Source organism: Sapajus apella, unplaced genomic scaffold (genome assembly GCF_009761245.1).
Source record: "Sapajus apella isolate SASKATOON/1434 unplaced genomic scaffold, GSC_monkey_1.0 scaffold16, whole genome shotgun sequence".
NCBI classification, from domain to species: Eukaryota; Metazoa; Chordata; class Mammalia; order Primates; family Cebidae; genus Sapajus; species Sapajus apella.
Window position 1 is genome coordinate 20315698 of NW_022436956.1, and position 72089 is coordinate 20387786.

At 43.7% G+C, this 72089-nt stretch overlaps 1 long non-coding RNA gene across 1 annotated transcript; it reads right to left on the bottom strand.

Annotated features, from left to right (window-relative positions):
- Positions 1 to 17563: 17563 nt before the first annotated feature.
- Positions 17564 to 57814, bottom strand: LOC116556252. The gene is made up of 3 exons (XR_004270906.1): positions 57732 to 57814; positions 21878 to 22041; positions 17564 to 17973 (listed from the first exon to the last, which is right to left on the bottom strand). It is a non-coding gene; the product is annotated as an uncharacterized LOC116556252 (long non-coding RNA).
- Positions 57815 to 72089: the final 14275 nt, after the last annotated feature.

A 72089-nucleotide genomic window follows, 5' to 3' on the forward strand; every position in this document is an offset into this window, starting at 1 on the left:
AAGAGAGACCTGCTGGATTGGCTGACCTTATCTTTAGTCATTTTTATGTCTTCTGCATTCCCACAGAATATTAGTGCAGAAAGGGGCTGGTAAAATGATCTTGTGCCCCCGCCATGTTTTATGTTCATAGAGGAGAGAAAGCAGCTTGCTCACATCTCAAAGTCATTGGAGGTGGACCTGGGGCTGGCAATCTCCAGACTCCCAGCTGCATGCAGGTTGGTTAATAGATTGACCGCATGTAGTCCAGCATTTTTTACACAAACAGTTTTCAATCTTCCTGTGTTTGAGGAACTTTCCAAGGATGGAAGGAAAGCTAGGAGCTACTTGTTACATTTAGGACCCAAACCGGCTTCAATGAAGGCAGCTCTACTTGTGCTTTGTTTTGGTTATTAGCCTTGTAGAAGCTATTTGAAGGAAGAGGTTCTGTGGCTAGAAAGAGTATGAAAACCAATGCTTCTTTTGGACAACAGCTCCTTTAGGCTACTGTATCCTCCCTCAGGCTTCACCCTATTTGCTGCTCATGGTCCCAGATTTAAACCACTCTCCTTGATATATTTTTTGTACCAGATTGCTCATTTATCAGATTTTGACCTTTCCGCGAATTCTTGCTTTCCTGCCCTAACCCTCCATCTCTCCTTTGCCCTTTGGATGTCATATTCAACACTGTGTCCCTCTCAGTGATGTAAATTTCTCTGCACTATTATTCTACTTCTCTTCCCCACTGGCTGCCTAAGCCATCACAGACTGCTTTGGGTGCCTGTCCCAAATATTTGACTCATACAGGCTCCTCTTATCATCTACCTGCTACTGATTCCCACATGTATATTTCTTTAGCCAGCATCACTGGCCCAGGTTTCAGACTAACATGTCTAAGCAGATCCTGGATATATGTTCATGGAAATGTCTCGTGTTATAACCTTTCTTCTCAAACTCACTCCTGCTGTCATTTTGCTTTTCACTTGGCAAGACCAGCACCTAAACCAGAGATGCACCTTACTCCTACACCAGTCAATTGCCAATTTTATTCTTCTCTCAATTCTTCCATTTCCTCTCTATTTCCATTACCACCACTCTGTCCTGGGCGCTCATTGTCTCATCCCTGGCCTTCCCCATTAACTTCCTCAGCTGATGGTCTTGGCTTTGCTCTGTCTTTCTCATGTGTGATCTCTGGACAAATGCAAGAATGAACTACTTGAAAAACAGATCAAGCTGTGCCTGGGACCATTTCCAGTCGAAGCCCCCCGCCATGGTCAGACTGATCAGCTCTCTGTGATCCAGCCCCTGTCTACTTCTCCAGCCTTGTCTTCCGCCCCTCCCCAGCCTGCACTTTTCACTCCAGCAAACCAAGCTATGTGCAGTTTCATGTGCCGTGCTATTTCTTTCCTCCTTGTCTTTGCTGCTCCTTCTGCTTGTCATGGCTTCCCTACCATCTTCTCTTCTCATAGCCAATTTGAACTCTTATGTTTCAGGTGTTTCCTCTGCCAGGAAACCTTTCCTATCCCCTTCCCCTCCACACAAAGTGGCTTAGATGCCCCTTTCCACTGCTCTCCTGACAGCTTGGCCCTGCCTGTCTCTATCCCTTCGTTATTCATTCATTCCACCAAGATGCACTGATTGCCTACAACATGCCAGACATGGTGCTGGAAACAGCAGTGACTACAACAAAGAAAAACTCTTTTCTCTTGGGTATTAAACTCTACTGTGACTATTGGGTCACAGTAGATTTGGGTAAGAAATAAGATACATAAGTAACATTTAGTATGTTAGCCAGTGCTAAGGGCTAAAGAGAAAAATAGGGCAAAAAACAAAAAGGAAAAAGCAGTGTAGTCAGTTGGGCTGCAATTTAGACAAAGTGGCCAAGGAAAGCCTTATGAAGAAAGTGACATTTGAGGAAGATTTGGGGCCTGCAAGGGAGTGAGCCATGCAGATATCCAGGTGAAGGGCATTTCAGGCAGAGGAAATGACAGGTGAGTGCAAAGGCTCTGAAGTGGGAATATGCCTGCCATGTTTGAAAAATAACAGAATGCCAGTGCAAATGAGGGAGAATGAAGGGGAAATGATGTTATAGAGGGAATGAAGGTAGCAGGGCACATGATGTCCAGCCCTGTCTGTCACTGTGGGCTACTGTGAAAGCCATGGCTTTTACTGTGAGTGAGATAGACATCCTGAGGGTTTAAGCAGAGAAGTGGCATCAAATTTACGTCTTACCCAGACCTCTCAAACTGTGGTGTTGGAAATAGACCACAATGAATTAGGGACAGTAGCAAGGAGACAGATTAGGAGGGAATAGCAATAATCTAGGCAAGAGCCTCCCACCTAGCCCCTGGAGTCCTCCTTACCTCCAGCCCATGCTTAACCCAGGTGCCAAGATCATCTTCTTCAATCACAGAGCAGATTGCATGAGTTCCGCATGTCCCACTGGAGGACACACGAGGCCTCCCTTCCAAGCTCACCTCTAGTCACTCCTTAAGAGTGCATCCTGCCTGGTACCTCCTACATACCTACGGACATGCCATGCTCTTTCCTCCTCTCTGCCTTTTCCACAGACCCTTCCCTTTGATTGGAAAGCATTCCAGCCTTTCTCCATCAGATGAACCTCACTCATCTACCAAGTCCCTGTGAAGCCTTCCCAACTCCCTAGATGAAATGTGTTACTTCCCTGGCAATATCTGTGCCATGTTGATATGGTAGCCACTAACATGTGACTCTTATGTACTTGAAATATGTCTGGTGCCATATGTTAAAATGATAACATTTTGGATTTATTGAATTAAATAAAATTTATTTTTTTACCTGTTTCTTTTATACCTTTTCAAAAAGTAGCTACTAGAAAATTTTAAATTACTTTTGTGACTCACATATTTCCCAACAACAGTGGCAATAGTAGTTTTTATACTTCAGTGTAGCTATTGAATGCACGTCTGTCTCCTGCACCAGAGTGTGAGCTCCTCCACTTAGGGGACATTCTTACTCCTCTTTGTCTTCAAAGGCCTTTGAATGGGGTCTTGTCCAAGAGAGAATCCACTGAAAAGTGTGCTAAATAAATAAATGAGTGCTATACGAGAAACACAGAGTTACCTGTGGACAGGGAAGATCTTGACTAATGGAAAAAGAATACACGAGAAAGTAGGATCACAGGAAAAGAAGTGTGAATAACCTAGGAATTTCTAAAAGCTCAGGAAATCAGTAGAGAATGTGAATTAAATGATTTGTCTGGAATGCAGGAACTATGGAAAAGAAAAACAAAAATGCCAGTGATGGGCAGATTGTGAGAACCCCCCAATGCCAGAATGAAGGGTCAGACTTCCTTCTGCAAGCGCGGGGGAGAGATTGAAGATTTGTGCGCAGGGACTAGCAGCCATCACCATGGAGAATGCAAGTCACAAACAGCTGTGACTTGTAGCTTTATAGCCACCCAGTTTATCAGTGTGAATTATTTGCATTTATGCATTTGATTTGTTGGCCTGATCTGAATGTTTGGGGTTTATAGCCCCAAATTCAGAATCCCCAGGGTAACCCTGGCTTGTAACCCCATTCTCCATCTCAAATCCTCTAGGCCCAGACCTTTTGCAGGGAAGGGATAAAGCCTAATTTCCCTGAGGATCTTCCCTGCTGAAGTTTACTTTTTGCTCCCTAGGAGGTAGCTGGAAGAGCCCTAGACAATCAGGCTGGAGGTTTCCAGAGGTTTTCCAGGATGTGGACTCAGAGCTTTTGTTCCTTTGAACACAACTGCTATGGAAACAAGCAAGGAGTTGGCCACAACACCCAGCTCCAAGCTTTGATCTGGGGTTGCTGGGCCCTTTGATGCCTGTGTAGCAGAGCCAGCCTTGGGGGATAATTAAGGCATTTTTCATAACGAGGTCCAATTTGCTTTTTAATTATAATTTTTCCCAGCTTATTTTTTTCTGAAAAATGAACCACCTAGGTTGGTTGATCGAAACTTGTGTCACATGTGATGGAAGAAGGAAAGAAGATTTAAATCTGAGCTCTCATTCTTTATTAGTAGCTGAAAGCAGAAACCCAGGTAGTGAGGCTAAATCCAGAGATGGGATCAGGGCAGCAGCTCTTGACAGCCAACTGCAACAGCTAATAAACAAGCCTCCTTGTGGACACATGGGAGCCTTGGTTCCAAACATCAAATCCCAGGAAGTCAGCATGGGAAGGGGTTTGAGATATTTTGGTCCCACATTGTTATTCTATAGATGTCATTCCAAATCCAGAGAGGAGAACTGACTTGTCCAGGACCACACTTGCCATTCAATCAGGCCATGCGTGTCCTCAGACTCTTTCCAAAGTGGACATAACAGTATGTCCCTTTACATGTTCTACGCCCTAAACAGCTCTTTCCTCACCTTTCTCTCATCGATCCTCATGACAATCTGTGAGCTAAGTTTAGTGGTATTAAGTGTCACCTTCTTTTAAGAATCTGGATTTCCAAGTGGCTCAGTATTTGCCTGTAGTCACACAGTACATGGAAGGGCTGGGAAACCTTTGCAAGGCTCACTCTTTCCATTTCACTGTGCAGCCCTCCTGTGCTCTCATTACAGATTCAGTCATTCATCAAACACTAGTTGAAAGCCCAGGCACAGACCCTGTGCTAGTGGTGCTCTTCTACATCCCCCAGCCTCTTTCCCCCAAGCCTGATCTGCCTTCTTGGGGCGATCAAGTTTTAGCCATAGGAAGAACATGATCTGACTTGAGTTGTAGGAAAATGTCTTTGGTCGAATTTGAAAGGCGGCCTGGAGAGGGTAGAGCCTGAAGGCAGAGAGACAAGCAGGCTAGGAGAGGAATGAGGAGGCCTGGAATGCAGAACTGGCAATGGGAACCGAGAGATGGAAGGGTGGCTTCCAGAGGGCTTTCAATGTAGATTCAGGCTGCTGGGGAAAAGAGAGCAATTTAAAGAAGTCCGAGATTTTATAGTTTAGTTAGTAAGTTTTAACAGTGTTAACTACTAGGAGATTAAAGAAAGAGCTTCAGGTGCCTGTGAGTCATTCAGGTCGAAATGTTTTGCAGTTAATTAAATGCACCTGTGAGTCTAGAATTGCACGGAGAAGGGAGACCTGGAGTTGTCAGAGTCTTGGTGACAGCGGCCCCCAAGGGAACGTGGGAAATGTAAGAAGAGGGCTTGGGGTGGCTCTCGGGGTTCATCACTTCATGCCTCAAAGGAAACACTAAAATTTGTGTTGGAAAGCCCTGGACTTGGATTCTGATCTAAGTTCTGCTTCTAACAGACTCATCTAGGCTAAGTCATTAACCCCAGGGTCCTCATCTGTAAAAGCTGGAGGAGAGGATCTGCACATTGCCTTCCAGCACTGACATCCAGGAGCCTGTGATTCCATCCACATAAGCAGATGAGGGTATTGCAAAAATGCAGAGTCTAGCCAGTCTCCCAGTGGGCAAGATCTCCCAGCTGGTATGAAGGAGGCCTTGGTGGCCCCACGAAGCCACACTGCATGGGGCTCTTCTCGCGTGGCTTCTCTGGCACCTGCATGTGGCACGCTGCTCAGGAAAGGCTTTCCTGTGGCTCCCCAGCCTCCACTTCTCTGCTCCAGTCTGTCCTCCACCCCAGGTTTTATTACTCAGTGAGTGATGTTTGCCTGGAAACACTTTCTTTATGATTTATTAATAAAAAGCGAAAAGGGAAAAATGGAAGAAACACAAGGTAAAAGACCAGGATTGTATCTAAGTAAAACACTTTTCAAAGTGTCAAAAGGTCTTCGGGGAAATAGGAAAAATAAATGAGTCAAAGTGTGAAGTGAGTGAGAGGCAGGAAATTTTGGCTTCAGGAAATAAGTCCCCAGCAACAGCAATTTGAACAAACAAAGCAAAATCTGACAAAATGAAAACTAACAATAATCATCGTCGTATTCCTCATCATTGTCACTCTTACCGTAACAGCCTGTGCTGACATATTATTCTGAGGCTAGATTGATCTGAAAATGACCAAGTCATAAGAATAATGGGACAAGGTCAATGAAGGGGGCAGGAGGGTCCAGGCAGAGTAGAGTGGTTAGGGCTGGCTCTGCTTATCCCTGGGCCCCAGAAAATTGTGGCCCTGAGTCCCATGGGGCTGGCGGACATCTCCAGGGATGGAGGCAATATCCTAGATCAGGCTTTCTTACAGAATCCAGGGTCTTCAGGGTCTCCAAACCTTTCCTAAAATTGTCTGCTTTTTATTGAAAAGGAGGAGGTAGCCACCAAGATTGCAAATCCATATGCCCTGTGGGTGAAGTAGGGGACAGATGCGGCAGAGGAAACTGCACACTTTGCACATCGTTGAGATTCTTTGTGAGGTATTAAAAGTGAGGGGTGTCCTCCTAGAGGCCTTCCAAAGATCACTGCACATTAATGGTGGCTCTGAGGGCTGAAACTTCGGAGAGGGTTTTAGTGAGAAGAAAACAATGCTCCTCTCTTATTCTCCACCCGCCTCCCCCACCCCAACTTTCTGAAGGTCTTCAATTTCAGGAGGTTTCCCATTTTGTCCCATTACCCCCCCTACCCTGGCATTCAGAACATTGGCCAGCCTGGAGGGTATTTCTTCCAGTTAGTTGGTTTTGCCAATGTCTACTCCCATGTTTTTGTCCATGTTGATTCCTCTACCTGGAGCCCCTCTCCACTTTTGGCCCTAGCTCTGCCTTCTCAAAATGCTATCCCTCTCCAAGTAGTGGCATTCAATGTCTCCAAGTGGAACTTTTCCTGCTTTGCTCTACTTTCATTGTGCATATAACATTCATGAATGTTTTATGAATATTTGTACACATTCAGAACTTATCCTCCCTACTAGACCACAAATTCCTTGAGAGATGGAACTTTGTCTTATTTATTTGAATTCTTGGAACAGGGAGCCTAGGAAATTTTCCAGCTATAGGGGTAGCAAGTGAAAATGAAGAAAGCTATATGCATTCCTAGCATGAAGAAGCAAAACAGCAAACTGAACTAGGTGGCCTAAAAAGCTCGCTCATCCTTCAAGGCTCAAGTCAAATACTACCTTGTTCTTAAATTCTTACCAGACATTTTCATTTGGAAATGGACTTTTCTTCACAGATTTTCTGTGAAGAGCATGAATGCTGATAAACAAAGATTTCCAGTGCTCCACCTGGACATGTGGTCAGATTATACTTCCCTGGCCCCTTTGAAGTGCTGTGTGGTCATGTGACTTGCTTCGGACAGTAAAATAAGAGCAGAAATTGTTTGTGTCACTTCAGAGTGGAAGCTTTAAGAGCCAGTGCAAGATTTATTGTGTCTTCTTTCTCCTACATCGGCAATCATGGAAACACAGAGATGGGGCCTTCCTGGGGCTGGAGTTCTTAAATGAGAACACCACAGAGCAGCATATTTCTGCTGGCCCATGGTAGAAATGTAGTGGGAGCAAGAAATAAGCCTTTGGTGTTTATATGTGACCGAGATTTGGGAGCTGCTTATTACTGCAGCATAATATAACCTATCCTGTCTGACACATCATAATACTTCCCAATATTATATTATTCATGGAAATGTCATTGCCTTAATCAGTTGAACATTTCTTCCTCTGTTCATTCATTCAGTCTTTTAGTTATCCCCAAAAATTACAGTTATCCCTTGGTATCCACTGGGGATTGGCCCCAAGACTACTCCCCACATCCCACAAATACTAAAATCTGCAGTTGCTCAAATTCCTGATTTAAAATCACAAATTATTTGCACGTAACCTACGCATATCCTCCCATGTACTTTAAATAATTTTAGATTACCTAATGTAAATGCTACATAAATAGTTGTTAAACTGTATTTTTATTGTTTTACCATTATTGTTTTCTTTCTGAATATTTTTGATTCAACCGGTTGAATCTACGGCTGTGAAAGCTGCAGATATGGGGGCCAACTGTATTTATAGAGCCCCATCATATGTCAGGCATTGTGCTACTTGCCTGAGATTGTGCAATAAGGAAAGTGTGGTATCTGTCCTCTACTGGCTTTTGATCTGGACGGGAGGATGGATCAGGCAGTGTCAGTGAGGTACTACGCATGTCATTGGGGAAATTCAGAATGTTACAAGAGCACATGGGTAGGGCACCTGCCCTTAGAAGTTTGGAAACATTGGGAAGATGCTGGAGAAATTTCCATCTAGGTGAAGACTTGAGATAAGTAGGAGTGATCCAGGTGAAGGAACAAAGAGAAGAGGAAAGAGGAGCCGTCCAGGCAAAAGGAACAGCATGTGTGAAGGCAACATGAGCAAGAGAGGACAGGGAAGCTCCAGAGCACTGCAAATGAGGCAGGGTAGCTGGAGCATGGGGTCTGAGATGGGATGAAGACTAAGGAAGGTGAAGCTGGCTGGGGAATCTGGCTCAGACCTAAGAGAGGCTATGCATGCTGAGCAAAAGACTTTGGACTTTATGATAAAGGCAATAGGGAGCCATTGATGGGTTTAAAAGTGAGTAACACAATCATATTTGTGTTTTAGATTTTAAAAGTCATTCTGGCTGCAAGATGGGGAAGGGACTGGAGAGGTAGCAATGATCCCCTGAAGATACAGTCTGTTTTGGATTCACCTTTATGGCTCTTCCCCTTCATCTCATGCCAAGCCCCTAGTACTACAGAAGCAGTCTAGAAATGCTAATTGATGAAGAGATGATGATAAGCATGCAAGTCCTCAGCCCTGCTGAGTCTCCTCTCAGGCTCTTGAGCAGTCACTCACCTCCCAGTGGCAGCCACTTGGAGTTGGGAGATGCAAAGGCTTTTAATGCCAGGATTCTGCCATGAGCAAACCTGAGCAAACCCCAGCCTCCCAATAATAACAAGCATGTGTTGGGAAGCGTGGGCCTGCCCTCTTCCGAAGAAGGCAGAGAGCCTCTAGGTACTTCCAGAAAGAAGCCAGCAAAGTAACCGACCGCTCCCTGGGGTGTTGCAGGTGCACCTTACTGGGCTTTGCCACACCCCACCTCAGGCCAGCTGCAGGCTCTGCTGAGTCTGTGCTCCTCTTGTACCCCCAAACGTTGAAGGCAGGTGGGGCAAATGGAGGCTTCTAGGGTCACAACAGAGAGTAGGGTTTTGTAATCCTTGCCAGGCCAGGGTTGGGGCGGGAAGGGACAATGCGCTGCCACAGCATGCAGGAGAGTTGTGCTTTTCCCTGGGAGCTGGGCTGTGGGCCCAGCCAGGTGCCGCCGAGCAGGAGGGCTGCTCACACTCCAAGACCCAGGCCGGCAATTCCAGAAGGCAAAACTTCAGTGTATTCCAATTTTCCAAAATAGAAAGAATAAAACAAATCAGAGCAGATGTTCCAACATGTAATTATCAACTAATCAGTTTGGACTTTTTTTAAAAAAGGGAAATTTCAAAATAGCTCCCAGATTTCATCAACTGGAGCCCTGGGGTAGGCTGGCCAGGTTGGAAAGGGGTTACTGAAGAGGGCTGCAGGTGCCCAGGTGGTGGAGGAGGAGCAGAGTTTGGGGTGGGGACGCACAGGTGCTTCTAATGCTGGGACTGCTGCTGCCGCTGCTGGGTTCAAGGGAGGAGCAGCTCCAGGCCGCAGGTGCCAGGTTGAGGCATCTGGGCCTCAAGACAAGCAGCCTCCCTCCTAGAAACACTGTGAGCTGGGATGAGTCAGCTCCCAGCCTCATTCTGACCCAGAGCTTTTCTCTGGCAGACACGTGAAATGGCTCACATGGAAGAACATACTTTGACCACTTCAAACTCAAGTCTGAGGCCTTGGCCACTCCTCAACACCTTCTCTTTCCTTTTAAGCCAATAAGACACAGAAAAGAAACAGGACATGGTCTTGGATGGTCAGCAAGTCCTTGAGCTGTGGGAATCCTGGGCCCCTGAGTTTAGTTCTGGAGAGAGTGTTGAAATCTAGAGAAGTGAATTTTCTCTGTAAATGCTGTTGGGACTTTGGAGTGATTCCCTAACAGCTCATAAGGCAGCAGAAGAAAAGAAGAGGGAAGAGAGGAGGAAGAGAGAGTGGAGAGGGGAGGGAGGAGAGGGGGAAAGGCGAAAGACCGAGAGGCTCTGTAGGATTGAGACCCCATGGTGGAATTTGTATATTAGGTATTCACAATAGAGTGCTAAGATGCTAGACATTGTTTAGAAATGAACACAGCCTTTCTGCTGATCAACACTTATGTATGTGTAACTAGAGCTCTACAGATTATCTGCACCTTAAGCATGTTTGGTTTGCTGGAATGAGCACTCTATAGTCCCTAGAAGCCTTTAAGAACAAAGTGTTATTAACATACATACAGACTCCACAGCTTCCTGCAGAAGGTGCAGAATCCCAGGTTTCCCAACCCAGTGGGGAGCCCATGGCCCCTTTGTCATTGCTATAATTTAGTTTCAATCTCATTCCCAGGCGAGGACTGAACAGAACAGCTCTCCTAAGTGCGTGCTCTCGAAGAGCCAGTTTCCAAAGACCACACAGGTGGCAAAATGACACAGTAGTCTCAAGTGTGGGCTCTGTTGTCAGGTTGCCGGGGGTTGAGCCCCAGCCTCATCCCTTACTGGCAATATGTCTGTGGTAAGCTGTTTAACCTTTCTGGCTTCCATCTTCTTGTATGTAAAATGAAGATAATGACTGTACTTATTGCATAGGGTGGCTGTGAGGTTTGCAGGAGGTAATGCACATGCAGGGTTTGACATACACTTGATAAAATACTGGCCTTTCTGAGCACAGCATGCCTCCCAATGGCCTGTTTGTGCAGGGCTGGAACCGAAAGGTCATCTTCCTGGGAGGAAGTGGAAAATGCGCTGTGGTTCTGGGCGTCCCCTTCCAGGGAAGTTCCACCCATCCTTGGAAGCCCTTTGAGATCCTCCTACAGTCGCTCCTACACTCAGAATGGAGTTACGTGCCAATAAGCCCATTGTAAAGTGAAACTATTCTTAAGTCAAAAATGCATTTAGTGCACCTAACCTATTGAAAATCAGAGTTTAGCCTAGCCTACCTTAAACATGACACTTACACGTTTGGCAGCATCTTCTAACACAGAGCTTATTTTATAAAAATAAAATGTTGTCATAAATATAAAAGATAAATATTCCAAATTTAAAGTATGGTTTCTACTGAATGCATCGCACTTTCACACCATCATAAGGATGAAAAGTTAAGTCAGATCATTGTAAGTCGGGGACTGTCCACACATTTTTTTAAAATGTTGAGCCTTTGTATAAGCATTCCTCCTACTGAGAATGCCATTTTATCTCCTTCCCACCTTTTGCACAGCCAAATCCTGTTGACTCCTTGAGAACCAAGTTGATGCTCAGCTCCTGCATGAAGTCCTCCCAGTTGCCCCATCCCAGAGTCTCTTAGCACTCGCTCAGGATATTTCTTGGTGTTACTTATGACTCTCTAGTTTGTGGGACAGTTATTTGTGCACATATATTAGCTCCCCTAAGAGACTAAGAGGTTGTTAAGGAAAGGCTCTTTGCTAGGTCAACTTGATGAGGACCCCATCCCTTGTGCCTGCCACAAATAGGGCCTGCCCCAGCGTAGATGCTCAGTCCATGCTCTTCAGTGAGTTCATGTAGGCAGCACATACTCTGGATGGAGGCTGGCTCAACAACAGCGCTATTGAGAGGCAAGCACATGGTCCAGCCTCACGACTGAACATTAGTGAGGACCTATCATCTTAGGGGAGGCACATGAACATGGAGACATCAAGGGAACCATGAGAAATTCTCTTTGTCTTCATAGTTAAGAGGCTTTGGCATTCTGGAAAGAGAATGGTCTGTCCTCTGCCTTCTGATGAGAATAATTTTATGGACTTTGTTTACCCACATGTTACCTTATTATTGAGAGTTGGTTTAGCAAAGTGGGTAAAAAATAAACACTTGAATCAGATTGCTTTGGTTTTGATCCCAGTTCTTTTTTACCTGCTTTGCCACCTTAGGCAATCTACTAGACTTCTCTGTGCCTTTTCCTCAACTCTGAAATGTAGAAAATACTACCACATCTCTCTTCAGTTGTGAAGATTAAATGAGGTAACGTGAAGTTTTAGGCAGTACTTGGCACATGGTAAGCACTCAGTGGTAGTTATGATGACACATCCACAAGACCAAACCACAGAAATTACTGTGCTAGGCTCCCAGGGCTGAGAAATCCAGGTTCAAATCCTAACCTTTGCCTACAAGTTCTGTGACTGCAAGACAGGTTCTTAGCTTCCCTGAGCATCAGTGCCTCAGGTTTTGCATCTGTAAAATGAAGGTTAAATTTGTGATTCCTAAAGGCTTTTCTCAAACTCTATTTTCATAAGTCTGTGGATACTTAGGAGACCAGGTACAAGAAGCAAACGTTATCTATGCTCAAATGCTGCCTTTGTGTGCCCCTTTCCCACTGCCTATATTGTATTCCTTATCTCTATTTCCCCTTCTCCTCTCCACTCTTCCTTATATAATCTCTCATCTGTGATCTCTGTCACATACATGCACATACCAAGGCACTCACATGCACACACACACATTGCTGCTTTTCTTCTTATCACCTCATTTGATTTCTGTCCTTTCAGGCTGTGCCTCTGATGCATCTCTCAGTTTCTTAGGAAAGCTCAGGGTTAAGGGGCCTGGGCAGGGTGGAGGCAGGAAGGACCGCACCCCTGCTCCATCGGTTACCTGCAAAGCTGAGGAAGCTGCAGAGGCTTAGGTTTTATTAGATCTATATATGCCCTGGCTTTCCATGGGCAGAGCTTCCCTGATGCAGCAAGAACTATGTGGGCTTCACAAGTAGTCAGGGCACTGGAGAAAAAATGAAAAAGGATTTTTTTTTACCTTTTTAATAAATGATAAAGAAGGAAGAGAATATTAATAAACTCCAGACCCCTCCTCTTCTCATTTCTCGCCTGGTACAGAGCCTCTGCCCCACGTGAAGAGGCCGCCCCACACATGTGGCCTCCCTGCGTGGTCTAGCCAGAAACCTGACCCATAGCAGAAGCTTCGAGAAGCTGCCTGGGAACTGCGTGAGGGTTGTTCCTTCTGCAGATGATCTCTTGCTGTCTCTTTGTCGTGCTGCTGTGTCTCTCTCTAGCTCTTTCTCTGTTTCTGACTCTTTCTCTCTCCCTCTCCCTCTCTCCACCCCGCTTCTCTCTCATCGCTTTCCCAACCTTCACGGAGAGGCTCCAATTAAAGCAGAAATGGCAGTTTGGCTCCTGAGCTGACATCTCCGTTGCTGCAGAAGCTTTCTCAATTGACAGAAATCTTTGGCTTTCTTACCTCTTTATGTGCTGTGTGTGTGTGTGTGTTGAGGGGGGAGGATATCCCACAGCCCCACTAAACCCCTTCCCGCTCTCCTCCCTCTCCCTCTCCTTCCCCAGCCCCTGTTCACCCAGGGCAGCGGGGTGCCTGCACGGGAGGGTGTTTGCAGTCCCCCTCAGCTCCTGCACAGCATCCTGCTCCTGCCGGGGTGGGAGCGCCTTCTGCGTCGCATTTCAATTAGGTTCTGAAGGAAGCGGCAGAGGTGCCCAGCCTGATCCTGGGAGCCCCATTCGCCTGCCTGCCTACTATTCAGAAATGTCAGGTTTTGTAGTTTGGTGTTTTCCAACACTGTTCACTAACGATTACATTTTGTGAACATTAGCCTGAAAGGCTGCAGCCGAACAGCCCTCAGTTTGCCTGCTTCCCCTTCGAGCCCCGACACCCTTCACTTCACCCGTTCCTGGAGATGCAGTACTAGACAAGGGGCCACATTTCACTGCTCTCTGCAGCTCCTCTGACCCCATTTCTCCCCCAGAGCCTTGGTTTCCAGCTGCCTGCCATGCAATACTCCAAGGACTGCTCATCCCTCACCCCAAAGCGTCCAAGAGCGATGCTCATTACCTGTTCCCCAGCAGCACGTTCAGACTTTCCCCCATCAACCTGCTCTTCCTCCGATGTGACAATGTTGCTGTCCTCTTAGTCTCCAAGGTTAGATCCTAGTCATTTTCCTCACCATCCCTACTTGCCTCCTGGAGTCAGCAGTCACCTTCAAGTCCACCTCCCTCCTTCCCACTTTCACACTGTCCTGTCACTGCTGCTGTGGCCTCTGCCTGGTCTCCTTGCCTCAGATCCCATGCCACCTTAATCCATGAATCCCTCTACTCCTGGGGTTGTTATTCTGAGATCTAGGCTGTTTTTTGTCTATCCCATCCTCAAGAACCTGCAATGGCTCCCTATTGCTTATGGATTAGAGTCCAAATCCCTTTCAGTCTTATGTGTCACTATGACACTCCCCCACCCTAACTGCGTTCCACCATCCCCCAAAGTCTCCATGTTCTTTAATAGTTTGCCATCTGTCTCCCTGCTGTCTTCTCAGCCTGGAATTTCCTCTCTCTCAGCCTGTCATTGTGTCTTGTCTGGCAATTTATGCTAATAGGATATCTTGCCTGTGAAAGAAACATGATAAATATGTATAGATTGATAGACTCAAATTTAAACATCTAAAAGTTATTAATGTATTTAATAAATATGCATGGCATGCCTACGGTGGGTCTGGCACTGTGCTAGACCCTGAGGATACACAAGCCAATAAAATTAAACCAAGGCTCCTACGCTTGGCATCCGTACAATCCAGAGGAATGGCAGAAATGGAAAGAAAGGAATTACAGGGCAACATTCGTCTGATAAAGCATCGTTCAGTAAATGTCCATTCTATGTCAGGAACTGTGAGAGATACTGAAAATAGGGAAACAAGTAAGGCGTAGTCTTGACCACTGAGGAGTTTCAATTCTAGAAGAAGAGACTGACAAGGAAAAGGGAAATGCAGCCGGACAGTGGTTCACGTCTGTCGCCCCAGCACTTTGGGAGGCTGAAGCAGTTGGATGGCTTGAGCCCAGGAATTCAGGACCAGCCTAGAAAACATAGTAAGGCCTTGTTTCTATTGTTTTTTAATTAAAATTAGCTGGGTGTGGTGGCACACACCTGTAGGTCCAGCTTCTAGGAAAACTGAAGCAGGAGGATGGTTGGAGTCCTGGAGGTCGACGCTGTAGTGAGCTATGATCATACCACTGTACTCCAGCCCGGGCAACACAGCAAGACCCCGTCTCAAAAAAAGGACAGAAAAAGAACAAGGGAAGTAGAAGTCCATATGTGCTCTGGGATGTGTAGCAGGGAGACTTGATACAGCCTTGGGGATTGAGGAGGGAACATCTAAGCTCAGTTATGGGAGGTGAGCAGGACATGGCCAGACATGGGAATAGTATGTGAATAGGATAGGAAGAGGGAAGCAGTAGAGAGTGTAGCAGATGAGCAAAGGTGGCCAAGGAGAGAGAGCAGCTCTGAGAAAGGTAATGAATAGGCACAGTGCTGGAGCTGGGGAGCTGGGGAGCTGGGGAACTGGGGAGCTGGGGTGTGAGCATAGAGAGGTTACTAGTGAGAGGGGAAGCTTAAGAACTGAGAAGAGCTCAGAGCAAGAAGGCCTCAGTTAAAGAGTTTGGGTTTTGTCCTGAGCATTGAGGAGTTTCAGCAGAACAGAGGCAGTCAGGCTCGCCCTTTAGAACTTCCACTTTACTGCTGTCCTTCATTCCTCATTCATTCACTCACTCATTCAACATATATTGAACACCTACTGCATGCCAAGCGTTGTGCTAGGCATTGTGGGGAGGGTGAGATTGGAACTTAGGATTCAGTTTGGAAGCTGCAGCAGAATTCAAGAGAGAGAAGACAGGCCTGCAGTAAAGTGATGGAAGTGAGGATGGAGCATTTGGGGCACATGTGAGAGTGTTTCCAACAGAAGAAACTATAGGGCTTGATGATAGGTTAGAGGGGGCTGTGGAGGGTTAAAAGCTGATAATAATAATTACATCTATTGGGACTTTCCTGTGTGCTACTCCAACATCTTGATATGCATTAACATTTTAAATTCTCACAACAACCTTATGAGTTCAGCTCTATTATTACATAAGGAATTTTTTACATAAGGAAACAGAGGCACAGAGAGGCTGAGTGACTTGCCCAAAGTCACACAGCTAGGAAGCAGCAAAGCCAGGACTTAAACATGAACAGGAGGAAAAGAGACACATTCCTAATGTGGAAACAGCCTGGGTAGAAGGGGTGGGTAGAGGTGGACATGTCAGGTGTAAAAGAGCAGAAAGCATATATTTAATCCATTTTGACAATTTTAGATAAATCAAAAGTCAAATGAGGTATTCCAGAGCCTTCAGGTTTTGGAATGAAGCCATGGAGGCCACTTCCTCAAATCAAAATTTTCAACAATTTCAGGACAGCCGACTTAACCTGTGAAAATAGGGGCAGATTTTGGAAGCAGCTTTCTTAGAGGTCCCAATAGTTCTCTAGATCCAGGAAAACCTGGAGCAGAAGGAAGCCTATTCTTTGTTGAGTTGGAACATGCTGAGAAATATTGTTTGGAATTCTCTTTGAGCTCTATCATTCATTGCCTTCCTCTTCTGATCAATTCCAGGAAAACTCTTCTTACCGTTGTATTCCATCAGCATTCTGGCGTGTCCTTGGGCCATGCTGACAAGTTAATTGCGTGTATGTTCTTAGAGGGTGTTGTGCATATGTATATGTCTCCAGGATATAGATATATCCAGTACTGGCTACATAATTTGCAGGTCCCAGTGCAAAATTAAAGTGAGGGGTCCTTTTCTCAAAAGTTTCAAGAAAAAATTCAAGACAGTAACAGCAGAGCCTTAAACTGAGGACTGAGCTCTTGTGAGCGCAGGACGCTGAGTGGCGACACATCCATGGAGCTAGCCCTGCACATGTCACTCACCCGTTTGCATCATAACTGTCTTTAGGGTAAGGTCTATGTCTGCTGTCCCAAAATTAGTTAGGAGTACAAAAGGACCCATCAAATTTTGGGCAAACAATACGGGAGAAGGGAAGTGAGCTTACATTAATAAGTACGTATATGTCTAGTCTGCAGTAGGTGTGATCTGTAGACAAGTAAATGAAGGCTAAGTGATTTGCCTAAGGTTAATTGCTGCTAATAATGGATGGAGCCTGGATGGGCATGCATATTTTTCTGCTCCAAAGCCCATACACTTTGCAATATACACTTCAGTAGAGGGATGACTCATATGGAGGGGACCTAAGCTAGACCCACCCCACAACATTTCTACCCCCTTCATCAAACCATTAAGACCACTGAAATGCTCAGAAGGTCAAGGAGCTTGGGGCATAATTTTGTTCTTGCTGAAGCCCACTTGATCTTACCTGGGTGGCTTCCAATGTTTACAAGAATCAGAAAAACTGAAGTTAGACATGACCTAGGGATCTAAGATCGGCAGAGGCTCGGGGAGGGAACATGTTAACAAGTCCTGCCATATCTCCTATGTGCCTGGCCCTGTGCAGTAGGCTGCTCATGGAGAGAGGTACAGTCAAAGGTAGAGTGAAACTCAGGAACAGGGTAAGGATCTCTTCCCACATTTTATTTGTTAACTAACTGTGCAAGCTGCAAGTTTGATCTTTATATTAAGATTCTGAAATGTGCACAGCATAAAAATAGTCCCATCATAATGGCTTCATGTGGATTTTTGCTTAGTAAAGCAGTGGTTCCTAATATTTTTCTTCTTTCTAATGCTAAAAATACTTTGAAATCTCCCATGTCAAAGTAGTTTTTCTTTAATTATGGGTTCATCAAGAAACCATGTAATGACAAAAAGCTATGCTTTAAAATGTGTTTTATTCATTGCAACATTTGTAGCATTTGACAGATAACTGTACATAGTATGTGTGAGATATATTATCAGTAGAGCCCAGAGACTGTGCTAGGTGCACCTGAAGATGCACTCACCCAAACATGTCCCATCCCACATGCATGCATGCACATAAATGCACATGCACAGACGCGGAAGCCACTGAGCCAGTGCAGGGAAGCCGAGAGCATGGAGTCTTGGCTTGAGCTGCAGCTTGCAGATGCCATCAGATTATGAGCCTGTTCCAAGGGGCGTGTGTTTGGGGATTCCCAAGCTTCTGTTTGCAAACCAGCCTGGTCTGGTCCCTCCTCAGGCCTCCTGTGGACATGATAGAGAGATGAATGGTCTGATTTACAAGGAGGAAGCTAGGAGCAGCTACCTGAAGGGCAACCCAGACAAACAGATCTTAGAATGAGGGAGACGCCAGAGAGAGGATCTCCTGGGAGGAACCTGTAATTACACCTTTTTGATTATAACCACTGGGTGGACACAGCAGCTTTGTCCAGTGAAGTTATTCTTCCTGCAGCATGCTTTCCTGTGATGAGTGCAGCAATTACAGTTGATCGGGGCATAAATAGCTATCAAGGTGCTCTGTTGTCCTGGGAGTTGGCATTAATAAGGATGAGTCGAGGGAGGGTGGCCCTGACCCCCAGAGCCCCAGCAGGGCACCTCCCTGCTGGCCCCTCTCCCCAGGGTGCAGCCATAAGCCCAGGAGCTTGGCTATTTATAGTCAGACTCTGATATCTCTGATGATTACCTTTCAGATCTCAAGTGTGAGGTCTACTTTATGGAAATAGCACGGTACAAACTAATTGCAGGCTTCAAAGTGCATCTATTTTTTTCCCACTTCCTCTTCTCTTGCCACCTTCTGCCCCACCCTCACCCTCACTCCATCCTAGCACCACCACTGTCTCTTTTTTTTTTTTTTTTTTTTTTTAACAAAGATCAGAAGCAGCACAATGTGATTGGGAAGCTGACAGCCCTGCAGAAGGGTTTCCATCTCTATTAACTCCTGAAAAAGGCGACCCTCTTGAGGGTTCCAAAACCTACCAGACCAGGTTTAAGCTCTGAAACTTCGCTGGCAGTTTCTTAGGTTTCAGCTCAAAAGCTGGAATGATTCCAACAGAACACGGTATCTTAGCATCTCTACCTTCCACAGCACCTTGGCGGTCAACCAGCGCCACTTCTAAGTCAGAATTCTCCTGTTAGAACATCCACATATCCATCCTTACTGGAACATTTCTGGAAAACTGAGCTTGCCCCTTTCCAGTGCCACCTGCTTTACATTTAAAATAATTCTACCTAGCAATTCCATTACTGGGTATATACCCAAATGATTATAAATCATTCTATTATAAAGACCCATGCACACACATGTTCATTGCCACACTGTTTACAAAAGCAAAGACTTGGAACCAACCCAAATGCCCACCAATGATATACTGGATAAAGAAAATGTGGCACATATACACCATGGAGTACTATGCAGCCATAAAAAATGATGAGTTTGTGTCCTTTGTAGGGACATAGATGAATCTGGAAACCATCATTCTCAGCAAACTGACACAAGAACAGAAAACCAAACACTGCATGTTCTCACTCATAAGTGCATGTTGAGCAATGAGAACACATGGACACAGGGAGGGGAGCATCACACATCGGAGCCTGTCAGGGGGTGGGGGAATTGGGGGGGAGATAGGAGAAACACCTAATGCAGATGACAGGGTGATGGATGCAACAAACCACCATGGCATGTGTAGACCTATGTAACAATCCTGCACAATCTGCACATGTACCCAGAACTTGAAGTATCATAAAAAAAGTAATTCTAATGATTGGAAAGTTATTTTAAACTCTAATTTGTCTCTTTAGATATGCTCTTAGACAAAAGTGAGAACAAATGACATCCCTTTTCCATATGCTACCCTATAACCTACCCAAAGATGGCTAAGCTAGTGTCAGGCCCTGCCTAGCTCTCAGCCTTTGCTAGCCTTCTTTGTTCTCAGCTGGGGCCAATTGATCACCTCTGGACTCAACTCTGCTCCCAGGCGCTAAGACTAATCTTGGCCTGGGGCAGGAGGACTTGAAAGAGCTCAAACTCAACTGTGTGTGATTAAAAATCAATTTGCTCTCAAAGCTAATCTGGATAATATGGTTCTTTTGTTGTGTCCTTTTTCTGATTAAACTGGCTTCAACTGACTTGGGTGATCATAATGGCCATCGTTTTTGGAGTGTTTGCTATGTGCCAGACACTGTGCTAAACATGTGGTCCTTTATTTGTTCTCCCAGCAGTTCTCTAAAGTACACATCACTACCCTCCGTTTACAGATGAGAAGACTGAAGCCTAGAGTAGTACAGTGGCTTTCCCTAGGTCATGGAGGTCATAAGAATGCCCCATGCTAACGTTATTCTCTGGCCTTACGATTGGCCACCACAATGCAATGCCATCTAGCCCGGCCCTTCCTTGTGCCCTCGGTGTGGTGCCTGGATCCTGTCCTTGATGATACCCTTGTGTCCCTCTCAGCACCCTTGAGTATGGGGTTTGCCCTCATAAGTCCCCAGTGAAGAGGCTGGAGTCCTACCTGAATCCCAGCCCAGGGGTAAGGCCCAGCCATCTGCCTGGAGACCAGCTGCTTGCCTCATTCCATCTGTCTTACATGTTTGGATTTTTCTCATCTTTCCTTTCCCCTTTCTTGTGATATTTGGTATCTGCATATTTTCCCCTCGTCTTGATCACAGTGATGAGGTTATTGGAGAGGAGACCCTCTCCCTACCATTTTTAAAAATATATTTTATTGCATTTTAGGTTTTGGGGTACATGTGAAGAACATGCAAGATTGTTGCATAGGTACATACATACATAGCAATGTGGTTCGCTGCCTTCCACCCCATCACCTATGTCTGACATTTCTCCCCATGTTATCCCTCAACTCCCCACCTCCCACTGACCCTCCCCTAGTTCCCCCCACAGACCCCAGTGTGTGATGCTTTCCTCCCTGTGTCCATGTGTTCTCATTGTTCAACACCCACCTATGAGTGAGAACACACGGTGTTTTTCTGTTATTGTGTCAGTTTGCTGAGAATGATTTCCAGGTTCATCCATGTCCCTACAAAGGACACGAACTCATCGTTTTTTATGGCTGCATAGTATCCCATGGTGTATATGCACCACATTTTCCCTGTCCAGTCTATCATTGATGGGCATTTGGATTGGTCCCAAGTCTTTGCTATTGTAAACAGTGCTGCAATGAACATTCGTGTGCATGTGTCCTTATAATACAATGATTTATAATCCTTTGGATATATACCCAGTAATGGGATTGCTGGGTCAAATGGAATTTCTATTTCTAGGTCCTTGAGGAATCACCCCACACTGTCTTCCACAATGGTTGAACTAATTTACATTCCTACCAACAGTGTAAAAGTGTTCCTATTTCTCCACATCCTCTCCAGCATCTGTTGTCTCTAGATTTTTTAATGATCACCATTCTAACTGGTGTGAGGTGGTATCTCAAAGTAGTTTTGATTTGCATTTCTCTAATGACCAGTGATGATGAGCATTTTTTCATGTTTGTTGGCCTCATATATGTCTTCTTTTGAAAAGTGTCTGTTCATATCCTTCACCCACTTTTGAATGGGTTTGTTTTTTTGCGTGGAAATGTTTTAGTTCTTTGTAGATTCTGGATATTAGCCCTTTGTCAGATGGGTAGATTGCAAAAATTTTTTCCCATTCTTTTGGTTGCTGGTTCACTCTAATGATTGTTTCTTTTGCTGTGCAGAAGCTCTTGAGTTTAATTAGGTCCCATTTGTCTATTTTGGCTTTTGTTGCCATTGCTTTTGGTGTTTTAGTCATGAAGTCCTTGCCTATGCCTATGTCCTGAATGGTTTTGCATAGGTTTTCTTCTAGGGTTTTTATGGTGTTAGGTCTTATGTTTAAATCTTTAATCCATCTGGAGTTAATTTTAGTGTAAGTTGTGAGGAAGGGGTCTAGTTTCTGCTTTCTGCACATGGCTAGCCAGTTTTCCCAACACCATTTATTAATTCTTGGTGGTCCCAAAAAGTAACCCAAGGTTATTTGTTTAGCTGTGGGAGAGATCCTGGAAATCACTGAGAAAACCTCATTTTGTCTCATAGCTAAGGAGTGAGCTCTGATTGTACCTAATCTGACTACCTCCTTAGCAGCTATGAGAGAGAAATGTTCCTTGGACCACCACTCCAAAGAAGAAGATAGAAATATTCTCTAAAGAGAAAACATCCCCTGGGAGTTTCATAAGGGAAATTACATTTTCAAATGTTTTCAGCATCCATGGATTGAATCCACTGGATCTGGATAGTAGTCTACAGAGTGTGGAGTTTGCCAAGATCTGTGGTTCTTTCCATCTGAAGCTTTTGTTCAGGAAGCCTTGGTCTGCCTCTTCCAGCCACATCCCAGGTCTAGAGCATTTTCCTACAAGGACACAACAATATTTAGCTTCATTGAGGAAGGAAGAAGAGCCACAAAGCAACTCATTCAGTAATTTTCTTGCTGACCCCAATCTAAGCTGTTTTTATTCCTTATCTTGATTCTACGATGTAGACAAAAATGAAGATTTCTTTCTAAGACCAGTTATTTTAATGGGCAAATAAAAAGTGACAACGCAAATACAGTCACTAAAAACAAAGGAAGGAACACCCAAACCCAAAATGAACAGAAACCAAAAACTAGCCTCTGGACTCATAAAACGTGATTGCTTTATGGTGAACAGACAGTCCACAAACAAGTTGTCTATTGATGTTGTCCTCTTCAGCCTCTTGATCATCTCATGTTCTTTTAAGATAAGACTGCAGACCATGGAATCTTGCTGGAGATAACATGATTTCCTCAGTGAAGGCTATGAAGGGACAAAACCATAGACCTTGGCAAATTCTAGAGCAAACCTCTTAACCTTGAGGCCACACTCTCCAGTACAGACTATGGGAATAGAGAGAAGAGGGAAATGGATTGGCCAGAAATCTTCCCTGATACTTAATGAGCTTCCTCTGCGAAAGTTAAAAGGGAGTACCTTTAAACAGCAACCTGAGTGAGTGGTCTTAGAGTTTGCAGACTGCAGTCAGGTGCATTGCAGGGAAAGCCTGTTGAATACCTCTGAAATTGCCCTTCTGTAGAGTAGCTATAAAGGAGGACTGCTATGGTCTGAATGGTTTGTTCCCCCATAATTCATATGTTGAAACCTAGTTTTAAAGGGAGGTCCTTTGGGAGGTGACCAGATCGTGAGGATGGAGCCCTCCATAAATGAGAGTAATGCCCTTAAAAAAGAGACCTGAGGGAGTTTGCCTTTTCTGCCTTTTAATGACCCAGCTATAAGGCACCATCTATGAGGAAAAGAACCCTCACCAGATACCACTGGTGCCTTGATCTTGGGCTCCTCAGCCTCCAGAACTGTGAGAAATAAACTTCTGCTGTTTATAAGTTACCCAGTCTAAGGTATTCTGTTATAGCAACCAGAACAGACTAATACAGGGACTGAAGTGTGCATCTTAAATTGGCCAACTCACTATTATGAAATGTGCTATTCACATCCTCATTCTTTAGTAAGTTTGGGTTGTCAGTTTTTCTTAGTTCCCTGAAGTGTGTAGGTTTAGAAATAAATTATTTCATTACTTTTTCTTCACAAGAGAAAAAAAAATGGGAACAGACCCAGGCGAGAATCAAAAAGGCAATTACTGAGCATACAGAACAATTGACAAAGGCCGTGTGGCCCCTGCCTCTGGCCTTGGCTGAGCCTATTAGAGGCGGGAGAGCCCTGAGTAGATAGGGTGGTGGTGAAGTAGTCCTCTGATCTTCCTTGAGAGATACTGATCTGCAAGGAAGACCCTGGGGACCTGCAGGCCCTGCTTTACCATGGCCTCTCTGTAAACACATCACCCCTGGAATCAGATGGTTCTGTGCCTGCGGAAGGTTCTTAATTCTCTGGGTTTTTTAAAATTGTCTCTTTTTTTTTCCAATGACTCATTTTACTTTCCAGTATAATTGTTGAGTACATCAATCTCAACTTTAGATAAGAGAAAGTGTATTTATTTAAACTTGATTAAAGATATCAAATGAGGAAGAACTAAAACCCAAGCCATCATGTCATGTCACACTGTATTTGGAGATATAGACAGACACATCACGTTTACAATTAGGAATTAGACTCAAATTTCAAAAGGCTGCCTATCACAGGTGTTGATATGCATGAACAAAGAAAAAATAATTATTTAAAAAAAATAATAAGAGATTGCCTGGCTCAGTAACTCTATCAGCAACTGCAAGTGTGCTACTTTCCTCTTAAGAAAGTCCATGCTAGACCCCAGGAAGCACAGAACTAGGCAGGGCCAATCAGTTGTGTTACTGTGGTCTCCCGGCCTGTGATTGGTTCAAGGATGGGCTTGTGACCCAAACTTGGACGAATCAGTGATCTTCCATAGGATATTTCACACTTAAGTTGGGAGGAAGACTCTTTCTTTTTCTAAGATGAAATTCAGAGCTGCCTGTGGCTATGTTTCCTTCAAATAGAAAAATTCTGTAATGAAGACTACAGATGGGATTGGACTGAGTTGAAAGATTGAGGGGGAGAGAGAGAGAGAACCCAGAGTGGCAAAGAAGGATGGCAACACTCCAACGGCACTGTGGACCTTGAATGTTGTTGTCCCTGAGGTAAGATCCACTCTTACCAAAACTGAGTGTTTATTGGGCTAATGAATTGCCTCTTATCCCAGGATCACCCTCTTCTAAATGACTCCTAAATCTTGGCATCCCCAAGGTTCAGTCCCAAACCATTTTCTTGTCTTTATTGACTCTCTTGGTGATCTCATTTAGTCTCATGGCTTTAAATGTAATGTATGCTGATGGCTTGTAAATTTATAAATGTAGCCCTTACCTCTATACCCATAGATCTGGCTGCCTGATCAACAAAGACTCTCCACTGTCTGGTAGTCATTTTGCTCTGACTTGTCTAACACAACACTCATCCCTCTCCTCTCCTCTCCGCCCCTATCCCCTACCTGGTCTTTCCCATCTCAGTAAATAGTACGAACAATTGCATTTTTCAGTGGTTCAGTCCAGAAACCTGAGCGTCATCCTTGATTCCTCCCTATTTTGCACCTCCAACATCCAATTTATCACCAAATCCTGCTGGTTCTACCTCTAAAATAATCTCCCATCTGTCTACTTCTTTTCTTCTCTTTTTTTTCACATCCTGGTCTATCACAACAGCTTCTTAACTGGTCTCCTTGCTTTTACTCTTGACAACCTATAACACATTCTCCAACTCCACACAGCACATAGGGCACTCTTTTTATAATCTGAATGAGATAATGCAATTTCTGTGCTTTAACTTTCTACAATTACTTCTACAATAACTTCTACAATAATTAATAAAATCCAGGCTTCTTATCGTGGTTTACAAGACTCTATGATCTGGCCCCTGTCCATCTCTCTGACTCATCTTCTTCCTTAATTAAATCTTCTTTCCTTGAAACTGTCAAATTTGCTCTCTGCCTTAAGGCCTTTGCATTTTCTCATCTCTGCCCAGAATGTTTGCATGACTGGTTTCTTTTCATCATTCCAATGCCTCAGAGAAGACTTCTCTGTCCCCTAAATCTAAGTTATCTCTGATTCCTTAGTAACACTCTGTATACTAGGTTAAGTATCTTATCACAATCTGATATTCTTTTTATTTTTTTCCTTTATATTTTGTCTCTTTCTAACTAGAATGTAAGTATCATATAACAAGGGACTTTGTGTTTTTACTATTATTAACCTCAGCATCTAGAATAGCTTCTGGCAAAGAGAAGTGCTCAGTGTTTGTTGAATGAAAAAAAGTCATTTAGCTGGGTTTCTCTCATTTGCAAATAAAGGAGATCCCAAGAGATACAAAATGGTTTCTTATAATTTCACATACAAATCATTAAGTTTCATAGTTTAGAACTTAATAGGTTATAAAGCTGTATTGAATGCTGTAACAGCAGCAACAATGATACTTATTATTTATTGAGCATTTACTATATTCTAGACACAGAATTTTGCATTAGTCAAATTTAATTCCCACAGAAATCTTGTGAGGTAGGTATCTTAATCTTCTTTTTAACAGTGTTATAAACTGAGACCCAGAGAGATTACATGTTTGTCCAAGATTACACAGCAAGTAAAATTGGTGGACTTTGAACTTGAACCTGGGAGTTCTGATTCCAATGTTGGTATTTATTCATGACATCACATTATCTCTGTAAAGTAAATAGTGATGAAATATGAAAGATAAATATTTAACAAATTCAACCCCCTACTTCTTACTAGGTATGAGGTTTGCTGATATCTTGCTAGATGAAAACTTCACTGCTAAAAACAACAGCATAAAATAGGACTCAAGGGGGAGGAACCACGATGGCCGAATAGGAACAGCTCCAGAGTGCAGTTCCCAGCAAGAACAGCACAGAGGTGAGTGCTCACCACATTTCCAAAGAAGCTTTCACTGTCCACAGACCAGGAGATTCCCAGGCCAAAAAGCACCACGAGTTTTCAGTGCGGCAGTTTCAGCCAGTGCCCGGTCGACGCACAGAAACTCACACAAGTCTGGGCAGCCGTTTCAACTGGGGCTCAGTGGGGGGAAGGGCGTCCCCCACTACCAAGGCAGTTCACACAGCAACTGGGCAGAGCCTGCGGCAGCTCAGCATTTCCTCCGCATGCAGACTGTGACTAGACTACTCCGTGTGGGGCAGGGCATCTATGAAAAAAGGCAGCAAGCACATCGGGAACTTATAAATAAAGCCAACTTTTCAGGTCAGAGCACCTGGAAAAAGAGGTGGTTATGAGTTCTGCTGCAGCAGACGTAAAGGTACCTGCCCAGCAGCTTTTCACAGAACAACAGAGCTCCCAGCACAGCACTTGAGCTCCTATAAGGGACAGACTGTCTCCTCAAGCAACTCCCTGACCCCCGTATACCCAAAGAGATACCTCATAAAGGAGAGCTCAGGCCGACATCTGGCAGGTACCCTCTGGGACAAGGATAGGAGAGGAAGAAACTGGCAGCAACCGTTGCTGTGCTACGGCCCCCATGAGTGATCCCTAGGTGTGTAGGATCTGGGCTAGACCTCTAGCAGTCCTGCAGCAGAGTGGCCTGTTAGAAGGAAAACTAAGAAGCAGAAAGAAATAGCTTCAACATCAACAAAAAGGACATCCACTCAGAGACCCCATCTGAAAGTCACCAACTACAAAGACCACAGGTAGATAAAGCCACTAAGATGGGAAGAAGCCAGCACAAAAAGGATGAAAACACTAAAAACTAGAACACCTCTCCTTCCTCAAAGGGATCACAACTCCTCACCAGCTAGGGATCAAAGATGGATGGAGAATGAATCTGATGAAATTGACAGGAACAGGCTTCAGAAGGTGGGTAATAACAAACTTCTCAGAGCTAAAAGAACATGTGCTAACCCAATGCAAAGAAACTAAGAACCCAGAGAAAAGGTTAGATGAGATGCTAATTAGAATAAACAGCTTATAGAAGAATATAAATGACTGATGGAGCTTAAAAAAAAAAACAGCATGAGGAAAATTCTGCCAAAGGCTCATGTAGGGATCAGCAAACATTTTTTGTAAAGAACCAGACTGTGGGTCGACTCTCCAAGATGGCCGAATAGACGCAACTCCAGCACACAACACCCAGTGAGAGAGAGGCAGAAATCCAGAGATCTCCTCTCTCCAAACGAGGTACCAGGGACATTTCAACAGGTCTGTTCCTACAGTGAGCAAAGCCCAGGCAAGGCAGAGCAAGGCAGGGAGGGGTGCTGCTTCACCCAGAAAGTGCATCTGACCAGTGAGTCAGAGGCTCCGCCTCGGGCACTCTGGTCCAGATACAGCGCTTCCCCCACAGCCTCAGCAATACAGAGACCAGGGGATCTTTGCCAATCAAACGCCAGGAATTACAAGCATGGAGTTGAATAATAATCCAGGACGGTGTCCTGGATTGGTGCACAGACCTAAACAGACACATAAGCCCAAAAGCCAGCCGGGAGAGCCTGTGGACCTAGACTATCACCCCCTCCCCTTGCCTGGAGAGACAGAGAGCTGTAAGCAGGAGGACGGACAGAGCAGCATGGTGGGCTCCTACCCCACGACTGGAGAGAGAGGAAGCTGAAAGGGGGAGATGGCAGGTGTGGCTGGGTGGATCCCTACCCTCCACGGTAAACTCCAGAGGGCTGAAGCTCTGGCTCTAGCCGGTTGCACAGCCAGTGCCACAGTCTGAGCTGAACCCCAAATGATCCAGCACAGTGGAGGAAGGGCACAACCCACCATTAGAGAGGTGGAACTGGGCCACATGTTTTAACAAAAAATACAGGAAGCCTACCCTAGCAATGGGACAGCGTTCTTGACCAACCAACAGCACCTACAGGTCAGTAGAAGAGGTGGGCCTAATCTCTCAGTATAAACAAAAAAGACACAGGAAGCTTCCCTAGTAACCTGAAGAGTCCCTAGAAACCCAGTAGTGCATTGACAGGCAGACAAGTGATCTCATCAAGCAGCTCCCCGACACCACAGCCAGGTAAATCCACAAAGATGGGGGAAAAAAAACAGTAGAAAAAAAAATGAAACCATCAAAGACCAGAACACCTCTTCTCCTTCAAGGGTTCAAAACTCCTCAACAACACTTAAACACAATATGACTGAGAAAGAGTGCGACGAATTGACAGAAACAGGCTTCAGAAGGTGGATAATAACAAACTTTTCTGAGCTAAAGGAACACATTCTAACTCAATGCAAAGAAACCAAAAACCTTGAAAAAAGGTTAGACAAAATGCTAACTAGAATAACCAGCTTAGAGAAGAACATAAACAACTTGATGGAGTTGAAAAACACAGCATGAGAACTACATGAAGCAAATACAAGTTTTAACAGCCAAATCGATCAATCAGAAGAAAGGATATCAGAGATTGAAGATCAACTCAATGAAATAAAAAGAGAAGGCAAGACCAGAGAAAAAAGAATGAAAAGAAGTGAACAAAGCCTCCAAGAAACATGGGACTATGTGAAAAGACCTAATCTATGCTTGATCGGTGTACCTGAATATGATGGGGAGAAAGAATCCAAGCTGGAAAACACACTCCAGGATATTATCCAGGAGAACTTCCCAAGCCTAGCTAGGCAGGCCAACATTCAAATTCAAGTAATACATAGAACTCCACAAAGATATTCCTCAAGAAGAGCAACCCCAAAGCACATAATTGTCAGATTCAGCAGGGTTAAAATGAAGGAAAAAATGCTAAGAGCAGCCAGAGAAGGTCAGGTTACCCACAGAGGGAAGCCAGACTTACAGTGGATCTCTTGGCAGAAACCCTACAAGCCAGAAGAGAGTGGGGGCCAATATTCAACATCCTTAAAAAAAGAACTTTCAACCTAGAATTTCATATCCAGCCAAACTAAGCTTCATAAGTGAAGGCGAAATAAAATCCTTTATGGTCAAGCAATTACTGAGATTTCATCACCACCAGACCTGCCCTAAAAGAAACACTAAGCACAGAAAGAAACAAGTAGCAGACACTGCAAAAGCAAACCAGTTGGCAAAGACCAAAAATGCAATGAAGAAAATGAGTCAACTAATGGGAAAGAAAACCAGCCAGTAACAAAATGGCAGATCAAATTCACACATAACAATATTAACATTGAATGTAAATGGCTTAAATGCCCCAGTCAAAAGACACAGACTGGCAAACTGGATAAAAAGTCAGAACCCATCGGTGTGCTGTATTCAGGAAACCCATATCACATACAAAGACACACATAGACTCAAAGGGATCAAAGAAGATTTACCAAGCATATGGAGAACAAAAAAAAAGCAGGGATTGCGATCCTAATCTCTGACAAAATGGACTTCAAGCCAACAAAGATGAAAAGAGACAAAGAAAGAAACAACATAATGGTAAAAGGATCAATCCAGCAAGAAAAGCTAACTATCCAAAATACATATGCACCCACCACAGGGGCACCCAGATATAAAAAGCAAGTTCTTAATGACCTAAAATGAGATTTAGATTCCCACACAATAATAGTGGGAGACTTCAACACTCCACTGTCAATATTAGACAGATCAATGAGACAGAAAATTAACAAGGACATCCAGGACTTGAATGTAGAGCTGGACCAAGCAGACCTAATAGACATGTACAGAACACTCCACCCCAAATCCATAGAATATACATTTTTCTGAGCACCACATTGCACTTACTCTAAAATTGACCACATCATTGGAAGCAAATCACTCCTCAGCAAATGCAAAAGAATGGAAATCATAGCACTCTATCAGACCACAGCACAATCACACTAGAACTCAGGATTAACAAACACACTCAAATTTACACAAACACTTGGAAACTGGACAACTTGCTGAGTGTTGGCTGGATAAACAATGCAATGAAGGCAGAAATAAAGATACTCTTCAAAACCAAGCAGAATGAAGACACAACTTGCCAGAATCTCTGGGACACCATTAAAGAAGTGTTGAGAAGGAAATTTATAGCAATAAATGCCCACATGAGACACAAGGAAAGATCTAAAATTGACACCTGGCATCAAAATTGAAAGAGCTAGAGGAGGAAGATCAAAATAACTCAAAAGCTAGCAGAAGACAAGAAAGTAAGATCAGAGCAGAACTGAAGGAGACAGAGACACAAGAAAACCTTCAAAAAATCAATAAATCCAGGAGCTGGTATTTTGAAAACATCAACAAAGTAGACTCCTAGCCAGACTAATAAAAAAGAGAGAAAAATCAAATAGATGCAATAAAAAAGATAAAGAGGACATCACCACTGATCCCACAGAAATACAATCTACCATCAGAGATTACTACAAACAGCTCTATGCACATAAATTAGTAAACCTGGAAGAAATGGATAAATTCCTGGACACTTGTACTCTACCAAGACTAAAACATGAGGAAGTTGAAACCCTGAATAGACCAATAAGAAGAGCTGAAGTAGAGGAAGCAATCAATAGCCTGCCAACCAAAAAAAGTCCAGGTCCAGACAGGTTCACAGCCGAATTCTACCAGACATAAAAAGAGGAGCTGGTTCCATTCCTTCTAAAACAGTACCAAACAATACAAAAGGAGTGAATCCTCCCTAACTCATTTTATGAGACCAACATCATCCTGATACCAAAACCCGGCAGAGACTAAACTAAAAAAGAAAACGTCAGGCCAATATCCATGATGAACATCAATGCAAAAATCTCCAATAAAATTCTGGCAAGCTGATTGCAACAGCACATCCAAAAGCTTATCCATCATGATCAAGTAGGCTTCATCCCAGGGATGCAAGGCTGGTTCAAAATACATAAATCCATAAACGTAATCCATCACATAAACAGAACCAAAGACAAAAGCCACATGATTATCTCAATAGATGCAGAGAAGGCCTTCAACAAAATTCAACAGCACTTCATGCTAAAAACTCTCAATAAACTAGGTATTGATGGAATGTATCATAAAATGATAAAAGCAATTTATGACAAACCTACAGCCAATATTATACTACATGGGCAAAAACTGGCAGAATTCCCTTTGAAATCAGGCAGTAGACAAGGATGCCCTCTGTCACCACTCCTATTCAATATAGTATTGGGAGTTCTAGCCAGAGCAGTCAGGCAAGAAAAAGAAATAAAGGGTATTCAAATAGGAAAGGAGGAAGTCAAACTGTCTCTATTTGCAGATGACATGATTGTATATCTAGAAGACCCCATCGTCTCAGCCCAAAATCTTCTCAAACTGATAAGCAACTTCAGCAAAGTCTCAGGATACAAAATCAATGTATAGAAATCACAAGCATTCCTATATACCAATAACAGACAGAGAGCCAATTCAAGAGTGAACTCCCACTCACAATTGCTACACAGAGAATAAAATACCTAGGAATACAACTAACAAAGGATGTAAAGGACCTCTTCAAGGAGAACTACAAACCACTGCTCAATGAAATAAGAGAGGACACAAACAGATGGAAAAACATTCCATGCTCATGGTTAGGAAGAATTAGTATCGTGAAAATGGCCATACTGCCCAAAGCAATCTATAGATTCAACGCTATCCCCATCAAGCTACCAATGACCTTCTTCACAGAACTGGAAAAAAACAAAACAAAACACTTTAAACTTCATATAGAATCACACAGGGCCAAGACAATCCTAAGCAAAAAAACAAACAAACAAACAAACAAAGCCAGAGGCATTGCACTGCTGGACTTCAAACTACATTACAAGGCTACAGTAATCAAAACAACATGGTACTAGTACCAAAACAGAGACATAGACCAGTGGAACAGAACAGAGGCCCCAGAAGCAACACAGCACATCTATAACCATCTGATCTTTGACAAACCTCACAAAAACAAGCAATAGAGAAAGGACTCCATGTTTAATAAATGGTGTTGGGAAAACTGGCTAGCCATGTGCAGAAAGCAGAAACTGGACCCCTTCGTCACACACTAAAATTAACTCCAGATGTATTAAAGATTTAAACATAAAACCTAACACCATAAAAACCCTAGAAGAAAACCTAGGCAAAACCATCCAGGACATAGGGATAGGCAAGGACTTCATGACTAAAACACCAAAAGCAATGGCAACAAAAGCCAAGATAGACAAATGGGATCTAATTAAAATTCAGAGCTTCTGTACAGCAAAAGAAACCATCACTAGAGCAAACCAGCAACCAACAGAATGGGGAGAAATTTTTGCATCTACCCATCTGACAAAGGGCTAATATCCAAAATCTACAAAGACCAAAAACAGATATACAAGGTAAAAACAAACAACCCCATTCAAAAGTAGGCAAAGGATATGAATAGACACTTTTCAAAACAAGACATATATGAGGCCAACAAACATATTAAAAACTGCTCATCATCACTGGTCATTAGAGAAATGCAAATCAAAACTACTTTGAGATACTACCTAACACCAGTTAGAATGGCGATCATTAAAAAATCTGGAGACAGCAGATGCTGGAGAGGATGTGGAGAATTAGGAACACTCTCACACAGTTGGTGGGAGTGTAAATTAGTTCAACCACTCAAGGATCTAGAAATAGAAATTCCATTTGAACCAGCAATCCCATTACTGGGTATATACCCTAAGAACTATAAATCATTCTACTATAAAGACACATGCACATGTATGTTCATTGCAGCCCTGTGTACAATAGCAAAGACCTGGAACCAACCCAAATGCCCATCAATGTTACACTGGACAAAGAAAATGTGGTACATATACACCATGGAATACTACACAGCCATAAAAAATGATAACTTTGTGTCCTTTGTAGGGACTTGGATGAATCTAGAAGCCATCATTCTCAGCACACTGACACAAGATCAAAAAACAAAACACCCTATGTTCTCACTCATAGGTAGGTGTTGAACAATGAAAACATGTGGACTCAGGGAGAGTAGCATCACACACTGGGGGCAGTTGGGGGGGTTAGGGAAGGGACACCAGGGGGTGGGGATGGATAACATGGGGAGAAACGCTGGATATGGTATACACCTAAAGTAAAATAAAAATAATTTAAAAAAAACAGCACGAGAACTTCTCAAAGCATACACGAGTTTCAACAGCTGAATTGACTAAGCAGAATAAAGGTTATCAGAGATTGAAAATCAACTCAATGAAATAAAAAGAGAAGACAAGAATAGAAAAAGAAGAGTGAAAAGAAATGAACAAAGCTTCCAAGAAATATGGGATTATGTGGAAAGATCTAATCTACGTTTGATAGGTGTACCATACCTGAATGTGATGGAGAGAATGAATCCAAGCTGGAAAACACTCTTCAGGATATTACACAGGAGAACTTCCCCAACCTAGCAAAGCAGGCTGCCATTCAAATCCAGGAAATACAGAGACCACCACAAAGATATTCCTCAAGAAGAGCAACCCCAAGTCATATAATCGTCAGATTCACCAGGGTTGAAATGAAGGAAAAAATGCTAAGGACAGCCAGAGAGAAAGGCTGAGTTACCCACAAAGAGAAGTCTGAAACCCTACAAGCAAGAAGAGTGTGGGGGGCCAATATTCAACATCCTTAAAGAAAAGAACTTTCAACCTAGAATTTCATATCCAGCCAAACTAAGCTTCATAAGCGAAGGAGAAAAAAAATCCTTTGGAGACAAACAATTGCTGAGAGATTTTGTCACCACAAGTCTTGCCTTATAAAAGCTCCTGAAGGAAGCACCAAACAAGAAAAGGAACAACCAGTACCACCCACTCCAAAAATGTACCAAATGGTAAAGCCCATCGACACAATGAAGAAAATGTGTCAACTAATGGACAAAACATCCAGCTAGCATCAAAATGGCAGGATCAAATTCACACATAATAATATTAACCTTAAATGTAAATAAATGGGCTAAATGCCCAATCAGAAGACACAGACTGGCAAATTGGATAAAAAGTCAAAACCCATTGGTGTGCTGCATTCAGGAAACCCATCTCATGTGCAAGGACATACATAGGCCCAAAATAAAGGGAGGGAGGAAGATTTATCAAGCAAATGGAGAGCAAAAAAATGGAGGAGTTGCAATCCTAATATCTGATAAAATGGAATTTAAATCAACAAAGATCAAAAGAGACAAAGAAGGGCATTACATAATGGTAAAAGGATCAATGCATCAAGAAGAACTAATGACCCTAAATATATAGCCACCCAATACATGAGCACCCAGGTACATAAAACAAGCTCTTTTTTTTTTTTTTTTGAGATGGAGTTTCACTTTTGTTACCTAGGCTGAAGTGCAATGGCACGATCTGGGCTCACGCAGCCTCTGCCTCCTGGGTTCAAGCGATTCTCCTGCCTCAGCCTCCTGAGTAGCTGGGATGACAGGCACGCACCACCATGCCCAGCTAATTTTTGTATTTTTTAGTAGAGATAGCATTTCACCTTGTTAACCAGGATGGTCTCGATCTCTTGACCTCATGATCCACCTGCCTCGGCCTCCCAAAGTGCTGGGATTATAGGCTTGAGACACTACATAAAGCAAGTTCTTAATGACCTACAAAGAGACTAAGACTCCCACACAATAATAGTGGGAGAGTTTAACACTCCACTGTCAATATTAGACAGATCAACGAGACAGAAAATCAACAAGGAAATCCAGGACTTGAACACAGATCTGGACCAAGCGGACCTAATAGACATCTACAGAAATCTCCACCCCAAATCCACAGAATATGCAATCTTCTCAGCACCGCATGGCACCTACTCTAAAATTGACCAAATAATTGGAAGTAAATCACTCCTCCGCAAATACAAAAGAGTGGAAATCATAACAAATAGTCTCTTTGACCACAGGGCAAGCAAATTATAACTCAGAATTAAGAAACTAACTCGGAAGCCCACAGCTTCGTGGGAACTGAACAACTGGTTCCTGAATGTCGACTGGATAAACAATGAAATGAAGGCAGAAATAAAGATGTTCTTCAAAACCAACGAGAACGAATACCCAATGTACCAGAATCTCTGGGACACATTTAAAGCAATGTCTAGAGGGAAATTTATAGCAATAAATGCCCACATGTGAAGCAAGAAAAGGTCTAAAATCGACAGCCTATCATCAAAATTGAAAGAGCTAGAGGAGCAAGATCAAAAAAACTCAAAAGCTAGCAGAAGACAAGAAATAACTAAGATCAGAGCAGAACTGAAAGAGATAGAGACACAAAAAACCCTTCAAAAAACCAAAATTCAGGACGTGTTTTTTGAAAAGATCAACAAAATAGACCACTATCCAGATTAATAAAAAAAGAAAAGGGAGAAGAATCAAATAAGATGTAATAAAAAAAGAAAAATGGGACATCACCACCGATTCCACAGAAATACAAACTACCATCAGAGATTACTACAAACAACTCTATGCACATAAACCAGTAAACCTGGAAGAAATGGATAAATTCCTGGACACTTGCATCCTCCCAAGCCTAAACCAGGAAGAAGTTGAAACCTTGAACAGACCAATAACAAGGGCTGAAGTTGAGGCCACAATTAATAACCTACCAACCAAAAAAAGTCCAGGTCCAGACAGGTTCACAGCCGAATTCTACCAGATGTACAAAGAGGAGCTGGTACCATTCCTTCTGAAATTATTCCAAATAATACAAAAAGAGGGTTCCTTCCCAAATCATTTTATGAGACCAACATCATCCTGATACCAAAACCCGGCAGAGACTAAACTAAAAAATAAAACTTCAGGCCAATATCCATGATGAACATCAATGCAAAAATCTCCAATAAAATTCTGGCAAACCGATTGCAACAGTACATCAAAAAGCTTATCCATCATGATCAAGTAGGCTTCATCCCAGGGATGCAAGGTGGGTTAAACGTACGCAAGTCTATAAATGTAATTCACCACATAAACAGAACCAAAGACAAAAACCACATGATTATCTCAATAGATGCAGAGAAGGCCTTCAACAAAATTCAACAGCCCTTTATGCTAAAAACTTTCAATAAACTAGGTATCGAAGGAATATATCTCAAAATAATAAAAGCTATTTACAACAAACCCACAGCCAATATCATACTGAATGGACAAAAACTGGAAGCATTCCCTTTGAAATCCGGCACTAGACAAGGATGCCCTCTGTCACCACTCCTATTCAATATAGTATTGAAGGTTCTAGCCAGAGCACTCAGGCAAGAAAAAGAAATAAAGGGTATTCAAATAGGAAAAGAGGAAGTCAAACTGTCTCTATATGCAGAGAACATGATTGAATTATCTAGAAGACCCCATCATCTCAGCCCAAAATCTTCTCAAACTTTGAAAAGCAATTGATAAGCAATTTTAGCGATGTCTCAGGATACAAAATCAATGTGCAGAAGTCACATATCACAAGCATTTCTATACACCAATAACAGACTAATAGAGAGCCAAATCATGAGTGAACTCCCATTCACAATTGCTACAGAGAGTAAAATACCTAGGAATACAACTAATAAAGCATGTAAAGGACCTCTTCGAGGAGAATTACAAACCACTGCTCAACAAAATAAGAGAGGACACAAACAAATGGAGAAACATTCCATGCTCACGGTTAGGAAGAATCAATATCATGAAAATGGCCATACTACCCAAAGTAATTTATGGATTCAACACTATCCCCATCGAGCTACCAATGACCTTCTTCACAGAACTGGAAGAAACCCACCTTAAACTTCCTATGGAACCAAAAAAGAGCCTGCATAGCCAGGACAATCCTAAGCAAAAAGAACAAAGCTGGAGCATCACACTACCTGTTTTCAAACTATACTACAAGGCTACAGTAATCAAAACAGCATGGTACTGGGACCAAAACAAAGATATAGACCAATGGAACAGAACAGAAGCATGGGAGGCAATGCCAGATATCTACAGCCATCTGATCTTTGACAAATCTGACAAAAACAAGCAATGGGGAAAGGATTCCCTGTTTAATAAATGGTGTTGGGAAAACTGGCTAGCCATGTGCAGAAAGCAGAAATTGGACCCATTCCTCACACCTTACACTAAAATTAACTCCAGATGGATTAAAGACCTAAATATAAGACCTAACACCATAAAAACCCTAGAAGAAAAACTAGGCAAAACCATTCAAGACATAAGCATAGGCAAGGACTTTATGACTAAAATACCAAAAGCAATGGCAAGAAAAGCCAAAATAGACAAATGGGACCTAATTAAACTCCAAAGTATCCATACAGCAAAAGAAACAATCATTAGAGTGAACTGGCAACCAACAGAATGAGAAAAAACTTTTGCAATCTACCCATCTGACAAAGGGCTAATATCCAGAATCTACAAAACAAGTAAAATAGATTTATAAGAAAAAAACAAACCCATCCAAAAGTGGGCAAAGGATATGAACAGACACTTTTCAAAAGAAGACATATATGAGGCCAAGAAACATATGAAAACATGTTCATCACTGATTATTAGAAAAATGCAAATCAAAACCACACTGAGATACCATCTCACGCCAGTTATAATGGCAATCATTAAAAAATCTGGAGACAACAGATGCTGGAGAGGATGTGGAGAAATAGGAACACTTTTACACTGTTGGTGGGAGTGTAAATTAGTTCAACCATTGTGGAAGACAGTGTGGCGATTCCCCAAGGACCTAGAAATAGAAATACCCTTTGACCCAGCAATCCCATTACTGGGTATATAATCAGAGGATTATAAATAATTCTGTTATAAAGACACATGCACACGTATGTTCATAGCAGCACTGTTTGCAATAGCAAAGACCTGAAACCAACCCAAATGCCCATCAATGATAGACTGGACAAGGAAAATGTGGCATATATACACCATGGAATACTACGCAGCCATAAAAATTGATGAGTTTGTGTCCTTTGTAGGGACATGGATGAATCTGGAAGCCATCATTCTCAGCAAACTGACACAAGAACAGACAATCAAACACTGCATGTTCTCACTCATAGGCAGGTGATGAACAATGAGAACACATGGACATAGGGAGGGAAGCATCACATACTGGGGTCTTTTGGTGGGGCCAAGGGAGGGACAGCGGTGGGGGGGTGGGGAGGTCAGGGAGGGATAACATGGGGAGAAATGCCAGATGTATGTGACAGGTGGATGGAGGCAGCAAACCACATTGCCATGTGTGTACCTATGCAACAGTCCTGCATGATCTGTACATGTACCCCAGAACCTAAACTACATTTAAAAAAGAAAAAAAAATAGGACTCATAAGGCACTTTACATGAGAAGACAAAAAAATCAGTTTAACAAACATTTTGAATAATCAAAGAATGTCAAAGTCTAACCTTTACTGTCTACCTCACATTTTATTGTAGTGTAGCTTTAGAAGAAATAAAAATATCTGCCCAAGCATCTCACAGTGATGTTGAGACATTGTGAAGGCATTTTGAGTAAGAAAAATTATATCATGAGCATGTGAGGTTTAATTATTTTTAGGTTGGTTAACCCCTTATTCCCAGACACAAATGTCAGCTCATCCAAGAATCTTGCAATTTTGGGGGTAAAGATGCCATTTGTTCTGTACTGACGTGAGCTAACAAAAATTATTCCTATAAGTAGGACTAACAAAAATAATTTCAAATCTATGAACATTTGGAAGAATGTTGGAAAGAAATAGAAGGATTTAGGCACAATTGCATTGGATTCAAATAGCCAAATGTCACAGACCAAGAAGCTTGTGTTATATTTCCTTAGAAACACTACCTAGAAAGAGACAAGGAGAGGGAGAGGGAGAAAGAGGAAGAAGAGAAAAGGGATGAAGTCAGGAAGGAGGGAGTGCAGAGAGAAGGAAAGACAGAGGAAAGGAAGGGAGAGAGGGAGGGAGAGAGGGTGAGATGGTGGGAGAAAGAAAGAAAGGAGGGAGGGAGGGAGAGGGGAGCTGTCAACATCGTCTGCCACGAGATGAACTCTTCGGGCTTGTCATTCCAGATCCCTTTGTCCTTTCCATGTGTATAGATGCTCCCTCTGGCTGCAGATTCCTCTGCTGAAGCTCAGGGACTGAGGCTTGCCTCACGCTGCTTCCTTGTTGCTGTTTACATGGGTGCAGCCTCTGCCATCCCCCTTCTGCCTCAGAGGCCTGGAAGAATGATTGTAAGCAGTGCACAGAACACATTGGCGAGTCTCCTTCCCACCCAGGGGGTCTCCTTGTCAGGCTGACTGCTGCTTTGTCTTGATTTGGAATCTGTGTTTCCTCCTTGGCTCCCTCTCCACTCAAAGTGTCCACTGGTTTATAATGGTCACACTTCATCACCATCTCATTTATCTGTAGGCCTGCCTCCTCAGGACCACTCCATTCTCTGATATATTTGATGAAACTCTTATTTTCCTTAACTCTTCTCCAAACGATAATTCAGCCAGCATTTTTGCCAACCTTATCTTTTCCCAGCAGTCTTAACTGATGCTGCCAATTTTTTTTTCTTTTTTTTGCTTCATTCCCTCTCATCTTCCCTATTTGTAGGACAGATGTTTCCTTCTCTTATTAATTGTCACAAATACCCAAATAAAAACCTAAATATAGACTAACTTATTTTCTCTTCCTATCAATAGGAATTAAAGAACTATTATCTGTTCCTTCCTGTTACTAAGGAAATCCTTGGGTAGAAAAATAAAAATAAAAACACTGAAATTATCCATTTATTTAATTACAAGGCACTTGCTTTCATAAGCCGCATTTTCACTGCTGAGAACATTCTGATTTGGCAACAAAAGGCAAAAGCCACTTCTAATGAGAACAGCAAGGAGTCCACGTCTGCGTCGTGACAGTGTGGAGAAAGCGCATGGGGCAGCTTTTGTGGCTCTCTACCTTTGAGGGAGGGGCAGCCAGGAGGTGCAGACCTCCTGGCCTGGGAAGGTACAAATTTAAAGAGATGGACACAGGCCTGGGAAGATACAGATTTAGAGAGAGGAAACACTCAAGACAGGATGATCAAGGGACTAGATGAAATGTTTACAAAGGCTAGAACAACACACACTTACACACAGAGACGGGGCAAACTGGAGAACCACAAAAGAGATATAGTCTGTTATCTATGAAAAGTAGTGAAAGGCAGAGAAGAAAGAAGCCCAAAGGGAGAAAGAGATGAAGATGACGGTCCAATTTTCCTGGGGACAGTGGCTGCAATTCAGGTAACTATCACTGATTGGTGACAGAAATTTTAGGGCTTTTGTGCTGCCATTTGTCATTAAAAATCTCAGAGCCAAATATACAAGATTCAAATATTGCTTGACATTTTCCTAGTGTGATAGGTTTTTAATTAAAACACAAATGTCTGTTACAGCAGTATTCTCTTTTAGATACAAAGAAATAAGGGAACTATGAACAGAAGCAAGACTTAAAGAAATAGAAGGGTCTAGGCACAATTGCAGTCTGATAGCCAATTTAACTTCAGTTTTGATTGTTTCTCAGTTTAACCATGGTTTCTACACAGACAGACAAAATATTAACTGTTTCAGACATCAAAGAGGAGATTTGGGACTTGGCCCAGAAGCAATTACTTTAAGTGACTTGTCTAGTTCTGACACTAGCTGCTCAAGGCTGTGGGACTCAGAACTTAACATAAAGATTGTTTTAGTATGAAAATCTTTAACCACAGCATTATAATATGAGCATAGCATTATTCATCCCAAAGTTCACGGACACCATCTAATGAAGTTGCTGGAATGAAATGTCTTCCCAGTCTCATGGCTCACTTGAAAGGTTCATGGAATTCATTTCACTCTAGCACGACAAATAGATTTCATCTCAAGAGCAAACTCTGGTTAATAGATGGTAGCTGCCAGGGAAGCTCTGCTGAGACAAGATATGTTGAGAATGATTGTGTGCTTGGAGGGAAAGGGTGCTGAGCCTGAGGAGCTCCACATGCCATAAACACAGAAGGGAGTGGTGCCAAAATGCCTGCTGTGAACTGAGGACCTCATGGCCTGGCGGAAGCTACCTTACTAACCCTTATTTAAGCATCTCCTTGAGAAGTCTGAGGCTGTTCTCCCAGGCTATGGGCCCAGAAGGAGAGAAAATAGAAAAGGTGGGCTGTCAGCTAAAAGAGACAAGGTAGGCCACCTCCTGGTTTACACTGAAGTCTCATTTCACCTTTGTAATTTCACATCAGTTTATTTCAAGAGCGGTTCCGGGAAGTTAAGAGGAGGGACACTGTCTGCTGTATGCTAGGCACTTGGGATATGGTGATTAATGTGACATTATCAAGCTCCTGTGGAACCCATAGCCTAGTTGGGTGAGGAGGGAGATCAGTCGCATCAAGATTTATTTTAACACAGCGTGAGTCATGCGATACTGAATACCAGTCTCCTACATAAAACCTTTCCGTGACCCATTGCTTCCTGCCTAAAGGCCAAGTTTCTTATTGTGGCACACGGATCCCTATTAACACAGATTCCATTTACCTCTCCAGCTTTCTGTGCTTCATCCATACTGAACTTTTTTAAATTTCCCAAACAAATCATATTTCAGTCACCTCCAGACTCACCATCCTATTCCATCCGACTGGAAAACTTTAACTCCTTTCCTGCCACTTCCCTGCCTGACCCTCTCACCAGCTCTTAGCCTTCCTCCAACAAGTCACAATGGTACACCTCTCACATAGCACTTTGCTCATCTGAGCACTCATCACTCTAGGTCGGGATTGGCTTGTTACATGTCTGTTTCTACCTATAGACTGTTTGCTCTGTGAAGGCAGGGACCAGGAATATGTTCATCTTTGTATTCCCAGAAAGCAGCAGAAAGCCTGACACTCATTAGGTTCTTATGGGATATTTCCTAGATAAGTAAATCAACAGAAATTGTATTCAAGTGGGTGATTCGCCATGCCTTTGGTTTACTATTGTTACATATTGGACACAGAAAGGGGGTTGCAAGAGATTTTTTTGAATTTCAGAGGAAAGAGTTAACTACTTTATCTCAGTAGCTTCTGAGTGTGTCTAAGGCTATTACTCTAGGTCTTTCTCTGATACTTATTTTCAGCTTCTAAGCTCCAAGGTTTTAGCTGTAATAATACACATAAAAGTTGACTCCTCCCATGGATATTTGACATAAAAACTTGGCTTTGGAAGATAAAAAGTCTTCAAGGACTGACTAAAGAGCAACAACAATTAATATGTGAACAGAGCTTTAAGATTTACACTAGAAGCCCAAATCCCACCATTATGTAATATATTAGTATAACAAATCTCTACATGTACACCCTGAATCTAAAATAAAAATTTTTTAATGCAAAAAGCTTTTATGTTCTTTTTATTTGCTTCCTACAATAAACTGGGGTTCAGAAAGCTTGAGGATCTGTCCAGCAGACAGATTGGACAGAACAAGGAATCAAAGATGGTATATCTTTTAAATTCAAATCCTATGTCCTTTCTCCAACACCACCGTTTCCCATGGCTGATGGAGGAATTCTAGGTACTAAATACTAGAATTGAGAGAACTGTTTTAGACAGGATGGCTCTACCTGGTATCAGGAAAATCATACCATATAAGCAACTTCCTCCTCTGCCCACGGTGAAGCTATCCCTAGGGAGAAGATACAGCGCTGGCCCCTTTTGAAAACTCATTAGTGAACTCCAGAGTTTGGTCCTAAGCTTGCTGATCAGGTTTAGGTGCTGTCATTGCAGTGTTATACCCTAAGGTGTAAGACATACACTGGCACATGGTGGCCAAAGATAGAACAATTTACCAGCCAGGGCACCATCCTAACTGGAAAAGAGTGGTTTCCCTTGGGTGTTGTGTTGAATGCCAACTGATAAGTGGACATGAACTCATGTCCTGGCAGGATGGAGTCTCCTCAGGATGCGAATGCTATTATCAGCATACCAAAGCAAGGATGGGCCACAGGGGCTAAAGAGATGGAGAGAGATAAATAAAGAGTAAATCCAAAGTTGGAAACTGGGTATCATGCATCCAAGGACCAAATGAAGTTGCATAGGCAGGAGCCTATTGTGTTAGGATTCTTTCAGAAAGTGGAAACCCCATAACCCTGAAAGAGGTTGCTTTGAGCCAAGCCTTGGACAGCTGACTGGGAAACCAGTTGAGGAAGAGGGAAGCTGAATACAGAAGGAGAGTAGCCAATCCCCACTGATAAATGAATCCCATCTCTGAAATTCCTAGAGTCTTTCCCTGTGTTCAACTGCAAAGTCTAGATCCAGCCTTCCTTCACTTCCCTTCTCCATCCATTTGCAAACTGGGAAGACTTTCTCTTGCTACCTTCAGCTCTCAGGATTGTCAACATACAGAAGCGAGCTATTTTTCTCTGTCACTCAGCCTTCTCCTACCTTAGGGCAAAAACTGCCATTGATTACAGACCTACCCAATTAAAGCTTCAGAACACTTAAGTGAGCAATTATTATCAGCCACAAAATGCTGAAAATTGTTTTTTCAGCACCATCTTGTTGTTTACTCTGACAGGTTTCCATTGAACTTTCTCTGACATACTCTGAGTTGGAAGGATAAGTTCCAAAGCAGTTAATTTGCTTCCTGACCTTTCATAGTTCACAACTGAGAATGAGTTACTACTCCTCAGCATCCAGGGGGGCCAATTCATCCATCCCCTTGCCAGAAGGAAGACTTTAATTACGTAAACTAAGAAGGAAGAAGACTTGGGAAGAAGAGAACACAAAGATCCCCTAGCTTAAAGATTCCCCATGAATGGGAATTTCCTCTTCTATGGTGGGAACATTTGGAGGTCAAATTTCTCCCTGCAGCAGTACCTACCCACAGAACAGACAGATTGCACCTACAGCACAGCCTTTACTGCAGTCCCTACAGCCAAACTTAGATGTTTCATTTGATACTTGTTTATTTTTCAAGCCTGGTTCTCTAGCTTGGATTCTGCAAGTCTCTGATAGCTTTGCAATAAAGATAAGATAGTTGGTTTCTATTACTTCTTGCCTGGTGTGGTAGGTATACGTTCACATCCAGTATACTGAGCAGTCAGAGCATGTCACAAGGTGATCTGGAAGTGAAGGGGCACCTAATTCACTGTGAGTGGTGGGGAGCAATTAAATGTCCCCAGAGGCCATACTAAGCTGAATTTTGAAAAACATTATTGCAATATGAGTAAGTGTGTGGGGGAGGGGAGGGAGAGTGCTTCATTTAGAATGAGAGCCAAGAAGTGAAAGAGAATATGGTCTGATGAAGCAAATGAAAGTTTTTGGTTACTGCTGAGCATAGGGTTCATAGGAGGAGAGCCCGGAAATGATGCTGGGGAAGTGGACAGAAAGCATGAACTTTGTCCTGAAGGTGATGGAAAGCCGACGGGAGAGACTGCGCAGGAAGTGCTAAATTAAATTTGTGCTGTGTCTGGCGCATGTGTAGGGGGAGCATGGGAAGGAGCTGAAGCAGGAGGCAGGCAGGTATCTCAGAGCAATAATCCCGGGAGGAAATGATGAGACTGTGGGTAGGACTATAGCACTTGCCAAGTAAAGTGGGATTCAGGTAAAGGTAAAGCCAAAGAAACTGACTGATTGAAATAGACTGTAAATTGGAATGGTGATAGAAATTATCATACGTGCCCTGCAGAGAAATATTGGGTCTGCAAAGGTGAGATATATGAAAGGCTAGGCTGAACGAAATGCTCTTGAAATAACATCCTTCTCTTTCAGTGATTCTGTGTTCACATATGTATATATCCTTCAGCTCTATCTTCAAAATTTTCCCGTCTCCATGCTCATCTCCATCTGGCCTTTCACTCTTTACCCTCCTCATTTTCCAAACCTCACTATAGAAAGCCATCCTGTGCTTTACCTTCAACATGGAACCTGCAATTTATCCCTGCAGTTTACTACTGAATCCTCTCTGCTCTGCTCTTCCCAAAGCTTCCCACCACAGAAGGCCAGGTTAAGCCACAAGTCTTGCACAAAGCCTTCCCTGATGGCTGCAGACAACCCTCCCTCTCACTGGGTTTTCTATCATATCTACAGTCAATTCTGTACAATAAATAGCTTACTAAATATACTGCCGTATTGTTTCTTACCCAAGAAAATGACAAATTTTTAACTTCTGGGCAAGGACCTTGTCTTATATGTCTTTTGTTTAGTCTGTGAAATTTAGCATGGGAGAGAAAAAACGTGGTAGTAACACGGAAAATAGAGTAGAATATATAATTTGCATTTACAATACAATGATTGGGGCGCTATCCAAGGTACCACAACTGAAGGAAAATTGAAGCAATCAGCTATCGTCTGAAGCAGACATAGGAGGAAAAATTGAACTTGGATATGTTTTGAAAATTTCAAGAGAAACAGCAGGACATGGCATTTAGAGAACTGTCATGTGATGGAGGGATGTGGACCTGTTCCGTGTCACTAGTATGTCAAACCAGGGCAATGGGTAAAAATTATAAGAAGGAGGTCTTCGGCTCAACATAAAGAGGTGCTTTTTAAAGTCACAGCTGTCCAAAGGTGGAGCAGGATATGCTAAGAGGTTGTAAGTTCCTTTCTACTGCAGACATCCAAGCAGAAGCTTTAGAACCAATAGTAAGCGGTGTCAATGAAGGGTAGTGGTTAGAGCAGACTTTGTTTCCTAAACCATAAAATGAGGATAATAGTATCTACTTTACAGAACTGAAGTCAGGATTAAATGATTTAACATATGTAAAGTGTTTAGCAGAGTCAATTAATGGCAGCTCTTATTATTTTGAAATAATTGATATATTAAGAGGATTTGCACACTAAATGGGGGAAGCATCAAGTTAGGTATTTTTGAAGTCTCTCCCAATTCCAAATGTCTATAACTGTAGGATAATGAGTACTTACTGGCAAACTTAGATTTATAGAAATGGTATATCATCTGTGGATGGCTGGTATCACATGGCTTATACTTCCCTTGGGAATTACAATGATGGTTGTGGCCCTGGAGCAGTAGTAAGGGAAGAATCACCAGAAAGATACTAGATCTAGAAGAGCTGATTTGTTGCTTGGAGCAGAGAGTTATTAAAAGATAAATACAGGCAAGAAATTAGAAATTAAAGTTACCAAGTCAAAAATGTAAAGTCAGGAATAGATGGGGGAGTCGGAGTCCAGACTGGTAAGACACAGATTAAATGGCATATAGAAATAAGAGTTTGCAGGAGGCCAAATGTAAAAACCAGGCAGACAAGTCTGGTGGAGACATTAGCAATCATTATGATAAAAGAATCAATATCATGAAAATGGCCATACTGCCCAAAGTAATTTACAGATTCAATGCTATCCCCATCAAGCTACCAATGACCTTCTTCGCAGAACTGGAAAAAGTCACCTTAAACTTCATATGGAACCAAAAGAGAGCCCGCATAGCCAAGTCAATTCTAAGCAAAAAGAACAAAGCGGGGGGCATCACACTACCAGACTTCAAACTATACTACAAGGCTATAGTAATCAAAACAGCATGGTACTGGTACCAAAACAGAGATATAGACCAATGGAACAGAACAGACGTCTTGGAGGCAACACAACATATCTACAACCATCTGATCTTTGACAAACCAGACAAAAACAAGCAATGGGGAAAGGATTCCCTGTTCAATAAATGGTGTTAGGAAAGCTGGCTAGCCATGTTTAGAAAGCAGAAACTGGACCCCTTCCTGACACCTTACACTAAAATTAACTCCAGATAGATTAAAGACTTAAACATAAGACCTAACACCATAAAAACCCTAGAAGAAAATCTAGGCAAAACCATTCAGGACGTAGGTGTAGGCAAGGACTTCATGACCAAAACGCCAAACGCATTGACAACAAAAGCCAAAATAGACAAATGGGACCTAATCAAACTCCACAGCTTCTGCACAGCAAAAGAAACAATCATTAGAGTGAATCAGCAGCCAACAGATTGGGAAAAAATTTTTGCAGTTTACCCATCTGACAAAGGGCTGATATCCAAAATTTACAAAGAACTAAAACAGATTTACAAGAAAGAAACTAACAAGCCCATTCAAAAGTGGGCAAAGGATATGAACAGATACTTTACAAAAGAAGACATACGTGAGGCCAACAAACATATGAAAAAATGCTCATCATCACTGGTCATCAGAGAAATGCAAATCAAAACTACATTGAGATACCATCTCACGCCAGTTAGAATGGCGATCATTAAAAAATCTAGAGACAACAGATGCTGGAGAGGATGTGGAGAAATAGGAACACTTTTACACTGTTGGTGGGAGCGTAAATTAGTTCAACCATTGTGGAAGACAGTGTGGCGATTCCTCAAGGACCTAGAAATAGAAATTCCATTTGACCCAGCAATCCCATTACTGGGTATATATCCAAAGGATTACAAATCATTCTACTATAAGGACACGTGCACACGAATGTTCATTGCAGCACTGTTTACAATAGCAAAGACCTGGAGCCAACCCAAATGCCCATCGACGATAGACTGGATAGGGAAAATGTGGCACATATACACCATGGAATATTATGCAGCCATCAAAAACGATGAGTTTGGGTCCTTTGTAGGGACATGGATGAACCTGGAAACCATCATTCTCAGCAAACTGACAGAAGAGCAGAAGATCAAATACCGCATGTTCTCACTCATAGGCGGGTGTTGAAAAATGAGAACACATGGACACAGGGAGGGGAGCACTACACACTGGGGTCAGTTGGGGGGAAATAGGGGAGGGACGGTGGGGGGTGGGAAGCTGGGGAGAGATAGCAAGGGGAGAAATGCCAGATGTAGGTGATGGGGAGGAAGGCAGCAAATCACACTGCCACGTGTGTTCCTATGCAACAATTTTGCATGTTCTTCACATGTACCCCAAAACCTAAAATGCAATAAAATAAATAAATGGGAAAAAAAAATTTAATACAGGGCAAGAACTGCTTCACCAAGGGCCAAATGACACATTCCCTGGTGGAAAAGAGCCCTGAGAACCCCTTTTTAAATCTGCCAAAGGCACACCTATGGGGAGGGGACCCATGGAACTTTACAAAGGCCATTATATCTTAATACAGTACCTGCATATGGAGCTGCTGAGCACATGTCTTAGTTATTCCACCTTTACGTCTTCATCCCTGGCTGCTGACACCAAGTGTGAATTTCTTCTCCCACCACTGTTTCTCCAGTTCACCCTTGGTGGCAACTCATCTGCTGTTCCTGTCTTTGTTTCAGTCTTACTTTCACCCTACCTTATCCATTCTTTCACTCCTACTAGCTTTGGTAATATGCTTCATCTTCGCAGGGTCTGACCTTGACTCAACCTCTGCTTTTGTTTCTCCATTGCCATATCAGCACTGATATCTTGAAAGGGCGTGACCTGCTATTCTGCCTGAATTATAACTACCAGTCCAGAGGCACAGAGATCTCTGTGCCCACCCTGTGACTAGGTAACGGGCAGCACCAGCTGGGAGCCAGAAGACAGCTGGAGTGAAGCACCACTTCTACTGGGTTTCCATAACTCCTGGGTGTCCCAGCTTCCTCACGGCAGCTTCCCCAGAGGGCTCTCATTTCAACTAGAATAGTTTTGGGCATATATAGAAAATGGGCCTTTCTCTTCCACAACCATAAACAGCAAAGCATTTTAAAGAGTCCATAAGAACACATGGGAACCCTGCTAATAGCCCAAGGTTCAATTTTCCCCTTCTCTCGCCTTTTTTTTTCTTAAACGAAATCATTCTGTTGTCAAGGTTGGTGAGAGTTAGCTGTGTTCGACTGAAGCAGTAATTTGACAAGAGGTGTCTTCACTGTCACTCAAATTGTGGAATAGAGCTCTCAGCATATGCAGGGTTTGTTCTCTCTGCCACCTCCATCTCCTCTTTGTGAAACTCTGCCTTCCCCTTGGAGATAACGCCTCCTTAAAGATTAAGAAGAAAAAACACCCAATCCTAGAGGTCAGGAGGGCATGTGCTGAAATCTACAATGAGTTGGTGAGCGTCTAAGATTCAAGATGAGTTTTAATCCCAGAGGGGGACTCTTCAGGGACAGGGAGGGGCAAGATATCATGACATAGGGAGCAACATGGGCTCTGTCGGCAAAGGCTCCTGCCTTTTTTCATAAATCAACCCCAATGATTTAATTCCTCATAGAGGATGATGAATGAAAGGCTTTGAGACCTGGCATGAGACTGGGCTTGGTGCGGGATCAGGATTGCTAAAATGTCCACCTGACTTGTCCCCGTGGTTGAGGAGCAGGGTATCAAAACCAGGGAGGACTCCTGGGTGCACTTCTGGTCCTGACTGCTGCTCAGGCCACCAGACGCTATGGACAAACATGTCCAATTCCAGACATTCTGGTACACTGGGGCTAGCCCAACTCTGGATTTTGTGCTGATAAAGCTTCATCATCAGGAGTGTGAGTTTTAGAATCAGAGGCACCTGGAATTCTAGCTTGTAACCTTGAGCAAGGTGTATAACTTCTCCTTCTATAAAATGGGAATGAAATACCTATCTCAGGATGCTAATGGCAGCTGTTGTTATGAGTATAGTGTGCATCTTCCGAAATGCACCTCTGGTTGCTTACAGAACGACAACTACAGGGTCTGACATTAGGATTTATTTAAGAACTGTGCTAGCCAGAGAGAGAAACAGGAAATGGTAAGAGAATGTGTCTATTGACCCTTCTTTGGAACTGTAATCCTTTCTGGGGTCTTATCCTCCTTATTGCTTGGCTCAGCCCCATTAGGGCCTATACTCCTGTGTCAAGATGAGCTTTAGTGCCAGAGGGGGCTCTTCAGGGACAGCGAGGGTCAAGATAACATGACACAGGGAGCAGCAGGGCTTTTGTAAGTGCCTAAGTCCCCTGGTGGGGAAGCTGAGGAGCTTGTGCATATCTGACTCAGAGAAGTCCTTGAGTTCATTGTAGGGAATTCCCTGCATGAACTTCTCTGAATTTGTCCATCAGCAAACATTTGAGTACAGCAGCGTGCCTGCCAGGTGGCCCTGGAGAGAGGAATACAAAGATGAACAAGATGCGACCCCTGCTTTTGAGGGCTTGACCCAGAGGGGAGGATGGAAACAGATGAGTAAATTAATAGCAAGGATGTCATGTGAGGAGTGCTATAGTGAAGGTAAGGGGAGCGAGTGTGTCATGGGAAAAAGGAGAGGGACGCCTGGCTCCACCAAGGCTGCCACAAGAGGCCAGTCCTTCAGGGCTCACTGAAGACCCCCAGTGGTGAAGCCTTCCTGAGCCAATTCTCTCTTTTCCCATCCCACTGTCCCCTGGTACCACCCATCTCAGCATTTAAATATTTTGTTTCTCGTTTATTTTTTTCTTTTCGACCATCAGTAAATGAGGATTAAACGGAATGAGATGACGTTTATAAAGTACATGGCACAAATCAATGTGCTCAATAAATGCTAGTTTTCTTTTATTCCTTTCCTCTATGAGGGTCGTGTCTATGCCAGACAGTGGGTTGAATCATAGGAAATTACCATTTTTGTAGGTGTAAAGTGGTTGAATATTACTAATTTCATATGGTCTGAGTTCATATTTTTATATATGTGCTTTATATATCTTTTTAATGGACAAATAAAAAGTTATAGATAGTTACGGTATAAACACAATGTTTCAATATATGTATGCCAAGGGAGTACTAAATGGAATGGCTAAACCAAGCTAATTAACACGTACATTAACTCACGTAGTTATTTTTGGTGGTAAGAAAACTTAAAATCTACTCTCTTAGCAATCTTCAGGTACACGATGTATTGTCATTAATTATAGTCACCATGATGTACAATAGATCTTTTGAACTTATTTTTCCTGTCTGTCAAGCTAATATTTTGTTCATTGACCCAGAGTTGATTAATGGATTAATTGATTTAGCATAGAAGAAAACATTTCTTACTGGCAAAGACTGAGGGAAAATGAGAGGCAGTGCTCAGTCTATCTGGCACGATTGTGAACACCACCTACTTGCTAGGCACTCTACAAGGAACGAGTGGTGTAAAACTAGAAGGTCCTTGCTGTCAAGGAGATGACAATCCAAGGAAGAGACAGACAAGAAAAGTTCTAATTTAATATGATGATTCGTGGTGCAGAAATCCACACAATGTACTGTGGAAATACAGGAAGGGGTGATGAAGAGCTCACTCTAAAGAAGGCTGAGCAAGGGCCAGGCACGGTGGCTCATGCCTGTAATCCCAGCACTCTGGGAGGCCAAGGCAGCAGGCAGATCATGAGATCAGGAAATTGAGACTATCCTGGCCAACATCATGAAACCCTGTCTCTACTAAAATACAAAAATATTAACCAGGCATGGTGGAGTGCCTGTAATCCCAACTACTCAGGAGGCTGAGGCAGGAGAATCGCTTGAACCCAGGAGGCAGAGGTGGCAGTGAACCGAGATTGCACCACTGCACTCCAGCCTGGATGACAGTGAAAGACTCTGTCTCAAAATAAAGGTCAGGCAAAGCTTCACAGACATTGGAACTGAACCAGAAGCCTACAGAGGCATCTTTCCCAAAGCCAGGCATTCCAGGCAAAAGGAAGAACAAAGTCAGAGAGATGCTAGAGTGGCACACGGCAGTCTCCAGGGACCAGTGGGCCAGTGTCTCCAAAACAAATTTGAAATTTGGAATGCAAGTATTCTCATCCATGTGTTTAGAAAGAAACCCGTGCCTCTAACTGGACAGATACTGGTGGTCCTTCTTGCTAGGAATATGAACAGGAGTTGCTCTAGAGGGCCTTCTCCCCAGAGATGATGTTCAGCTGCTCCGTTGGGCCCTAGGCATGTGCCCTTCCTCCAGCAGTGTCTGCAGTGGTCCCTGGCCCATGTCCAGCTGAGGCTCCACTTGGCTCCTCTGACTGTGGGCCTGCTTGTCAGTGACTGGAATTTCTCAGCCTTCCATAGGGTTGGTCCTCTCCTCTACCCTCCCATTAACTACAAGCAATAAGTTCAGCTCTGTCAGGAAAGAAGCTGTTTCTTTGTCCTTCTTCTCATGGCCACATTGAAAGGCTGATGCTGGGGCAACAGCTTTATTGATGTTATTGATGCTTCTATAGGCAGGGGAGGTAAGGGACTGATGCCGTTCTGTCAGACACGTGTGCGGGATAAATTGCTCGATACTCCAGCTCACCTCCCATTTCCAGGGCCTTTATTAATATTCAAGAGCCTAGCCCCCTACTCTGAATGTCCTGGAGTTGTACCACATTTCCCCAGACTGGACTGAAGCTGCAGGTCCTCCAAGGGGTGACAGGAAAGTCTCTGATGTGGGAGGAAATGCAGAATGTAGGAAGGAGCCAAGTCCCAAGGAAAAGAGGTCCTAGGCAACCAATGAAAAATGTTCAGTAGTTGAATGGGGGGTTGGGCATTAGCAGATGTGAAAAGGATGCATGGAGGATGGGTAAAGTTGAGGAAAGGCTTGATAAAGGAGGCAGGTCTTCTATTTTGCTGACTCTTGGAATTTTTATAAAGGCTAGGATCCAGATAGATAGATAGATAGATAGATAGATAGATAGATAGATAATAGTAGCATCTGCATTTCCCTAATTAAACTTATTTGTCAAAGGATTTTTAGAAAGAATTTGGTCAGTCTAATGCTTCTCAGCTCCTCCCCTCTCCAGCTCCCCAACCCAGATTAATATTTCATCAGGGTGCCTGCACTCTCAGTAAATATACCGGGATCAATTGTTTGCTATAGCCCCTGCTCAAATCCGTCTTAGACAGTAATATTTTAAAGATGATTGGATCTTAGAATTGTAAGAGGTCCCTGGTGTCATGACTTTGCTGGCATTATCAGCTCAGCCATTGTCTTACCAAGCAATCTCCTACTGAAACGTGATGCTCCCCCGTTCCCATCCCACACCACAGAGGAGGGAGCTGCACAGGCACCCACGGAGGAGGCTCACTTAAGAATCAAGGGATGGGGAAGAATGAGGATGCCTCTCCCAGCCTGCTCGCACGACCTTGGGAGTGTGGGAAGGTGTCCTTGCAGCACCAAGGGAGCCTCCCGAGCTTTTTCCCCTACTTTCCCTTTCTTTTAACTTTTGTTTGTATGTATGCCCGTTGACAGTGTCATCTCTTAACTTGATAAACTTGTCAGAGGGAGCTCCGGGAAAGTGTGACACAGCGTTGGAGTGATTGCTGAGTATGCAGGGAGAAGAGGCTGGGGAGTTGCTGGTGGCAGCGGGACGTTAGCCTGGGGGCAGGCAGATGTTCTGGGGTGTTTGTGACTCTCGTGCACTACTGCCAAAGTGCAGTCTTAGCAGACCAGGGCCCTGGAGGAGGGAAGCTTCATGAACCAGAGTGCAATGTGGGTGGATGGCACCAGCCAAGCCGTGTGTGTGTACCAATGTACACATGGGTACTGTTTGCATGGGGGCTCTTCCTGAGACAGGCCACCTGTGGCTGTCTGTCTGGAGCAGCTGGATGTGAGCAGTAGGTGAGGGTTGAAGGGCGGAGTGCATTAGCCCTCTCAGGATGAGGCAGATGGAAAAGTATGATGTGGGTGTTTCTTCTGAACCCTTCTACCACTTTCTTCTTAAAAGATGTTTTTTGGATGGGCAACTGGAATCCATAATCATCTCTAATCATGGAAGTTTAAAAATTATCCAAAAAGCATCCTTTCTGCTTAGAGGGTAATCTAGCAATCCCTGTATTCCTCAGAGTGACACAGTGCATTACATGTCACTGGCATTCTATTGATATTAACCAAACAAATGTCAGGTGAGTGAGTGAAACTCAGAACCTCATTTTGGCCTGACCTAATTTGCTGGGGTGTAGGGATAATCCATATTAAGTAATGTGGGGTGAAGGAAGTAGAAAGATCTGAATTTGAATACCAGCTCTGTCCAAATTACTTTTGTTCTCTAATCCTCAGTTTCCTCATCTGTACAATGAGAGACTTGAAAATGCATTACTGAGGCCATCATCCAATAATCTAACTTCCAGATAAAAATCCCAACTGCTGCTGTGGGGATCAGTACCGCTATGCCGGGAAAGGGTATTTGAAGACTGCAAAGCTCACTACAAATTCAGGAGGACTGTCCTGGGCTTCTCAACTAGCATAGGTTCCATTATCACAGGCCTACAGCACCACAACATACCCTCACAACCAGGCCCACCTTCATTGTTCTCTCTGGAGGGAGGACTTGGCACTCTGCCAGTGGAACAGGTGTCTTCTTTGTTCTATACTATCTAATATTATAATAATCTTCTGTCCCAGTGTCTCTGAGTGATTAGAACATATCTCAGGTGCTGCCTTGAAGAGTGGAGGCCAAGAAATTCATCTCACCTGGGAATTGCAATAATTGCTTCATGGTGCCCTGCCTAGAGTGAGATATTTATATAAAATACGATTTAGGTCTAAAAACAAGGGAAGTTGTCAGAGCTCAGGATTATTGATACAAATGTTAATGACAATACTGACAACTTAATGTGAAGAGCTCTGGTTGTGTCTAGGTTTCTAAGCTGGGAGGGAGGTAAAATTAATAAATTAGGTCAGTGACAATACCCAGAGAGGGAGGGAATGATCCTCCTAGTTCATTGGATCACCTTTTTTGGCCTTCACAGAAAGGGCAGCATGTTGGAAGCACAGTGTCGCCAAAGACACACCCCCCACACAGAGGAATGAAACTGCTAATAGAATTAATATATTAATTAACTGAGCCATGGATGAGCTCTACTCCATCAAATAATATGGCAAATAAAAGTAACCCTATTGTTAGTATCCGCACTGCTCATGTTCAAATAAGGATAACAACTGAGTTTGGGTTGTTAGCATCGTGTCAAAAAAAGAGCGGGTAGAATCTAGAATCTTCGGGTCTTGTTCCCAGTTTTACATTGGCCAGCCTCATGACCTCTGGGCCTCAGTTTCCTTAACAGCAAAATGAGGGGGTTGGACCAGAAGACTTCTAAAGTCCCATCTGGGTTTGACATTCTGAAGTTCAGCATTGAGTGTAATTTCATTGGTCTTTGTTGATGCAGAAGCCACTTCAGGACCCTACGGTGCCTGTGTCGCCATTTTGAACATCAATGGCCTTTGTCTGGGAGAGTGCGAGCTACGGAGAGCCCTGATTAATAGAATGCGAGATCACAGGGCAGGCTGCCGCTTTCTTCTTTTCTGCAGCACTTCTCTCCTTGGGGAGCTAAATAAGACTGGTCAGTTTTGCTTCTTTTTTTTTATTTTCTGGTTTTTATCTACACCTCCAGCAGAGATTTTGGTTTTTCATTTACTTTCACTGCAGGTTTCAATCTTCCCCACCCCCAAAACAATATCCTCTACCCTGTTGCATGAAATAAAAGAAAAGCTTCAAATTGGCTCTGCCTCCTTAAGCTTTTGGAAACTTTTTAATGTGCAGGTCTACAAAACCTAAATTTGGGGCCTGCACTATGCGGCGGTATCTCTTTGCCTCAGAGGAATCTTCTGGCTTTTCTCCATTTCAAAGCACCTAGGTCCACACAAATGCTCTCGAAGAGAGAGCTTTTTTTCCCCCCTTAGCAAAAATTCAGGTCTGTCACCAGGAAAGAAGAGGTTTTTCTGTGGAAATCTTCCTCATGCCGGTTATAAAGCCACTCACATCTCAGTATGAACTCTGCTAGCTTGCTCCGTTGTCTTTGTGAGTGAGAAGCAAAATCCACACAAAGGTATAAAGAGCTGATCCATATAAAGATTGCTCCCTGGATTTCCATTGGGCAGCAGCTTTCTGATGACTGCCTCTTTGCCGTAGACAGCTGTGCAATTGAGACAGCAGCAGGACTCCAGATGTGCTGGGACTTGCCAGGCAGCAGACTTAGAAGTTTGGCCAAATCAGCCCCAGATAATCACCAGGAAGGAAAAAAAACAAAATGCAGGGCTGGTCCAGAGTCTTTGTGTTACTTAGGAACTGGGGGATTAGCCCAGGACAGAGATGGAGCAAGTTGCAATGGAAGGTCTACTTCTCATAGATTGTGTGAGGTCTTTTCTTTGGCTACAAGAAACTTGTGGGACATTGGCGCTGAGAGAACCTATTTACAGAGTAGCATAGCATGGTAGTTAGAAAGCTGGGCTCATGAGTGGAGCCAATCTGTTTGAATTTTGGCCCTGCCTCTGACTAGCTGTGTGACCTTGAGGCTACTTTGTAGGGTTTATGCTTACAAAGCAATTAGAACATGCCTGACACACTTAATCATAGCTGCCCCTCCTTTTACAAGGAAGCATTTAACAACTAGCAAGGCACCGAAACTAGATAAAGATCAAATAGTTAGTAGGTAATAAAGGTTAGTTAAAACTCAGTTCTATCTCCCAGTGGAGTATTTTCACTACACCAGCATCTCCAAATTCACTTGTTGATAAGAATCACTTGGTTGAGCGACTCTTGAATGGAGTCAGGAATCTGAATACGAATCAAACGCTCCACATGAGTCTTAAAATGCAAAAGATGAATGTGAGAAAGACCGTCACTACGCCACAGTGGCTAAGATGAAATTTCTCACAGAAAGACGCTCATAAATTCATTATGCATCTCTTCTATACACACGGAAGATGGGAAAACAAACCATGAATCTCAAGGAGTAAAAAGGACCCCAGAAAGAAAATCTAAACAGTCCTTGGTAATTGTCTTTGAGCACACAAAGTAACCAACTTTTCACAGAACTTCCAGAGTGGGAAAAAATGTGTTTGACTCACTGTGTGTGGTCTCCAATAGCAATGGTTGAGAAGGCTTGTGGTGGCTTTCTCCGTCATATTTTAGTGTGGTCAGTCGGCTCTGGGGTGATCTGGCTTTTCCCGGGACTTTGCTAGAAATTAGGGAGCTATCTGGGGCTCGTACATGTCAGGCATTCAAAGGAGAACACAGAAAAAGGGCCCCTCAGGTGAGAACAGTAGAGAAGCAGATGGTAAAAAATGCTCTTGGTGTCTCTTGAACATTAACGCCCTGGAAACTCTGTTTTAACTTTGGGTTTTTATGGTTACTTTGGGCAACCACAAAGGATAACAGAACTGTGGTAGCAGCTATGCTGGGAGAGAAGCACGTGTCCTAAAGCATTTTAGGTACAAAGGCAGGTGGCCAGCTCCACTGCAGGTTGCGAAATGGAAAAGCCCATTGTCGTTTTGGACTTTGCAGGGAGTCGGGAGTAAATAATACTTCTCATATAGCTTTAGCCCTGTGCTATCTTAATTGCAATCTCTGGTGAGATTTGGAGTTATACGTTTTTAACAAGCAAACCATAAAATAAGGTTTAATCTCCCCAGAGCCCTGGAGTTAATTTATCTGTCCACAGGCTAAGATCTTTTTAAAGGTTAGGAATGCTTGGGTTTTCTTTCTAGGTCTCTGGGTTGGCTGGAACGCCTGCAGGTATCTCCTATGGCTGGCGGCTGGAATCTGACTTTCATCAGCGCTAAAGACCCAGCCCTTAGGAACCTCTGCAATAAGAATCAGGTGTTGGATTCAAGAACCATATCCGGTCCTGATGGAAAGAAATTTGTCTTCCTTAGGACCCTGTCTGTGGCAGAAAATACACATGATTTATCCTCAGAAGAAAAGGGGTCTGAGTCTTTGCTCTACAACTAGGAACTGTGGGATTTGGGGGAAACCATTTATCTCAGCTTCAGTTTCCTTGTCTGTAAAATGGGCATCATACAATCTCTCCTGGAGTCTTCACAAGTGTTCTGTGAACATTAAATGGTATGTGGATGGCTTTTATAAAAGGGTAAGGCACGAAATAGTTGTTAAGTAAGTTACTTGCTTACCTGTTCTTCCAGGTGGAGTTTGTTGTCTTTTCAAAGAAGATTTTCCAGCGAAGCCATGCCATGGGGAAAGTTCCCAGGTATTCAAAGCACATCGAAACCCAATCCTGCCTCTCAGCTGGGCAGCACAGATTCATTGCCAAGATAGAAAGAGCACAGGTTATGACTCAGGCCTTGGGCCTAGTTGCCTTGCAGAATAGACATACAGCCAGCCCTCCGTGGATTCGACCAACTGTGGATCAAAAATATTCAAAAATGTGTTTATATTGAACATGTACAGACTTTTTCTTGCCATTATTCCTGAAACATTAGAGGATAACAGCTATTTGCCCTAGCATTTACATTGTATTAGGTGTTATAAGTAATCTAGAGGTGATTTAAAGCGTGCAAGGACAACATGAACATCCATGGATTTTGGTATCTGCGGGAGGTCCTGGAACCAATCCACCACGGATCCCAAGGGACGGCTGCACACACATGACTTCCACTGTTCAGTTCAGCGGGGCCAATTGCCCTTGTCACAGCACCTTTCCTGCCCTTGCTAATTTCAGGAGAATTTGATGACTATTCCAGATTAACTGGTTGAGGGTCTACTCTCATCCATCCTGCATTGCTGTACCCCATGGGAACAAAATAAGAGGAGTCTGCTTGTACTCTTGGTGGAGGTGAAGGAGGAAGGGCTCCAAACAATGGGTTGACATGGCCCATTATTTACAGGCCACCCTACAGACTTCCACCACCTGGAATTCATAGCCCCCTTGACTGGCATTTCCACCTCAAAGTCCTGTTACAACCCTCCCACCTCGCCTTCCTCCCTAACACACTGTGCGCTTACCCCTGGTCATATTTGCTATCGTCTGCTTTGATGACTCTTCTTGCTGGATGGTCTTTCCCTTTTATCTCCCGCCAACTCATTTTACCTGTGAGATCTCAAACATAAGGCCGCCTCTTCCAGAAAGCCTTCCCAGATTAACCCCATCCCTAACTCCCATCACCCTTTTCCTGTAAATCCCTTGGAATCTGTATATTTGATTGAGTTATCATAATAATCTCTCATCAAAGTCAGCATGGCCAAGGATGAGGATGGTGCTTACTCAACCAGTGGTCCTTGGGAAAAGCAATTCTGTCTTCCGAGCCCTGCTCCCTTGGAGCCTGGCTAAAGTCACCCATAGGGAAGCTGCAGATGGACAGAGACCAGGTTTAGGAGGTAGGGGAAGCTAGTGCCGTGGTTTGGCAGTTCTCCCAAGCCCCACATTCAAGTGTGTTTACATGTTCCTAGCCTTCTCAGTGGCAAGCCATGTGCCAGGGATAAAGGATTAGGGAGTATGTGTCAAAAGGGAACAGAATTGTTTCTCTTCAATATAGTATTAATCCCATCACTCCACACCTCATAAGTCTTTCCTGGTTTATCATGATACAAAAAAGAAAAGCTACATTCCTCAGCCTGGTAGACCAGCCTCACACAGCTGCACTCCTCACTGCAATGCTCCACCCCTCATCACTCTCCTCCCCAGCCCCATTCCCTGGATCCCCCTTAGGCTCAAACAATACCTTCCTAGTTAAAGTACCCAAACACACTAGTACTGCCTCTCCTCAGCACCTTTCTTCCGTGGTTCCCTCCATCTGGAACTTCTTTTGCCATCTTTCTACTTGCCCAAATGTAATCCAGGCAGCTGATCTCCCTGAGTCAGAGTCAAGTTTGCCTTCCTCAGGCTCCCAGACTGTGTTGTTTTTTGTCCGCTTATATTTACAGGATTCAACCACCTTCTACTAGAGGTACGCCGTGAGGAGGGCCACTTCCCTGCTGGGCTGGGACTCTGTCTTCATCCTGCCACCTAGTTTGACACCTGGCATTCGGGAGTCACTCAACCAATACGAAGCAGAATTAAGTTACTAAAGGACGCTGCAGGACATCGGGAAAACCCCCAACCTTCCTAAGTCTTCTACCACATCCTCCCCGCCCTGTGCCTGTCCTCAGCGCAGCATCAACACCCAGGCAGGCAGGGCTCCTCCTCTTTGTCCTCATCCTCGTGGTGTTTGCAGGCTGTACTGGCAGCCAAGGCCTCCTGTTGGGGACCTGCTCCTGCCTCCTTGGCCCAAGACAGGAGGCCGGCAGCTGCTGAAGCTGGACCCATGAAAGAGGAGCCTGTGGTCCGTCTCTACCTGCCTCTTGTGCCTCTCGAAGAGAGACTCGGCCTCTCCCATTTGCTTTTGTCTGTGGCTTTGAAGCTATTTGGGAGACACCTTGAGACAGCTGGGGAAACAGCAATAATCCAGTTGAAGCATCTGACACTCTGGACTGGTGGCATCTTGGCGGGGAGGCAGTGGACACGTGGGGGCTATTGCTGGTTTCGTCTGTGATATGTGTTTCACTGGCTGTCGATATCTACATGGAAAATACTCACAGTGAGATTCGCAGATAAAAACCAGTGGCCTCTGCTTCCTCCCTGGGGTGTTTTCATGAGAAATTGGTTTCTGGACAGGGAGGGGACAAGACTCTTTCTTTTTTCCCTCATCTTGAGGGCATTTGGAGGGGTATGAGACAGAGGAAAAGGTGAAGCAGGGGGAAAGTAAATCGAAGGAACCTCAAGGTGTGAAAAGTCACAAATATCTCCCTGGGTGAGAGAGCGCTCCTTCCTGTGTTGATGTTTTTTCTCCTGCTCTTACCTCAGTCCATTTCCTCACTTCCTCTCTTTACTCTGTAGGTCATTGTCACTATCCCATCTCTGGGCATCTCAAGGGGTTCTCTGAGCCCAAACAAAGCCAGAAACTGTCCCTTGGAAATTAGAGCAGAAGGCCCCACAACATCAAAGCTCATGGCAAGAACTTGCAAACAGAGCTGAGCTGGCACCTGAGGGGGGGTGCTGCTGCTCCTCCCATCTCCCCACTCCAAGTGGCTCCCAGCACCCCGCCCCCAATTCCCATTTCAGCCTCCCTTGCCCACCTTCCAGCCACCCCTTTCCTGAGTGCACCTGAGTCACAGCATCTGCTCAAGCCCCCCACACCGCCCCAGGCCGGGGCCCCAGGAGGCTTTCCCCACACCCCGCTCCAGGCTGACTTGACTGTGTGATAGCTGGGAAAAGTTAAATGCTCTTCCCTTCATTATCAGAAAGAGTTTTATTCTGACTGAAGTGAACAATATGAAGAGACACTACAGAGCTCTGGCGAAGGATGAAAAGTTTCTTATATCCACAGAGCCGCACTTCAAAGTGTCCTGTGAAAAGGTTCCACTTTAATTAGGGGGAGGAAATTGCCATGTAACTTAATTAATATCAAAAACATTTTTTTTCCTTCAATACAAGAAAGAAAGATGGCTACAGAGAGACGGGGAAAGGAACTGACACTGAATGTGGACAGGCCTGCTCGTGGCCAGCATAATGATAAACTTTGTTTCTAATTACTCCAAATATGTCCTGGGTTCAATTAAGAACTCTAAAGCCACAGAGGGTTCTTTGCCACAATGGAGGGCTTCCTCCTTCATCCCTGATGCACTGGCCTTTATACAAAATAAAGTGAAAACCTGAGATGGTTTTATTTCAATTATCTAGGAAGTATTTGCAGGAAGTGGTATGGGAGAGCGGGATCATCAGCTCCAAGTGCCTCTGATGGACACGCTCCTTCAAAGGCACTCCATCCCTGTCATACGGCTCACCTTCCTCTCTCCCAGCTGCTCTGGGGGAGACTCCTGGGCATTTGCCTGGTTTCCCTTGTCTCTTCAGTATCAAGTCATCAGATCTTTCCTACCTCCACACTATCTCTCAAATCTATCATCTTCTCTATTGCCACCATGCAGAGTCACTTCTCATCTACCCCAAAGGATTTACAAACAAGCTCCTAACTGCTGTTTTCATTTTTTCCTTCTTGCCCACTGGAACCCAGTCTTCAGCCAGCAGCCAAAATGACCTTTTATAAGACATAACATCATGTCATTCCTTTGCTCAGAAACCTCTGATGCTGTCTCGTCATTCTTGGAAAGAAAACTTAAGATTCCTTAGCAAGGACCACCAAGACCCTGTTTGATTTTGCCTGTCTGGCTCTCTCATTCTTGTTCTTGACCACCAGCCAGAGCGTCAAAGTCTTTGTCATGTTCCTTCTGTTTGGGACACTCTTCCAGACCTGCTTCACCCACTAGATCTCAGCCTACATTATCCTTATTTATCTTTTTTGAGTCCTGACTTAAATATTACCTACTCTGGGAAGGATTATGAGACACCATTTCTCCCGCCCCCTGTCTAAGTTAAATCCTTATGTTACATACTCTGGTAGAATACTACACTTCTTAACACACATCATAATTGTAATCAATTAACTGTGTGGCCAAATACTAGTTTGATATTTGTCCCTGGACTGTAAGCAGGTAGAAGTAGAGACCATGTCTGTTTTGTCACAGTTATGTGCCCAGCTGCCTACTCAGAATCATGGCAAACAGTGTTCTAATCTCCATGAGATCATGTCAATCGCATAACAAGCCAATAAGGTGTACTATATCATAAAACCCATTTCACACATGTAGAATTTGAAGCACAGAGGCCAAATACTCTCAAAGTCATGCAGGTAGCAGATGGCAGTCTTGTTCCTGAGTCCTGCTTTTCATCACTATGCTATGCTCACATAGGAAGAACCACAATATACAGTTGCTGAAGAAGGAAGGAATCCAGGAAAATGGATCTCGAATAGATGGAGGAGACTGATCAGAAGATACTAGGCGTGATTCTATGGACCCAGCCCTCCAACCCATGGAAATTTCCCATTCTGCCCAATACAATCGGTCCTCAACACTCCCGGGAAAGTCTCCAGCTTCATGACTCTTACTAGGAATGAGCATAACCTGACACAGTGTCCTGAGAATGTTAAGACATGGGTTAAACCCAGCAATTTTTATCTCCTCATTCTTCGCTCCCAGCCAGGCTTCTAGTTCACCCCATTTCCTTGAACTTGAGAATATACAATTAATGTAGAGAGTAGGGCCACAGTCCCCAAACTGTATAACAAACAAGGTGTCCTGGGTCACTGAGAGGGACACAAAGATACTCAATGTCTACTAAACATTGAGCAGATTACCAACTCCAGGGAGTTTACAGCTTCAACATTAAATCTCACGATTTCTCTTCTGTTAGGTCATATCTTTTTGAAGGTGACATTTCTGTGGTTGCTATGATACAAAGCAAGTCCTGCACAAAAGTCATTGTGAAACAGAAAGTGTTAGTGTCCAAGATTTGAGAAGTTGTGCAGTGCCCAACAGGTGCACACAGCCCCATTCTTACGTAATTATTGTTTAGGGATGGAATAAAAATGCTTTTCAGTTCATATTCTTTTCAAATGTCTACTAAGTTATTAGGACATTAAAGTTGTTTGACCCTAGCTATTTGAAAAAATGCAGTGGTTCTTTTGTCATAAGACAAAAGAAAACCTATGGTAAAACTGCAGTAGTTTTACCATGAAAACTACGGATAGACTAACAATGCTGTGAAGCAAACAAGTGTCAGGATCTCTGGGGTAGGGTGTCAAAGCTATGCATAATTGGGGCAGACATACTAATATGCTAGATATATTAGATAGACTCCCCATTAAACAGGATCACCTTGATAGGATGTAATTTTCCCCTAAGGTGATGTCATCTTGACAGATTACTTTACAGCGACTTAAGGGAAAAGGGAAGACCCAGACCCATCCAGAGCCAAGCCCCACTGGGCTCCCAGCATGAAGGCTTCTCCCAGATGTGCACACACATCCAACTGCGGACAGCCCATCACAGCTCAGCCCCAGGGCTCGAAGGACAGGCTTGTAATTGACAGTATCTCCACTGCCCTCGGAGAGCACTGCCTTGAGCCAGAGGTCTCTTCACAACAGCAAAGAAAAGCTTCTTAACTTCCTGCGCTTCACGCAAGGCAAGGCCGTCTGTTATCAGCCGCAGATGGGAGCCTCAGCAGCCGCCCACTCTGGAGAGCTCCGTGGAAACAGGCTTGGCAGGTGGACAAAACGGACAAGATGACAAGTGCTGTTAAATAGCAACCCGCAGGTTGTCGTAACACATGCTTGGGACCTTGCTCCTCTTGGGCTCTTCTGTGCCCGTACACGGAGGCCGTGGGATCAGGGGATGCAGCCCTCCCCACAATCCCTGAGGCTGCTGTGCAGCCACCCTGATCCTCCCCAGGCCTCTGTGCACATAGGAGGACTTCCGGCCCTCCCAAGCTGTCTCCTAGCAGATCCTCCCTTTCAAAGCCCAGGTCCTCCCATAGAGAGAGAGTAAGATCCACAGGAGAGGAGTTTAGGTCAGAGCAGTGGATGCCTCGTGAGTGGCACTGTGCCGCCCTTGCAGTAATGAGCTGCATTCTCACTGTGGCCGGACTGGATTAGTTCTCACAGGAATGGATTCATTCCCCTGAGAGTGGTTGTTTCTTTTAAAAGCCAGAAGGCTTCTGGAGTTTTAACTCTTAGCAAGTAACCACTACCCTTTGACTTTCTCTGCCATGTTATGAGGCAGTGCAAAAGCCCTGGCTAGAAGGCAGGGGTATGACCTTGAACTTCAGAGCCCTGCACTAAATAAGCCTTTTTATCTTTATAAATTAAAGGGGAGAAAAACCCGCAGGAAGGGAGGCTTTCAGTTTGTTTCAGATGCTTGCATTCACTCACTCATTCCCATGAGGGGGACACCTATATGCCAGGCACTATTCACCTTTCTCATATCCTTTTTCTCAAGAACTCAGTGGCATGTGCTCCCTGCGCCCGGCACACACTGAAAGGTAATAAATGGAATGAGATAAGTGGTCAGGAGCCCTTTGGAGATGCAAGCTCCTCCCTCTTACCACCCTATGGGCTGATGAGTTGAGGTTTCAAATTTCTAGAAAAGGTGTTGTCCTCTTGCCCCCCTAACAACGGTCTCCTTTCTCCAATCCAGGAGAGCTTAACAAAAACCGTTTAGGGCCTTATTTTATTCTCTCTTCCTCCCACCTTGAAGGCCCTGGGGTCTGTCTAGCAGAGGGAGGCAAACCGAGGCCCGCCTCTCACCCAGTGCTGCCTAAAATCCTGCAGCCTAGACCTGCCTTCTGCCTGAAGGCAGACCTGGAGGAAGAGCGTGACCAGAGCTGCAGGCAGCTTCCCATTAGGTGGACCCAGCATCCCATGTTCTGGGAGGCTTGCAGCTTGGCAGGCCCCCAGGACAGACCCACTGCCAGAAGTATGTCGCTAGCTTCTTTCATCCAAGCCAGAGATGTCTGTTACATCGTCATCTCCCCAGCTGTAGGACTCACTATAATTTCATACAGTTCTGTAGACAGATATTGAAAAGGCATCTGGAAAAATTGATAGCATATCAAGGCAAAGATTTCAGAAAAGCCATTTTTTAAATGTCCAGCCATAGGTACCAGCGCAGTCTTCATAGATACACAGTCAAGGTCCCTGAAGGCCTGTTTCCTGATCTCAGAGCGCCCCCTTTGGAGATGATGCTCCTACTGCAACTGGCAGTGCAGGCTTCTCTCCACACCTTAGAGGAGCTCAGGCTTGAGTCTGGGAGCCGGGAAAAGCAAGAGATGGGGAAGGAAAAAGGGGAAGGGCGAAAGGGGGAGGGAGAGATGCGGCTGACCTCCAGGAAGCATCTTTCAGTGGGACAAGAACCACGCTACAACACTCATCATACACAATCTCATTACACTCTCACACACAAAGTGAGCCTCCAGCCTGCTCACTTTATTTATGAATGAAGACGTGGAGAATGTAAAAGCCCTCCTCTGTAGGATGCACAGGAGTGGCTGCCAGGGTTACTGTCCCGTTGGGTAACCAAATATGGTGCATGCAGTTTCGTTCAGGAAAACCATGACTAGCAGCTGCCTCTTTCACATCTTGCTTCACAAAGGCCTTTTTCTTTCATTGTGAGTTCTCCATGAAATCACAGTGAAAAGAAACAAATGTATCCAAAGGGCTAACACAAGAAGTTTCCCGGGGCATTACATGGAAGTGGAGAGAACCCCTGGAGTAACAATAGTCAAGGGCAAGTTTTACAAATGTTCTTTCTCTCTGCATTTGCAAGTTGTGCATTCCCTCTGCCCTTAGTGATAGTGAACAGGTGGCAGCTGCCACGGCATGAAAACAGCCCCAGACTCTAACTCTGAAACGTGGAACATGCTCTGTCTGGCACAATAGGGCTGGGGCTTCAGCAGGGTTTGGTCAGTAAGGAGAGAAACTGCTGAGCTTCATGTTTTGATCAGTTTCTGGGAGGCAGCTTCAAGGGCAGGAGAGGCATTACCTGCCTCACTTTGCAATACAGACACAGAGCCATATAGAGAGAGGCGGAGTTGGGGGGAGGATTTAGCTCTCATGATTATGGAGGCTGAGAAGTCCTACGATCTGCTATCTTAAGCTGGAGACCCAGGAGAGCTGATGACGTAGTCCAGACGAAACCCAAGGCCTCAGAAGCAGGAGAGTGAATGGTGTGAATTTCAATCTGAGGACAGGAGCAGATGAGAGACTTCTAAACTGAGTCAGGCAGAAAGAGCAAATTCTCCCTTCTTCCACCTTTTGTTCTATTTCGGACCTCAACAGACTGGATAACGCCTACTTCCATTGGGGAGAGCAATCTACTTTACATGGTCCCCTGATTTAAATGCCAATCTTATCTGTAAACCCTCCCACAGACACGCCCAGAAATAATATTTAGTCAAATATCTGGGCACCCTGTGTCCTAGTCAAGCTGACAAATAAAATTAACCATCATACCAGGGAATTACATGAAGAGGAACAGAGAACTAGTCCAAAGTGCAGAGAGAAATCTAGGATCCCCAGGGTGGGAAGCCTAGTCAAGAAGTGGGGGGCAAGTATCACAGAAGGAACACAGGAAAAGAAAGAAGGCCATTTTTCAGAAGGATCTTGAATGCCAACTTTGCTGAGTCAAGGGCAAAGGGGCCGGGGCGGGGGAGTCTTCTCTGGAAGCATCTTAAAGACACAGCTGTTTGAGTTGGTCTCGAGATGCAGAGACCCAGAAGAAGGGCTGTGAGAGCTCAGAATGGGGTGGGCTGGGAGTGGGTTGTATAGGGCATGGGCTTGCCCCTGACTGAACCCAAGGCTCTTTCTTGGAGTCTATTGAAGGAGCCTAGGATGAGAACAGAGGAAGTTGCACACTAGAGAATCCTCTCTGGTAGGACTATGCTTCCCTGTGGGCCTGTGCTTTAGTGGAAAGCACTTGTTGCTTCTTGGAAAGGAGCAGACCTCAGGGTTAGTGCACTGAGATCATCTAACGCACTCCTCTGCTTCCTCCATACCCAGATGCCTTCAAATCCTCTCAACCACACAAGGTATAGTCCACTTTGAATAGTGGAGAAGGCTAAAAAGAGTATTTCGATCTCCAAAAATAAGATCCTGGGATGCCAAGAGAAAAGGGAAAAAAATAAGGTCTGGTTCAATAATGCTCTGATGAAGAGAGAGAGACTATGTGGAGGTGATCTCCGGGTGGTGAGCCTGAAGTCTGCTTCTGTCCTCAAAGTGCCACACCCCTCTTTCTGTCTGATGACTGTCTTCATAAGCCAAGCATATCAGTGGGGCAGGGTAGAGAAGGTGGGCCTGTTTTTAGAGGGACAAAGTGTAGGGATACTTCCGAAAGACCTTGCCGGGGAGCCAGATGTGGTGCTGGTGTCCATGGTGTTTCCCTCTTCTCTGCTTGACTCAGTGAGCTGGGTTGGCCTGAATAGAGTTCTGATAAAGCTGAGATCACTATTTGAGTCCGTGGGCAAATTAACCCTCCAAAGAAGCAAGCACTGTCCCAAAACCCTAGACACCCAGAACCTGACATAGTACACGTAAGATATTGAATATCAAGTAGTATTACTGAAAACTTTGCCTATCACCCAATGTCTTTTTTTTTTTTTTTTGAGACGGAGTTTCACTCATGTTACCCAGGCTGGAGTGCAATGGCGCGATCTCAGCTCACCACAACCTCCGCCTCCTGGGTTCAGGCAATTCTCCTGCCTCAGCCTCCTGAGTAGCTGGGATTACAGGCACGCGCCACCATGCCCAGCTAATTTTTGTATTTTTAGTAGAGACGGGGTTTCACTATGTTGACCAGGATGGTCTCGATCTCTTGACCTCGTGATCCACCCACCTCGGCCTCCCAAAGTGCTGGGATTACAGGCTTGAGCCACCGCGCCCGGCCATCCCAATGTCTCTTAAATGAAATGCGACATGAGAAGTTCCTTCCAGAATTTAGCATCAGAACTTTTTCTAATTCTCCAAGAATAGGGGATAGTTGGGAAAGTACGTTCCCCCTTTTAAATGATAAAAAAACTATGGTAACATGCCATGTTTCCTTTTTTGCCTTAGCTACTAGGAAGCTCCAATCAGAGTTTGTACTAATTACAACAAATGTGTCAATTAATCTTTTGGATTAATATATTTGTTAACTCCCTTTTTCTCCACTCCCAACTTCCCATTTTGTTTTCGACTTAATTATCTTAGATATCCTTTGTTTAATCTGTTCAAGCTATCTTGGGAAAGAGAAATATTTCTACAAGAGACAAGAGACTACTTAAGGGACATTCATGACCACAGCTGGAAAAGCTATACAAAGCATCCATTTTCCTGGCAGGAGCCCCCATTATATCAACACTGTCTTTGAAGATAAAGGACAATCTTCTGTGTTTCTGTCTCTTCCCCTGCTACCACCCTCGCAAGGACAAAGTGTCGAGGGCATTCGTTAATCTCCTCTATTTTAATTGGTGAAAGAAAGTGGCGCCACTCATCAGTGCTTTAAGTTGGAGGGATTTAATTAGATCTAATGACCAGATAAATGGAGAACTCTGAAAAAGGACCTTTGGGGACTGAATGGTGTGAAGAGGATTATGTTGTTATACTTCCCTGCATTCGTTGCCATGGCTAAGGCCACAATGGAAAGAGAAGCAGTGCGCTAACAAGAGTCAGATATGGATGCCATTGAGAGGGATCTAGGAGAGGACAGAGGGCCATCCTTGGGGCCATGGTGGAGAAGGCACTCAGAGAAAAGCATGAGGCCCATGCGAAGGATGCAGTAAGAGTGAGCACTCAGGAGGGCTGAGAGAATTAGGTCCACTGCCCAAGTATCCTTCCCTTTAGCTTATCCTCCCCTCCCAGTTGACCTGTGTCCAAGCCATTCTATCTCCCTGTGACCCTGGCATCTTCCTCACCTTTAAGGAAGGCCACAGGACTGGTCCTAGAATGAATAGAGCTATTCACTTGTCAGGCTTCCCCTGAGCTAATGCTGAAACAACCTGTCCCCTTTGACAAGTCGCCTTTATCTAGTATAAGCAGGATCACTTTGAATATCCTTGTGCTGTCACTTAGGACCTGGAGTGTCAGACATTTCTCTCCCCTCAAAGATCATCTGTCAGAGTTAGTATGGTATTCCGGTTCCAAGAGCCCTGAGGGAGTTTCTGGGAGTGGAGGGGGAGAGGGGATACAGGGAATGATGTCAGTCTGCAAATACTCCACATCTGACCCATTCCCAAAGGCAGGTAGGTGAATTTTCCCCTGGAGAAACATCAGTCAGTGCTGCAAGTCTTGAGAGAGGAAGAGAACATTTATTGAGTATCCACCATATGTCCTGCATTTGGTCAAATGATCATCTATAGTATCACCTAATTTTTACAACATCAGAGCCTGGTACATATGTCTGCAATAAACATATGTAAAATGGATGAATAATGAAATTACCTTGAGAGGTATCATGGTCCCTATTGTATGGAAGAGAAAATAAAGTATGTCCAAGTTCACACACCCATAGAGTTACAATTTGAACCTAAGTCATTTTTTCTGATGCCAAAGATCAATCTCTCTCCAAATCAACATAAGCGCAAGACACTGGCCACAGCCCTCTCCAGCTTCCCTCCAATCCCCGCTCAAAACTAGATTTGTGTGTAGTGTGGCCTCATTAGAGCTCACTTTGCTCACCTATAACATGGACTGGTTGGGGCAGCGCTTTGAGGTGAAGGAAGCAGACACTGTCATTTGCCAGAGTTCTGGTAAAGCTGAGATAATTTGTATGGAGATGTGACTCATCTTTCCCCTAAATTCAAAGCTCTGCATTTGGTGATAAACAGCGTTAATGTGATGTTAACTCTATATATACGGCTTTCTGCCCCAGGAGATGAATTTACATATGCGCTAAATATGCTTCAGCAGTACCCAACAGTGATGCTTTATTTTACTGCCTCCAGACACGTGGTAGCAGCTCAGTCCATTCAGGAAGGAAGCATCATGCAAACTCACGCACTCATGTGTGTACACGTGTACACACACACACACACACACACACACACACACACACACTGCAATGAATCCACTCTGGAAACAGTGCAGCAGGAGACAGATGGGGAGGGGGTAGGAAGGCCCCCTTTTACAAAGACCAATGGCAACTAACCCCTTGTTCCACCTCTCTGTAAGGTTCTAAGAGGACCACACAAATGACCTTACCCTACCATTTCTCAGAATTATTCAGAGGAAAGTAGAGTTTAGGGATGACATGGCCTGTATCACTATCTACATCTTCTACTTTAGTTTGGCCAAAAAAAGATCTGTGCAGGTTTGGAGCTGAAAACATGCTACAGAGTCAGCATGTTTAACCCACGTAAGTCCTGAAATACCTTGATCACCTTTCCCTGGAAAAGCAGTTCTTCACTTTCATAGAACAAATTATTATGTTCCAGGTTTTTTTTTTCTTTTTATATTATACTTTAAGTTCTGGAATACATGTGTAGAACGTGCAGGTTTGTTATAGAGGTATACACGTGCCATGATGGTTTGCTTCACCCATCGATCTGTCACCTACATTAGATATTTCTCTTAATGCTATCCTTCCCCTAGCTCCCCATCCCCTGACAGGCCCTGGTGTGTGATGTTCCCCTCCATGTGTTCTTATTCTTCAACTCCCACTTATGAGTGATAACATGCAGTGTTTGTTTTTCTGTTCCTGCGATAGTTTGCCAAGAATGATGGTTTCCAGCTTCATCCATGTCCCCACAAAGTACATGAACTCATCCTTCTTTTTATGGCTGCATAGCATTCCACGGTGTATATGTGCCACATTTTCTTTATCCAGTCTATCATTGATGGGCATTTGGGCTGGTTCCAAGTATTTGCTATTGTGAATGGTGCCATAATAAACCTACATGTGCATGCGTCTTTATAGTAGAATGATTTATAATCCTTTGGGTATATACCCAGTAATAGGATTGCTGGGTCAAATGGCATTTCTGGCTCTAGATCCTTGAGGAATCGCCACACTGTCTTCCACAATGGTTGAACTAATTTACACTTACAGTGTAAAAGTGTTACTATTTCTCCATATCCTCTCCAGGATCTATTGTCTCTGGATTTTTTAATGATCGCCATTCTAACTGGCGTTGGATGGTATCTCATTGTGGTTTTCATTTACATTTCTCTAATGATCAGTGGTGATGAGATTTTTTTTCATATGTTTGTTGGCTGCATAAATGTCTTCTTTTGAGAATTATCTGTTTATATCCTTTACCTAGTTTTTGATGGAGTTTTTTTTCTTGTAAATTTGTTTAAGTTCCTTGTAGATTCCGGATATTAGCCCTCTGTCAGATGGATATATTGCAAAAATTTTCTTCCATTCTGTTGGTTGTAGGTTCACTCTGATGATAGTTTCTTTTGCTGTGCAGAAGCTCTTTAGTTTAATTAGATCCCATTTGTCAATTTTGGCTTTTGTTGCCATTGCTTTTGGTGTTTTAGTCATGAAGTCTTTGCCCATGCCTATGTCCTGAATGGTATTGCCTAGGTTTTCTTCTAGGGGTTTTATGGTTTTTTATTGTATTTTTAGAAAACCCCATCATCTTAGCCAAAAATCTCCTTAAGCTGATAAAGCAACTTCAGCAAAATCTCAGGATACAAAATCAATGTGCAAAAATCACAAACATACCTATACACCAATAATAGACAGAGAGCCAAATCATGAGTGAACTCCCATTCACAATTGCTACAAAGAGAATAAAATACCTAGGAATACAACTAACAAGAGAAGCAAAGGACCTCTTCAAGGAGAACTACACACCACTGCTCAAGGAAATAAGATAGGACACAAACAAATGGAAAACATTCCATGATCATTGGTAGGAAGAATGAATATTGTGAAAATGGCCATTCTGCCTAAAGTAATGTATGGATTCAATGCTATCCCCATCAAGTTACCATTGACTTTCTTCACAGAATTAGAATTAAAAAAAAAAAAAACTACTTTAAATTTCATATGGAATCAAAAAAGAGCTTGTATAGCCAAGATAATCCTAAGCAAAAAAAATGAAGCCGGAGGCATCCCACTACCTGACTTCAAACTATACTATAAGGCTACAGTAATCCAAACAGCATGATACTGATACCAAA